The following is a 70427-nucleotide window of genomic DNA, read 5'->3' as shown; positions in this document are numbered from 1 at the left end:
GGCCCGCCAGCAATGATGTTGATCTCGCCTCGGGAAGTGTTACTTCTATTTTCTTCTTCCCGAGCGGACGGTCGAGACCGTTCTCTAGACATTCGGCGATTCTCACGCCTTGGAGAGTGATGCCGATCGGGAGTTTGTTGTTTTCGCCTGTCACTTTGAGTCCGATCGGCTTCATGAGTTCTCTGTCGCCTATCGGATGAGGGAGATCGTCGACCACCATTTCGGGGAACGGGTTGAGCAATCAAGGGAAGACTTCGACAATCCCTTGTGTTGTGCGTATCCGTCCGGTGGAAGGAGCAGAACATCGGGGTCCATTTCTTCTTTGGCTTGGGTCGGGCGGCAACTACCTCTTGCACTTGGGACCTGGCATGGGGGGAGCGGATTGCTTCGGCTCTTGGTCCTCTGCGTGGGTGAGCAGCGTGCTGCTTCCGCTCGGCAAGAGGAGCCCGCTCGGTTGGAGTTTCTTTTTTTCGGGCTGCTTGGGCTTCCTCCACGCTGATGCATTCGTTGGCCCGGTGTAGCATGTGGTCGTAGTCTCGGGGCGGCTTTCGAATGAGTGATCGGAAGAAATCCCCATCCACTAGGCCTTGTGTGAAGGTATTCATCATGGTCTCCGAGGTGGTCGTTGGAATATCCATGGTCACTCGGTTGAACCGCTGGATATAAGCTCTGAGCGGCTCTCTTGGCTCTTGCTTGATGGCGAACAAGCTGACACTCGTCTTCTGATAACGCCGACTGCTTGCAAAATGATGGAGGAAGGCCGTTCGGAAATCCTTGAAGTTTGTGATGGACCCATCCGGCAGCCTCCGAAACCATCGTTGAGCCAATCCAGAAAGAGTGGTTAGAAAAACTCGACACTTCACCCCATCCGTATATTGGTGAAGGGTAGCAGTGTTGTCGAATTTACCCAGATGATCATCCGGATCGGTGGTCTCATTGTATTCGCCGATCGTCGGGGGCACGTAGTGCTTTGGCAAAGGATCCTTCAAGATGGCTTCTGAGAACTGGCGATTAATTCGCTCGGGCGATGTATCCGCTCGGGGGGCTTTCCCTTTTCTGTCGTCTCGTCTTGGCCTTTCATCCGAAGAAGATCCCCGATCTCGATTAGTTGCTGCGGCTTCAGGAGTGCGGAATAGGGCCCGAGGGAATGCAACGGTGGCCTGAGGCGCTTCCGCTCGGCCTCCTGATGCTGATGTTGCTTGCTGCTCTGCCCGCTCGGCTGGTGCCTTCTGTTTCTGTTCGACGAGCTTAGCGGCCCTCAACTCGATCAGAGCGTCGAGTTCCTCCGTGGAAAGCGTCACCGTATGCTGTCGTCCAGCCTCGTCCATTGTTTCCGCTCGGATGCAGGAGCGATTCCCACAGACGGCTCCAAATTGATCCTGTCTGAATCGCTGAACCAACGGACGCTGGGCACGTGGCGCTCTCCTGGTAGCTGACGTAGATCCTCGGCCGGTCGGACGGCGCTCCGGCGAACCTGCACAGAAGTCGGGTCGGGAAGGGGTTCCCGGCGACGACCCTCCGACGCTCAAGTCAGGCAAGCAAGCAGTGAAAAAGTGGCTCTCCAAATATTAGAACGCGTCCCTCTGGCGAAGGATGAGGGCCTTTATATAGGGCAGCGGAGAAGCGAGTGTACACATACCGAGGTGTACATGTGTCCGCGGCCCATACCCCAGTAAGGGCTTGTCAGTGAGCTTACCTGATCCATACTGCTACAGTCCAAGCATGTCCTCGATGGGACAGCGGAACCCCCTGTCATAAGATTTGAAGTATGACCTACACGTGGAACATATCCGCTGTCAGAAAAAGATGTCACTTGTCCTTTTGCCCTTACTCCCTGGAGAGAGTCCGTACGGCCAGCTTCCGCGACCTCCGGCCGGACGTATGCGGTGGTTTACTTAGGGAGGTTCTCAATCACGTGCTTTGTGGAGACTATTAGCAGTATGCTACCTGATCGTTTTGGCCGAGCGTGCAATCCGATCGGCTCTGCGATCTCGTCCGCTGAGCGCCGGAACCCTGACTTTCGACGAGACGCCTTTAACCATCAACTAGACACCAGCCGGCCGCCCGGCCGGTCGAACCCGCCCCTCGCCGCCCGGCCACCTGCCACTTTGACTTACACGTGGCGTTGACCCCACCGGATGGGGGGCCCCTGTTCTTACAACCGGATCAGCCACCATGACTGAGGGGACTCCCGTGAGGGATCATATTCTCAAGATGATGGCTTACTTAAATGAAATACAAGTTCTTGGAGGGGAAATTGATGGGGAAACCTAGGTCGATATCATCCTCCAAACGCTGCCTAGAAGTTTTGAGCATTTTCGCCTGAACTATAATATGAATAAAAGGATGTATTCATTGGCGGAACTTCTGACAGAACTTCAGGCAGCCAAAGGGTTGTTTCGTCAACATTCGTAAATTCACTATGCTGAAAATGGTTCTACTTCTAAGCCGAAAGGCAAGAAGAAGAAGAAACAAAATGGCTCAGCAAAGAAGGTGAATAAACCTCAAGGTGCAGGACAAAAAGCTGGAATAAAGAAGTCGAAGGGCATGTGCTTTATCTGCAAGCAGACTGGACATTGGAAGGCGGACTGTCCTAGTAGGAAACAGAACAATAAAGGTATATCTCATACTCTAGTTGTTGAAACATGTTTAGCGGTGTTATCTACCAGCACTGGTGTGTAGATACGGGAGCCACTGATCATGTCTGCAATTCCTTGCAAGGGTTCCAGGAAACCCGACGACTATCTGAAGGAGAAATTACCGTCTACATGGGCAATGCTGCTAAGGTGGCGGCTATTGCAGTGGGAGATGTCTACTTATCTTTTAATAGGAATAGAAATTTGGTTTTAAGAAATTGTCTTTATGTACCCAGTTTTAGAAAGAATTTAATTTCAGTTTCTAAACTGTTTTTGGATGGATATTCAGTTTCCTTTAGTAGCGATGTAGTTATTAAGAGAAATAAAGTGATTATCTGTTCTAGTGCATTAGTTGGCAATTTATACTTTAAATCCAATTTCTCCCACAAAGCATAATATGGAAATTAATAACATATCTTCTAACTAAAATAAGAGAAAAGAACCTTCGGAAATGAACCAAGCATATCTTTGGCATCTAAGGCTTGGTCATATTAACTTAAGTAGGATTCAGAGGCTTATAGCCGATGGACTCTTGGGTTCATTAGAGTTGGAAAATTTTCCAACTTGTGAATCTTGCTTGGAAGGTAAAATGACCAAGAGGCCTTTTAAAGGCCAAGGGGTATAGAGCCAAAGAAGTGTTAGAATTGGTTCATTCTGATTTGTGTGGTCCTATGTCTGTCCAGGCAAGAGGTGGTTTTGAATATTTTGTCTCTTTTATAGACGATTATTTAATATATGGATACATTTACCTAATGCGCCGCAAGTCTGAGTGCCTTGATAAGTTCAAAGAGTACAAGGCTGATGTGGAGAAACGTCTAGGTAAAAGTATCAAGACACTACGGTCTGATCGTGGTGGCGAATACCTCTTAGGAGAGTTTAGAAATTACTTATCAGAGGCCAGGATTCAATCCCAATTGTCCACACCTGGTACATCCCAACAGAATGGTGTGGCAGAACGAAGGAATAGGACTCTTATGGAGATGGTTAGATCGATGATGAGTTATTCAGAATTACCAAATTCGTTTTGGAGATACGCTCTGGAAACGACAGTGTACATTCTGAACTTAGTACCTTCTAAATCAGTTTCTTTTACTCCCATAGAATTGTGGAATGGGCGAAAGTCCAGTCTAAGACATTTTCGGATTTGGGGTAGTCCAGCACATGTGCTGAAACCAGATGCTGATAAGTTAGAATCTCGTATAGAAGTTCGCGTGTTTGTGGGGTATCCCAGAGGAACGAAAGGTGATTTATTTTATAGTCCTAAAGACCAGAAGGTCATTATTAGTACCAATGCCCATTTTTAGAAGAAGACTATATAATGGATCACAAGCCCAGTAGTAAAATTGTTCTAGAAGAACTTAGAGAGGACACGTCTACTTCAGTACCAACAGTACAAGATGAAGTACCACAAGAGACTGCAACACGTGTCACACATGATACACAACCACAGACAGTGCCTCGTCGTAGTGGGAGGATTGTAAGGCAGCCTGATAGATTCATGTTTTTGAGAGAGTCTTCGGACTTGATCCCAGGTAAACATGAACCTGATCCCCGAACATATGACGAAGCACTCCAAGATAAAGATGCAGCATCTTGGCAAAAGGCAATGAATTCTGAAATAGAGTCTATGTACTCTAATAAGGTCTGGGAGCTTGTAGAACCACCCGATGGTGTAAAAGCCGTTGGATGCAAGTGGATCTACAAAAGGAAAAGAGGGACAGACGGGAAGGTAGAAACCTTCAAAGCTAGACTTATTGCGAAAGGGTACACTCAGAAAGAGGGAATCGATTATGAGGAGACCTTTTCACCGGTAGCCATGCTTAAGTCTATCCGGATACTCTTATCCATTGCTGCTCATATGGATTATGAGATTTGGCAAATGGATGTCAAGACAGCTTTCCTTAATGGAAGTCTTGAAGAGAACATCCATATGAAGCAACCAGAAGGGTTCATTGAAAAAGGCAAAGAGCATCTAGTGTGCAAGCTCAATCGGTCCATTTATGGACTAAAGCAAGCTTCAAGGTCTTGGAACATTCGGTTTAATGAAGTAATCCAGTCATATGAATTTATTCAGTGTCCGGATGAGTCTTGTGTATACAAGAAGTGTAACGAAAACGTGGTGGTATTTCTTGTACTATACGTAGATGATATTTTGTTAATTGACAACAATGTCAAGGTATTATCAGACGTAAGGGTATGGTTGTCCAAATAATTTGATATGAAGGACTTAGGAGAATGTGCACACATCCTTGGGATCAAAGTTATAAGAGATCGCAAGAAAAGAATGTTGTGTCTGTCCCAAGCTTCATATATAGATACAATCCTTGCTCGTTTTAGCATGCAGGATTCCAAGAAAGGTTTCTTACCTTTTAGGCATGGAGTAGCTCTATCTAAAGAGATGTCTCCGAAGACATCAAAGGAGATAGAGGACATGAAAGTAGTTCCTTATGCTTCGGCTGTAGGAAGCCTAATGTATGCAATGCTATGTACGAGACCTGATATCTGTTTTGCTGTGGGCATGGTTAGCAGATATCAGAGTAACCCTAGACAAGGACATTGGACTACGGTAAAACATATATTAAAGTACCTGAGAAGGACTAGATATTATATGCTAGTTTACCAAGCAGACGATTTGCTCCCTATGGGTTACACGGATTCAGATTTCCAATCAGATAGGGACAACAGTAAGTCTACATCAGGCTATGTGTTTACTTTAGGAGGTGGAGTCATTGCATGGAGGAGTGTTAAACAGAAATGCGTTTCAGACGCAACCATGGAAGCTGAGTATGTAGCAGCCTCTGAGGCGGCTAAAGAAGAAGTATGGCTCAGGAACTTTCTAATGGACTTAGATGTGATTCCTGGTTTGCCCAAAATCATCACAATTTATTGTGATAATAGCGGTGTAGTTGCAAACTCGAAGGAACCACGAGCCCATAAGGCAAGTAAACATATAGAGCGTAAGTACCACCTGATACGAGACATCGTCAAGCGAGAAGAAGTTGTCGTCGCCAAGATAGCATCAGCAGATAACCTGGCAGATCTTTTCACTAAGGCCCTTCCGGCGAAAGCTTTTGATCGGCATGTGGAGGGGATGAGAATCAAATGTATGGCAACAGATATGGCAGCTTAGACTTTTAGTATAAGTGGGAGATTGTTGGAGTGTATACTTAAAAGTTTAGCTTTTGTGCACATTTATTTTGAAATAAAGAATCACATTGGTCAAATGTTCACATTTATTTGTTAAATGTAATTGTTCAATTAATTTATATAGTAGATAATATGGAGTGTGGAGTCACACTTAGAAGATCATGTTGTCGGTTCTCTATAAATTATAAACAGTTGCTCACGACTAAGATGGAAAGAAACAAACCATCAGAATAGACGTAGTGTAATTAAGTATTAGTTTATCTTGACTAAAAAATTACACTGATACACTTTAAGTGTATTGAGTAGGATCATTTAGGTAAGTTCTTTTTGTACTGACTTAGTAAAAGAACTAGACCTTAGTTATTATGGAAGTGTGTGCTCTTAATCCTAATATAATAACAAGCATGTATATTTAATATTTATTTCTTTGACTTATCAAAGGGTGAGGTTTAGCTCGATAAATCAATATGCCCGATAAGTTGGGAAATGATATTACTTATAGTATATGTTGTTGATTATAGAAGGAATCTGTGTCCTAGTTATCTAGGTTGAGAATGTCTCCAAGAGGAGCTCATAAAGATTGTCATGTTAAACCCTGCAGGTGGACCTAGTCCAACATGACAATAAAGTTGAGTGGTACTACTCTTGGAGCTAGATATTAATTAAATGAGTTGTCAGTAACTCACTTAATTAGTGGACATTCGTAATCTTAAACACAGGGAGACTAACACACTCATGATAAGAAGGAGTCCATAATGTAATTTGAGATTGGTGCGGTAGTGCGGTAATAACTCTCTAGTGGAATGAGTTATTATCGATGAACTTGAGTTGTGTGTTCGGGGCGAGCACGGGATACTCAAGCTTATCGGAAGGCCAAAACCAATTTCTCCTCTAGGTCCCTGTTGTAGCCTCAATAAAGCCTCAAGTCCATCCAAAGAAAAGCCTATCTTGGTGTCCAAGAAGGGGATGGTTCATTGCTTGGTGACCAAGCAATGGCCGGCCACATATTCTCTAGAAATGGCCGGCCCTTGCCTTGGGCAAGGGGGTCGGCCGCAATATTTAAATTAGGAAGGTTGTTTTTGAATTTTTAAATTTCCTCAGATATTTACAATTTGTAAAAAGAGAGATTTTAAAAACTTATAAAATTTTCCTAATTTAAATTAGGCCACAAGGTTTTAAAAGAGAGTTGTAAAATTTATAAAACTTTCTTTTAAAAAGAAATATTATTAGAGATGTTTTAAATTTTAAAACTTTCCTTTTAATATCCACATTAGAAAAAAAAGAGAGAGTTTGTAAAATTTTATTAGAAGTTTTCTTCTTTTAAAATTTTATAAAAAAAAATTTTCTTTCTTTCCCTTTTAATAAGTGGTCAGCCACCTTACTTGGTGCCCAAGCAAGGGGTCGGTCAAATAATTAAACATCAACAAATAGTTATTTAATTAATAAATCAATCTAGGATTGATTAATTAAAAGGAAAGAAAAAGAAAAAAAAAAAAGAAATAGGAATGAGTCTAATTTTTTATAAAACTCTTTCCATAATTTTTCGTTGGGAAACTAATGTAAAAGGGGGGGAAGGGGAGGCCTTGAAGAACAGAACAATTGATATTGTGTTGTTGGAGATCATCAAGTGGCCGACCCCTCTCCCTCTCTTCCCTTTGCTCTCTTTTGCTCTTTTGTGGTGGTGGTGGCCGAATTCTGGAGAAGGAGGAGAAACTTTCCGGGTGGTGTTTGTCTTGGAGGATCGTCACCCACACGACGTCCAAGAGGAGGCGAGGGATACGGAAGAAGATCTCGAGGTTTTTAGCATACAAGGAAGAGGTATAACTAGTATTTAATTTCCGCATCATACTAGTTAATTTTTCTTTGTATAAATACCAAATACAAGAGGCATTCGATTCTTGTTTTTCGAATTTAATTTCGATGTTGTGTTCTTTTTCTTTTTTCCTTGTGATTTGATTGTTCCTTTTGGTTAACCTAGAGTTATATAAGGAAATTAAATATTAACTTTCCTAAAAAGGCTTTGTCTAGTCGGTGGTGGTTGCTCCCATATCCAAGAAGGCCAAGTGCCTCACCATGCAGTACTGGAAGCCAATTTTGGAAACTAATATTTAATTGAATTTATAACCTAGGTGATTTGGATCAAACGTGTTAAGTTCTGCAGGAGATCCAAATCTAAACCTAAAAGAACATATAAGTTAAACTTGGAATCAAACGTGTTAAGTTCCGCAGGAGATACAAGTTTAACTTAAAAGAACACAAGGTAGCTAGGAAAGGTTCAGATCACGTACAAAATTTTTATACAGTGGAGCCATTGGGTTTTCCGAGTAGCAACCAACACAGGAGATAATCGTTCTTTAAACTTTTTAGATATGTACCATACTAAATGGTGACCATCTAGGACAGAACTGCATGGAAAAATACCATGAATTAGATATGTTTAATAATTAAAAAGAAGCTAAAGTACTAAAATAATTACTAAATACTTTATTACTTATCAATCACCAACAACTCGCAAAAGAGTCTGGTCACCACGTGGTTTCTGTATTGACTGCATGACCATATATGTAAAATCATAGTATAAGATATACACATTTGATAAAATCACACAATGACATTGTTAATAATTTTTAATCACCTGATGTCATTCTGAATCAACTAAATTAACATTTTCTAAGTTTTCGTCACTAAATTCCATTGGTACATCAACCTTCTCATTGTTAGACATCTCTCTATCATCTATTTTCTCGTAAGTGGTGTTGGTGTGGTTAGTACTAACGGTCTAACTCAGGTTTTGATCAATGACAAAGTTGTTGGTTGCTACTCAGAAAACCTAATGGTTCCACTGTACAAAAATTTTGTACAATGGTCTGAACCTTTTCCTAGCTACCATGTGTTCTTTTAAATTAAACTTGGATCGCATGCGGAACTTAACACGTTTGATCCAAAGTTTAATCTATTTGTTCTTTTAGGTTTAGACTCGGATCTCCTGCAGAACTTAACACGTTCGATCCAAATCACCTAGGTTATTAATTTCATTAAATATTAATTTCCAAAATTGGCTTCCAGTACTGACGTGGCGAGGCACATGACCTTCTTGGATATGGGAACAACCACCACCGACTAGACAAAGCCTTTTAAGGAAAGTTAATATTTAATTTCCTTAAATAACTTTAGGTCAACCGAAAAGAACAATCAAATCACAAGGAAAAGAAAAAAAACAAAAAAAACACAACATCGAAAATAAATTCGAAATACTAGAATCGCATGCCTCTTGTATTTGGTATTATTTCCAAAAATAACTAGTATGATGCGGAAAGGAGAAATGCTAGTTATACCTTTTAGAAAGACCTCTTGATCTTCTACCGTATTCCTCTTCTAACCTCGGACGTTGTGTGGGCAACGATCTTCCGAGATGAGAAACCACCAAAGCACCTTCTTCTCCTTTCTTCAAGTTTTGGCCAAGCACAATGCTTCCAAAAGATAAAGATCTTTTTCCACCAACCAAGCTCCAAGGGATGCATGAAACAAGACTCCTTTTCTCCAAGCTAGATCCGGCCACTTCTATGCCTCCAAGAGATGATGAAGTCTCGGCCACAAGAAGGAGAAGAGAGAAGGAGAAGGGGAACCTCTAGGGGCCGGCCACACCAAGGAAGAAAAGAGAGGAAGAAAAAGAATAGAGTCGTTCACCATGAAGCCTCCTCTACCCTCTCTTTTATAATCCTTGGTCTTGGCAAATAAGGAAATTTAAATAAAAATTTCCTTAATTCTTTTGCCATGAAAAGGAAAATTTATTTAATTAAAAATAATTTTCTCTTCTCCAATTTATTTGGCCGGCCACCTCTTTCCCCAAAACAAGGAGAGTTTTAATTAAAACAAAAATTAAAACTTCCTAATTTGTTTCTAGAAATTTATAAAAATTTCTCCAATAATTTTAATCCCTTCATGATTGGTTAATAAAAAGAAATTTTATAAATTAAAATCTTTCTTTTAAACATGTGGATAATTTCCAAAAAGGAAAGTTATCTCTAAAAATTAAAATCTTCTTTCAATCTACAAATAAGGAAAGATATTAAATCTTTTCTTAATCTTTTGTAGAAACTAAGAGAATTTTTAATTTTTAAACTTTCTTTTAAATCATGAACATAATTAAAAGGAAAGTTTTTACCAAAATTAAAATCAACCTTTTAATCTACAAATAAGGAAAGAGATTTAGCTCTTCTCTTAATCTTTTGTAGAATCTTATAAAAGGAAAGATTTAAATTTTTAAACTCTCTTTTAAATCATGTTATCCACATAAGAAAAATTTTAAAAAATAAAAATCCTTTTATTTTAATTTGGGTCGGTCACACCAAGCTTGAACCCAAGCTAGGGCCGACCACCTTGAAGCACCCATGAACCAAACTTTGGCCGGCCCTAGCTTGGTCTCCAAGCTAGCTTGGCCGGCCTCTATGGGATGGGTAAGAAGGTGGATATAGGTGGGTATAGTACTCTATAATTAAGAGGCTACGATAGGGACCGAGAGGAGGAATTGGTTTTGGTCTCCCAATAAAATTAAGCATCCCGTGTTCGCCCCGAACACCCAACTTAATTTTATCAATAATAATTCATTCCACTAGAGAACTATTATTGAACTACCTCACCAATCCCAAATTACATTTTGGGCTCCTTCTTATTATGAGTGTGTTAGTCTCCCTGTGTTTAAGATAACAAATGTCCACTAATTAAGTAAGTTACTGACAACTCACTTAATTAATATCTAGCTCCAAGAGTAGTACCACTCAACTTCATCGTCATGTCAGACTAAGTCCACCTACAAGGTTGAACATGACAATCCTTATGAGCTCCTCTTGGGGACATTCTCAACCTAGATCACTAGGACACAGTTTCCTTCTATAATCAACAACACACACTATAAGTGATATCATTTCCCAACTTATCGGGCTTATTGATTTATCGAACTAAATCTCACCCATTGATAAATTAAAGAAATAAATATCAAATATATGTGCTTGTTATTATATTGGGATTAAGAGCACACACTTCCATAATAACTGAGGTCTTTGTTCCTTTATAAAGTCAGTATAAAAGAAACGACCTCTAATAGTCCTACTCAATACACTCTAAGTGTACTAGTGTAATTATATAGTTAAGATAAACTAATACCTAATTACACTACGACCTTCCAATGGTTTGTTCCTTTCCATCTTGGTCGTGAGCTATTGTTTATAATTTATAAGGTACTGATAACATGATCTTCTGTGTGTGACACCACACACCATGTTATCTACAATATAAATTAATTGAACAACTACATTTATCACAAATGTAGACATTTGACCAATGTGATTCTTATTTCTAGATAAATGTTTATACCAAAAGCTAGGCTTTTAGTATACATTTTAACAATCTCCCACTTATACTAAAAGACTAAGCTGCCATAACTACTACCATACATCTGATTCCCAAACCTTCAACATGTCCATCAAAAGCTCTTGCCTTAAGGGCTTTAGTGAAAGGATCTTCTAGGTTATCACTTGATGCAATCTAGGCAGCAACAACTTCTTCTCGTTTATACGATTTCTCGTATTGGGTGGTACTTGCGCTCTATTGCGTTTACTTGCCTTATAGACTTATGGTTTCTTCGAGTTTGCTACTGCACCACTATTATTACAATGAATTGTAATAATCTTTGGACAAACCAGAAATCATATCTAAGTCCATCTTGAGGTTATTGAGTCATTTAGCTTTTATGGCTACCTCAGAGGCTTGTCATATACTCAGCTTCTATGGTGGAGTCCAGAAAAACACCTATGTTTATCACTCTTCCATAGTTATGACTTTTCCTCCTAAAGTAAACACAAAACCCTGAGGTTGACTTATTATTGTCCCTATCTGATTGGAAGTCAAAATTCGTGCAACCCACAGGGACCAAATTAACTGCCTTGTAAGCTAGCATATAATCTCTAGTGCCTCTAAGGTACTTTAATATATGCTTTACTGCAGTCCAATGTCCTTGTCTAGGGTTACTTTGATATCTGCTAACTATGCCCTTGGCAAAACAGATTTCTGATCTCGTGTATAGCATACATTAGGTTGTCTAACTACTGAAGCATAAAGAACTGCCTACATGTCCTCAATCTCCTTTGATGTCATCAGAGACATCTCTTTAGATAAAGACACTCCATGCTTAAAAGGTAGAAAACCTTTCTTGGAGTTTTGCATGCTAAAACGAGCTTGTTATATAAAGCTTGAGATAAGCACAACATTCTTTTCTTGCGAACCTTGTTCCCAAGAATATGTGCTTATTTTCCTAAGTCCTTTATAACGAATTGCTTGGATAACCATACCCTTACTTCCGATAAAACCTTGATATTGTTTCCAACTATCAAAAATGTAATTTACGTATAGTACAAGAAATACCACAACGTTTCCATCACACCTTTTGTATACACAAGACTTATCCGGTTTCTAAATAAATCCATAGGTCTGGATAACTTTGATAAATCGGATATTCCAAGACCTTTGAAGCTTTGTCTTAGTCCTTAGACTGATTGAGCTTGCACACAAGATGCTCTTAGCCCTTTGCAATGAACCCTTCTGGTTGCTTTATATGGATGCTTTCTTCAAGACTTCCATTAAGGAATGCTGTCTTGACATCCACTTGCCAAATAGATAAAAGAATCCAGATAAATTTAAGCATGGCTGCCAATGAAAAAGTTTCCTTTTTCATCAAGCCTTGCTTTGAAAGTTTCTACCTTCCTGTCTATCCCTCTTTTCCTATTATAGACCTTTTTATACCCAAAGGCTTTTACACCATTTGGTGGTTCTACTAGCTTCCAGATTTTATTAGAATACATATATTCTAATTCTGTTATTCATTACTCTTTGCCAAGATGCTGCATCTTTATCTTGGAGTGCTTCGTCATATGTCCGGAGATCAAGTTCATGTCCTCCAGGGATCGAGTCCAAAAACTCTCCCAAAACATGAATCTTTTTAGGTTGCCTAACAACACTCCCACTACGACGAGGCACTTTCTGCAATTGTGTAGCATTTGTGATACGTGTTGCAGTTTCTTGTGATATTTCATCTTGTACAGTTGGTACTATGTTAGACATGTCCTTTATTATTTCCAAATTTACTTATGGACATGTGATTTATTACATAGTCCTTTTCTAAAAATCGATCATTGATGCTAACAATGACCTTCTGATTTTTAAGACTATAATCCTACTTTCATTTCTCTAGGATAACCCACAAACAAGTGAATTCCTATCCAACTTATCATTATCTCTCTTCAGCATATGTGCTGGACTACCCGAATCCGAATATGCTTCAAAATAGGCTTATGCTTATTCAGCAATTCTATATGAGTAGAGAGTTCTGACTTTGGAAGGTACTATGTTCACTTCCGTTTCCAGAGTATATCCTTAAAATGAATTTGGTAATTTTCCAAATAACTCATCATCAATCTACTTATTTCTATAAGAGTCCTATACCTTCCTTTTTCTACACCATTCTGTTGGGGTGTACCAAGTGCAGTTAGTTGGGATTGAATCCCTACTTCTGATAAGTGACTCCTAAATTCTCCCAAAGAGGTACTTGCCACTACGATCTCACCGTAATGTCTTGATACTTTTACTTTTTTCTCCGCATCAGCCTTGTACTTTTTGAACTAATCAAAAACACTTAGTCTTGCGGCACATCAAGTAAATGTATTTGTATCTTGAATAGTTGTCTATAAAATAGACGAAATATTCGATACTACCTCTTGTCTGGATAGTCATAGGATCACACAAATCAGAATGAACCAATTCCAACATATCTTTGGCTCCATACCCCTTAGACTTAAAAACTTCTTGGTTATTTTTCCTTCCAAGTAAGACTCGCAGGTTGGAAAGATTTCCACTACTAATGAACCCAAAAGTTCATCAGCTACCAATGAATCCTACTCAAGTTAATATAACCTAGCCTTAGATGCCAAAGATATAATTGGTTCATTTCCGAAGGTTGCTTTCTCTTAAAGTTATAAGATGTGTTATAATTTCAATTTATTGCATCGTGGGAGTTATTGGATTATAAATTGTCATCCAACATACCAGAATAGATAACTTCTCTATTTTTCTTGATAATAGCTTTGTTATCAAAATAGACACAATATCTATTCTATAATAGTTTAGAAACTGAAATCAGGTTCTTTCTAAACTTAGTACGTAAAGGCAATTTCTAATAATTCATATTTTATTCCTATTTAAAGGATAAACATCTCCCACTGCAACAGCTGCTACTTTTATAGCAGTGCCCATGTGGACGGTGTTTTTATTTTCATTTAGTTGTCGGGTTTCCTGGAACCCTGCAATGAATTGTGAATATGATTAATGGCATCTGTATCTACACTCCAGGTTCTGGTAGATAACACCACTAAACATGTTTCAACTAATGAATTAAATACACCTATATTGTTCTTTAGTTCTAAAAAGACAGACTACCTTAATGTCCAAGTCCTATTTCCAATTTTTACAATCGGGACTACTAAGTCTTTTCTATAGTATAACAGCTAGGGAATTGACAAACATTTTAAATCCTAAGAATCACAAAAATATTTGGTCAAGATCAATTCCTTAAAATCCCCATGAATTTTGTATGCCACGATAGTGTGGACGTATACAAAATCAAAGAAGAGATTTTATCCATTAATTTTATTATCTCGTCAACTTTACTTTATGACGAATAAAATTAATAGTTGATCTTTCTTTGATCAAATATTTGGTCAAAACTTTTGAATTTAAAATAACATTGATTCCTCAAACAATATTATTTAAATTCTCCAACACCTCAAACACCGTGAATTTTGCATGCCACGATAGTGTGGACGTATACAAAATTAAACATTTGTAAGAGGAGGGGTTTACCCATTAATTATCTTGTCAATAAATCTTTATGACAAATAAAATTACCTCAAACACCGTAAATTTTGTATGCCACGATAATGTGGACGTATACAAAATCAAACATTTGTTAGAGGGGTTTTTAATTTTATTATCTTGTCAACTTATTTATTTGACAAATCAATAGTTGGTTTTCTTCGGTCACACAAATAATAGTAGTGACTCCGATGGGGAGGATACTATTAGACGTGCCTAAGTGTATACCATTACTTGACACTAAGTCTGTTAATAAGATTGTGTCCCTTCCGATGGGGAAGATCACACGCTCTTAATTAACTTCCTATAGTCATCCAAAATGGAAGTTTAAGCTAGTGATCCACAAACAAGCTCATCCGATATGGAGGAAGGCACTCAGAGCCAACCTTGTTGCATCACTTATAAACCAGTAATGGAGACCGTGGAATTTATTTAAAAATAAATCCCTCTCCCACTTAGTTATTTAAAGTGAAGAATTTTGACTATGCTAGCCTATTTAGCATGCATACTAACAAGCACACACAACACAGCATAAAAAGCAATAAATAGAAAAACTAATTTTCAACTATTATGGCTTTTATCTATTGCTGTCCTCCGTGTGTCGCCAACCCTAGCTGCTGCCATCTTTGGCCACCGCCACCGGGTCTAGTTGTCGCATCCATCTTGCTCCTTGTTCCACTGCGCCTCTGATCCTCAAAAGGTTCCACGCCTTGCAAGATTCGATCCGTGACATAAATAGAATTTTACATTTTTCGATCCTATATTCCTCGAAGGAATGTACATGTAAACTAGATCGAACATAAAATAAAATTTACATCCATCGATCCTATATTCTATAAAAGGAATGTACATGTAACTAGATCAAAAAATAAAATCCTAAAAAAACTAAATACAGCTCCTGCTGTATTTTATAATACAATCATGCACACACAATAAAATGCCCTTGACATGTCCAAGGGTCCAATCACACACATAATAACTATAAGCCATAATAGTTGGATCCTGCATCCACAAAGTTAGCACATCCTACTATTAACCTGCCTAAATTATGTATGACATGTGCATAATTAAACTAATACCAAACACACAGAGGCAAAACCCTAGCTCTGATACCAATTGTTGGTTGCTACTCGGAAAACCTAATGGTTCCACTGTACAAAAATTTTGTACAAAGGTCTGAACCTTTTCCTAGCTACCATGTGTTCTTTTAAATTAAACTTGGATCGCCTGTGAAACTTAACACGTTTGATCCAAAGTTTAATCTATTTGTTCTTTTAGGTTTAGACTCGGATCTCCTGCGGAACTTAACACATTCGATCCAAATCACCTAGGTCATTAATTTCATTAAATATTAATTTCCAAAATTGACTTGCAGTACTGACATGGCGAGGCACATGACCTTCTTGGATATGGGAACAACCACCACCGACTAGACAAAGCCTTTTAAGGAAAGTTAATATTTAATTTCCTTAAATAACTTTAGGTCAACCGAAAAGAACAATCAAATCACAAGAAAAAGAAAAAAAACAAAAAAAAACACAACATCGAAAACAAATTCGAAATACTAGAATCGCATGCCTCTTGTATTTGGTATTATTTCCAAAAATAACTAGTATGATGCAGAAAGGAGAAATACTAGTTATACCTTTTAGAAAGACCTCTTGATCTTCTACCGTATTCCTCTTCTAACCTCGGACGTTGTGTGGGCAACGATCTTCCGATGAGAAACCACCAAAGCACCTTCTTCTCCTTTCTTCAAGTTTCGGCCAAGCACAATGCTTCCAAAAGATAAAGATCTTTTTCCACCAACCAAGCTCCAAGGGATGCATGAAACAAGACTCCTTTCTCTCCTTTTCTCCAAGCTAGATCCGGCCACTTCTATGCCTCCAAGAGATGATGAAGTCTCGGCCACAAGAAGGAGAAGAGAGAAGGAGAAGGGGAACCTCTAGGGGCCGGCCACACCAAGGAAGAAAAGAGAGGAAGAAAAAGAATAGAGTCGTTCACCATGAAGCCTCCTCTACCCTCTCTTTTATAATCCTTGGTCTTGGCAAATAAGGAAATTTAAATAAAAATTTCCTTAATTCTTTTGCCATGAAAAGGAAAATTTATTTAATTAAAAATAATTTTCTCTTCTCCAATTTATTTGGCCGGCCACCTCTTTCCCCAAAACAAGGAGAGTTTTAATTAAAACAAAAATTAAAACTTCCTAATTTGTTTCTAGAAATTTATAAAAATTTCTCCAATAATTTTAATCCCTTCATGATTGGTTAATAAAAAGAAATTTTATAAATTAAAATCTTTCTTTTAAACATGTGGATAATTTCCAAAAAGGAAAGTTATCTCTAAAAATTAAAATCTCCTTTCAATCTACAAATAAGGAAAAATATTAAATCTTTTCTTAATCTTTTGTAGAAACTAAAAGAATTTTTAATTTTTAAACTTTCTTTTAAATCATGAACATAATTAAAAGGAAAGTTTTTATCAAAATTAAAATCAACCTTTTAATCTACAAATAAGGAAAGAGATTTAGCTCTTCTCTTAATCTTTTGTAGAATCTTATAAAAGGAAAGATTTAAATTTTTAAACTCTCTTTTAAATCATGTTATCCACATAAGAAAAATTTTAAAAAATAAAAATCCTTTTATTTTAATTTGGGCCGGCCACACCAAGCTGGAACCCAAGCTAGGGTCGGCCACCTTGAAGCACCCATGAACCAAACTTTGGCCGGCCCTAGCTTGGTCTCCAAGCTAGCTTGGCCGGCCCCTATGGGATGGGTAAGAAGGTGGGTATAGGTGGGTATAGTATTCTATAATTAAGAGGCTACGATAGGGACCGAGAGGAGGAATTGGTTTTGGTCTCCCGATAAAATTAAGCATCCCGTGTTCGCCCCGAACACACAACTTAATTTTATCAATAATAATTCATTCCACTAGAGAACTATTATTGAACTACCGCACCAATCCCAAATTATATTTTGGGCTCCTTCTTATTATGAGTGTGTTAGTCTCCCTGTGTTTAAGATAACAAATGTCCACTAATTAAGTAAGTTACTGACAACTCACTTAATTAATATCTAGCTCCAAGAGTAGTACCACTCAACTTCATCGTCATGTCGAACTAAGTCCATCTGTAGGGTTTAACATGACAATCCTTATGAGCTCCTCTTGGGGACATTCTCAACCTAGATCACTAGGACACAGTTTCCTTCTATAATCAACAATACACACTATAAGTGATATCATTTCCCAACTTATCGGGCTTATTGATTTATCGAACTAAATCTCACCCATTGATAAATTAAAGAAATAAATATCAAATATATGTTCTTGTTATTATATTGGGATTAAGAGCACACACTTCCATAATAACTGAGGTCTTTGTTCCTTTATAAAGTCAGTATAAAAGAAACGACCTCTAATGGTCCTACTCAATACACTCTAAGTGTACTAGTGTAATTATATAGTTAAGATAAACTAATACCTAATTACACTACGACCTTCCAATGGTTTGTTCCTTTCCATCTTGGTCGTGAGCTATTGTTTATAATTTATAAGGTACTGATAACATGATCTTCTGTGTGTGACACCACACACCATGTTATCTACAATATAAATTAATTGAACAACTACATTTATCATAAATGTAGACATTTGACCAATGTGATTCTTATTTCTAGATAAATGTTTATACTAAAAGCTAGGCTTTTAGTATACATTCTAACAAAAGTAGGTTAAGTTGGTTTTATTGTGATATAATACTTTGACTGAGTGTGCAGGAGAAATCCAGTTAGATCGATGGACCGACCGGATAGTTGGTGTAAAGCCCAGCTAGGTCCATGGGCCAACCGAATAGCTGACAAGAAGTTCAGATAGGTCGACGGGATGACCGGATATCTGACACGAAGTCCAGCTAGGTCGACGGGCCAACCAAATAGCTAGCATGAAGCCCAGCTAGATCGACGGGCTAACTGGATAACTAGCACAAAGTCTAGACTGGTCTACGGGCTGACCGAATGTCTGGCAAAAGGTAAGTAAAGGTAAGTCACTGGAGGAAAGTAACTATGGAGACATGTCCCAATTGAGAGACAGTAGGTGGCGGTCTTGTTTATGTCCATTTGGGATCCCTAAACTGAAACCTTGACTAGTTCCTGGTCCCGGGAGAACAGGAACTAATTACTCTATTTATCATATTTGTGCTAACACTTATCTTGCAGAGTATTTGGACTAACACATTTGCTGCAGGACAAGAAAGCAAGCAAAGAAGTAAAGCTGCTTTCGGGTGAATAGTACTTGAAGGCGCCTTCCATGGCTATGGAAGGCGCCTTTGGTACTGTTCATAGAAGATAGGGGTGGCAATTTTTGACCCGACATGAAAACACGACCCGAACCGAACACGAAAAAATCAGGTTAGGGTTGGGTAGTTTCGGGTCGAAATCGGGTAGACCCAATTGACCCAATTAATAAACAGGTCGGGTTCGGGTCAACCTGAAATGACCCAATTACAACCCGCGAACCCGTTTATAAATAATTATAAATTTAAACTAAAATTACAAATTTAAAAAAAGTTAAAACTATAAACATAGAGATATGCTATTGATTGCAATGTTGCCATGACTTATCATTTATGATATGAATTTTCAATTTGTATAGATAAATGTTATTTTTAATTTTTAATTTAATATACAAAATTTCTTTAATGAATTCAGGTCATGTTCGGATCAAACGGGTCAAACGGGTCGGGTTCGGGTCAAGTGCAAATAAACAGATCAGGTTCAGGTTGAATAGTTTGACCCGAATTAATAATCAGGTCGGGTTCAGGTTGTCATTTGCCAACCCGTCAACCTGCCAACCCGAACCCGAACCGAATTGCCACCCCTAATAGATCCATGGTTATAGAAGGTGCATTCCACGGATAAAATTTGATTGGTTTGCAGATAAGGCGCAATAAAGTCGGGATAGATTTTATCCCATTAGAGGCGCCTTTAAGGCCTTTAGAATGCGTCCTCCAAGCCCTTTATAAGGCAATTTCAAGGAGGCTTTGTAACAACTACATACGAGCTACTGCGCGTTCATTCAAGCTTTCGACTGCTCCCGATTGCTGTTATGACTCTACTACGAAGCTGCTGAGCCCGACGACTAATCCGAGGAGTTCTGGTCGTGCCTGGCAGACAAACATCAACACAAAAAGAGCTCTCATTTCAATCCATAAGAAGTGTTGGTAACTTTTATCTTTTTACTTAATTACTATAAAAGGGTAAGTGTAGTGTGTTGCACTTGACCTAACCTTTTTTACTCGATTCTCTCTTCCGGAGGTACCGAAAGAGGTTTTTAGTGGATTGCCCATCGATAAGTCCGTAGGACCTGGGCCTTGGAGTAGGAGTCACCGAAGGCTCCGAACCAAGTAAAAACTGCTCATGTTTTTCTGGTGCTTTCTTTCTTACTTTTCGCTGCGTACTCTGCTTTTAATTTTTAAAAGAAAATAAGTTTTTAAAATCACGTGATTCACCCCCCGTCTCACATGCATCACGATTCAACAAGTGGCATTAACATCTACAAGTAATTATGATGTGTATTGTATTTCTGAATTAACCGAGTATATCTCGACTTCTTTATTTTGATATGTATCATGGTTTTGCGTAGTTATGATGTTCAACATTTCTATGGTTGACTGAGGCTTTATCTAACACACTGCTAACCATTCACTAGGTCTTTTTCTCTTTGTTGGATACTCAAGATAAAATACCTGACCAGCATGTACTACAAAGATGAAAGACTCAAACTTGTTGAATCTTTTGTTTACGTTAACCTCAACTAAATTGTAGAAATGATGTCTTTTGGTACCTATTGTTGGAGTTGGATCATATCATGAACATTTGAATAATACACAACTTTTTAAAGGTAAAGCCGGATACTTAACCTCGATAATTTTCTCAAGTCTACCATAATAATCAAATTAAGTATCATTGTTGTTTTGATCCTTTTACGCAAACACCAGAATTATACGTCAACCTTTGTGAATTACGTTAGGTCACGTGTAATCTGAATCCATTAATATAATAACTTGAGTAGACTATTATGTTACTGAGAGGACCTGATGTAAGATTTTTTAGTCTTTCATTTTTCTATTTTTGATATTCTACGACCATTCGCCTATAATAGTAGTGATTATATAAATTAGATGCATATATAATACAGTTAAGTGTAATAAATAATTTAATTGTGAACTTACATAAATTTGAAACCAATATGCAAATTCATCCTCTGACTTGATCTTTACCTCACTTGCACTTATTGATGGATTTTATAGATGTAGTTATTATTCATACAAGTTGACAATAAAGAAAATTTGAGGACATATTAGATAGCATGTCAAATATTCTTCAATACTGTATTATATATGTACTTGAACTATTACCTTATGTATGGTTTGCCTTCTTCACAGTTCAAGAGTATATATATCCTAGCAGTATGATATTCTTGTTCATTTAATCGTCTAGAAACAATTACACCTATTGTCTTATCATGAAACTTGAAAATAGAAACAATCCCTGGGTCTGTTGGTTGAGTATTATAAGAATTTTAAGGACACTTACGATGTCTAATTTTCACATTATCAGCAAAATAATAAGAGCAAAAGGAAGTTACTTCTTTAACTAAATATGCATTGCATATTGACTTCTCAACTCTTGCTTTATTATGAACATTATTTTTAAATTTTCTCATAAATTTTTTAAATAGGTACATCCATCTGTATTGCACAGGACCATCTAGTTATGCCTCATATGGTAAATGAACAAGTAGATATTCCATATAATTAAAAAAATAAGGTGGGAATATTTGTTCAAGCTTACAGAGTATCATTGGAATATCTGTCTGCAGCTGAAGCATATCTAGTGTCATAATAACCCTTGAAATCAAATCTCTGAAAAATAGACTAAATTCTATAAGTGATTGCCAAACATTATTAGGAAGTAGGTTATAGAATGCTATTAGAATTAGTCTTTGCATGAACAAGTGACAATCGTGACTCTTCATTCCAAACATTTTTAATTTATTTATATCAACACAATGAGACATATTCAAGGCATATCCATCAGGAAATTTGATTGCTTTCAACCAAGTATATAATGTTTGCTTACCTTCTTTGTCTAATGTATAACATGCTTTCAAATATTTACCAGTTGTTTCATTATGATCCAACTCAGGTCTGTTTACTAATCATTTTAATTCCTTATGTGATTTTCCTATATCTTTAGTTTTTCCATGAGCATTCATCACAGTATTGAAGATGTTATCGAAGAAATTTTTCTCAGCATGCATCATATCTAAATTATGCTGAATGAGTAAATACTTCTAATATGGTAGCTCCCAAAATATATTTCTTTTCCTCTAACCACACTTGTTCACTCTAATAATGTACTTATTTATATCATCAGAATCATCCTGATATACAGGTAGAAATCCATAATTGTCAATTTCATTAAGAACTTCTTCACCTGACTTCGATACTGGAAGAAGTTTCTTAACCACTTCATTCCTTTTAAAAATTTTCTTATTTTTTTTTGAATGGGTGATCAACTGGTAAAATTTTTTAATGATTATCAACTCAGGATATCTTTCCACTGCAAGGCAATAAAAATGCATTATACTTACTCATGAAATGTTGACATGCTAACTTGCCAGTACTCCATCTTGATAACATTGAGTATGCTGAAAAATCATTAATCGTCCATAACAAAGCAACATGCATTGTAAAGTTTGATTTACTTGCAATGTCATAAGTCTTAGATCCCTACATTCCATAAATGGTTCAATTCAGCAATCAAAGGTTGTAAAAAAAGTATCTATTTGCCCTTTTGGATTCTGAGGACCTGGAATAAGTATAATAAGAAACATGAATTCATCTTTTATGCACATCCATGGAGATAAGTTATATGGTATTAATATAACTAGCCAGGATGAATATTATTGCCCATAACTTCTAAATTGTTGAAATCCACTTGTGGAAAGTCTAAGTCTCACATTACGCAGTTCCATTGCAAAGGAGGAAAATCTTGTATCAATATGTGTCTACGTAGGCGAATCACAAGAATGACACATTATATCTCCTTCATGTACATGGTTTTGATGTCACCTCATGTGGCTTGTTGTTGCGGCAGATGCATACAAGCGTTGGAGCCTAGCAATTAATGGGAAGTAATACATGACTTTCAAGGGAATATTTTTCTTCTTCTTCCTAGACATGCAACTACTCTGCTTATAACGAGGATGATTACATATTCTGCATTCCATCAGTTCACTATCTTTATTCCAAAAGATCATGCAATTATTGATACAACAATGAATCTTCTCTACTAGTAAACAATCATGTAGTTATCAGCGGAGAGTAACTCTGACATCAATTGACACATTTCATCATAATATCGTTCAGAGAAATGATATTCTATCTTCATGTCCTATAATCTTGCAGTGAATGGCCAGAAGGAATGTTTTCCCACAATTCTCTCTCAGTAGCTTTCAACATGTCATATATTTTCTAAACTTCAAGTGTAGGTGTTTTCTCTATATTCGATTGTTCATATGCATTTATTGCGTCGTAAACCATTAATTGCATTGCATTCATATGCCTTGATGATTCTTCTGAAGTAATCAGGCAGGATGACGAAGCAACTGAAGGTCTAATTTGTTCAAATATATATGATTCTCCATGACAATACCAGTTGTAATAATTTAGAACAAACTCATACATATATATATGAGTTTTCACTGTATCTTCATCACGGAAAGTTGTATTTCTATATTTGTGCTTATTACATGGACATTTTAACTCGGCGCTATTCGAATATTCTGGATGAAACTTAATGAAGTTCACAAACTCTTCAATCCCAGTAAAAAAATTCTTAACTAATAAATTCATTGTCTAACTTATTGTGCATCCAAGTCTTGTTCATATACATTATATTCTAATAGGAATAACATTTTCAACATGATTAATCATGTCAAATTAAACATAATTATATTTTCAAACTATACAAGTAATTTCAATATGGACAAGTCTAATAAATCAAGATGGTTAATCATGTGTCGATCATGCCCAATTAGTGCGGGTTGCGGCTGAGTAGTGCTAGTGACAGCTGATTAGTGCCGACCCCACCTGATTAGTGTTGTCCACGACCGAATAGTGTAGGGCCACACCCAATTGGTGACAAACCAGGCCGTGCAGTATCGGGCCATGCTGAGCAGTGTTGGCCCTGCTCTATCGGCCGCGGCCAAGCACTGGCTGTCGCGACCCTGCTTTGTCGATCGCGACCCTACTCTAGCGGCCGCGATCGAGCAATGACGACCACGACCCTGCTCTGGTGGTCGCAGTCGAGCAGTGGCAACCGCGACCAAGCAGTGGTGGCTGCGGCGACCCTGCTCTGGCAGCAGCGGCCGAGCATTGGCGACCACGGCCTAGCTCTGCCTAGCGCAGGTGAGCAATAGTGGCCGCAGCCAGTAGGGGATAAATCAGAAAGAAGAAAAACAAGGAGAAGAGGAGTACCTAAACGTCGTAGGAGGATAAGCCAGAGGAGGAGAAGTTGATCGCCGGAGGAGGAGTCGATTGTCGAACATAAATAGGAGAACTATGCACGTAGGGAAAAAGGAGTTGGGCACATGAACCCTAATATCCCAAATATAGCGACAGATATTTTTTAATCCATCACTATTAGTGACGGATAATATTAAATATCTGTCGCTATTCACGGCAGTTTATTTAATTATCCGTCACTATTCGCGACGATTTATTTAATTAACCATTACTAATAGCGATGATTTATTTAAAAATCCGTCGCTAATAGCGATGGATAATTAAATAAATCGTCACGAATAACGATGACTTTTTAATATTCCGTCATATATTATATGTTATCTGTCAAAATTGAAGATATTTAGGGTAAGTAGATACGATGGATAATTAAACAACTACGGACTATCTAATTATCCGTCTCTAATAGCGCCAATAATTTATAAATCCGTCTCTAACCGTAACACGGATAATTTAATTATTTGCCACTATTAGTGACATTGTCCATTTGTCACTAATTCGACAGTAAAAATTTATGTTTAGCACCTCGATCGTTAAATTTACGTAGAGTAGCGGCGGATAATTTTATTCTATCGCTAATTGTGATAGCGATTAACAATTCTATCGCTACTGAGCTATGGAAATTTAATGGTGATCGCTAATTTCGTTTCTATTTGCTGCTTTTTTTTTTCTTGCAGTGTAAAACGAAAGATCAGTTGTCGTCACAAGCAGCCATACCCTTGTGAAAGATCAGTTGTCGTCACAAGCAACCATACCCTTGTAAGAATTCGTTCGCCTCTGAAATTAATAGTCAAAATGTGAAAAATTGTTCAGTGTTCTTGTTGAAGATTCAAGATTCTACCAGTTCGCAGAATCAAATTCATTTCAGCTTCTTCTTTCTTATCTTCATTTCGTGTTCATTTGATTATCCTTTCTTAAACTGCATCATATATATTATTTATCAACTTAAAATGTTCATATTAGAATAACAATCATATATATTTTATTGGTAGAGAATCAAACAGATTGCGCACCGATTGAAAACCTCCAGTTTTCCTCTCCGTTGACTTTTGGCATGATTTGACTTTCGGATCGTAATATCTTCATCTCACGTAAGGATAAAGGGATCTCACTAAGAGACTTGCAAATTAAGTCTTAATAATGCACTTTTTTCTTTGCTCAACATCTGTGATGCTAAAATTAAGGCCATATGTGCAGGAAGTGATCAGGCAACAGCCATGCATGCATGTTGCACCAAAATACTTACTGATCTTGCAATTAACACCTTGTCTCGATCGGTGGCTTGCATCATCTTCTTTACTAACGTAAATTTGACCTTTTTTATAATGATTTTACATAAATTTGAAAACAAGAATCACCAATCTATGGATTGTCTTTCCTATCAAGTCTTTAATATTGCTAATCTTTTTTGTGGCCTGTTCTTGAGCATTTAGACCGAGTAATTCACTCCTTTTTATCCATAGCAACTTTAAAAACATTATTAAATTAAAGATTCACCGCCCTCAAGACTCACACTCACTGATACATGCTGCTGCTCGACAAGGGAGGGTTAATTAGTTAAACAATAACAAGCAAGCAGAGCAAAAGAAACCTGCAGTTGCTGTAAACCTAATTAAATTCCTGCAGCATCCAATCATTTGGGAGATTACCCATTTACTCAAACTCGTGGTAGTAAGATTTCATGGCGGAGGTCACCGCGACGTCGGACGAGTGCAACTCAATCAAGCAGCCACTGCTCATTAAGGCCGTCTCACATGGCCCGCCCTGGTGCAGAGGTTTCATTCAGGGAAATCGAAGCTCTTGCCTCATTTAATTAACTGCATCTATATATATCCTTCATATTTATTTATGCCAAACTACCGATCGATGATCATCATCACAATTGATAAACGGGACTTGCTTTGGGAACAATTAACACTAATGCATAATTGAAATTTTTATTCCTCGCCTCGGGATCGTTTACCAGTTAAAATAAAATCAAACGCGCCTCGTGCCATTGACTTGTTTTCTACGATATCACCTTTATGCAAGTCCACCGGCGGAGCTGCCGGAGTCAATCCAGGCCTTCATCATTCTTATCAGATTGCTAGCCACCTACTTATTGACGCCACTTTGCACCATCCTACGTCTCACTTCTCTGCAAGACTTCTTCCTCCTCCTCCTCCTCGAATGGCGATGCCTTCGTCGTCGTCATCGTCATCGAGCACCGGAGTTCCACCGGGGTTCCGGTTCCATCCTACCGACGAGGAGCTACTGCTCTACTACCTCAAGAAGAAGGTCTCGTACGAGAAGTTCGAGTTGGAGGTGATCAGGGAGGTCGATCTCAACAAAATCGAGCCATGGGACCTCCAAGGTCGGTCGGATTCATCTTAATTCGATCACATGAAATAATTATAATGAATAATTGGTATATTATTGGTGTAGAGCGATGTCGTATTGGGTCGGCGGCGCAAAATGAATGGTACTTCTTCAGCCACAAAGATCGCAAGTACCCGACGGGCTCGCGCACCAACCGAGCCACCACTGCGGGCTTCTGGAAGGCCACCGGCCGCGACAAGTGCATCCGCAACTCCTACTCCAAGATCGGCATGCGTAAAACCCTCGTCTTCTATCGTGGCCGAGCTCCTCATGGTCAAAAAACTGACTGGATTATGCATGAGTATCGCCTCGAAGACAGCGACTCGCTGTCCGTCGATCCCAATATCACTGCGTCCAATTCTATTAATGTGAGTTTTATAAAAATGATGATTTTGTTGAGATTGTTATCGATTAATTAGTTTCTTTTATGTTTTTTTTTTTTTTTGAATTAGGAGGATGGATGGGTGGTTTGCCGGGTGTTCAAGAAGAAGTGCTTCTTTAAGGTCGGCGGCGGCGGCGGGGGCGGTGTCGGCGAGGGAATCGTCGGCAGGCAGGGTGGAGCCGTGGAGAGCCACATCGCCGCCGAGCATTCGCCGTCGTCGCTGAACTCTCTTCACTACCTCCACCCGAACCACCACCACTACCTCCACCACCACCACCACAACCACAGTTTGCAGTACTACTCCCACGCCAACGCCGCCGACAACGCCGGCATAAATCCGGCGACGACGTACCAAGTGCAGGACCTGCTGACCAACCACCGGCCGCCGACGTCAGGGTACGACTTCGCGGTTCTGCCCGGCGACTCCGGCGCCTCCGCGATGCTGAAGGCGTACGGAGGTGACGACGCGATGCAGAACGAGAGGAACGGTAGCCACGCGGGGGAGTGGGCAGTGCTGGAGGCGGTCGGGATGCCGCCGCCGCCGCCGCCGCAGCAGATGAGTCTGATAGGGAGCCAACGCGGCGGGGAGATGGACTTGTGGGGATCATACGGAAAGTGATCATATGGTGGTGCATCATGCATGTTATTAATTATTCGGCTATAAATATTAATTAAACCTATTTTATATCAATATCATTATTATTGTTTGTGTATAAACACCATACAATATATTCTAGCTCGTATGTGATCGTCTTTTGTGTTTTTTTTTTCATTGCAATAAGAACCGAGTGGAAGCATGCTGTTGATCAAGTGTAAATTTGGAATTTTTATTTCTGTATTATGCCGAGGATAATTTACTTTTCTTTTCAACTATTTCAGTGTACAAATGGAAGAGGAGAAGCTTAATACTTGAAACAAATGGAAACTTACATAAACAAAAGTACAAAACAACAACAACATACTTGTTCACAAAATTAAGCTACTTGTTATTGAATATTGCCACCCTAACTCTCTCTGTTCCACTACAAGCCCTACTGAAGACTTGTTCAGAAAATTCAGTGACTTGTTTTGTATGATAAGATCTAGTACTCCATTTATCTCTAATGACCAAGCCGGCCCTCGGTGTGTATATATTGATCTTGTTAATTTGAAAACGGAGATGTTTAACTCGTCGGTAATGTGTTACTTTAGTGGTTGTTAGGAGGGTGACATGACTCTTGGCCTGCGAGGAAGAACACTCAAAGAAGGTGGGTTAGAGTGGCGTCCAGGGACATCCTAGCTAGCGATACTACTCCGATACTCAAGTAAGCTCTCGACGAAGAAGAAAGTAGTTGTTGGAAATTAAGGTTTAGAAAGTTATGTGCACTTACCTTTTTCCATGGAATTCGCCTACCTTTTCTAGAGCTAGGAGGCTTTGCTATGTTCTCCGTATTATCCACAAATGGTACCATGTTTCCCCCGTTACTCACAGGCGTTATCACATTCTCTGGCGTAAAAGGTAATCATTCCCCATTTATTTTCACCGCTTTCGCCATGACGCCTGCGTATACAACTGTTCGTCTAAGGATCACCTGAAATCGATGGCACCCCAGAGCCGGGAATTAGGTGTAGCTGAGAGTTAGGTGTAGCTGGGAGTCAGGCGTAGCCGAGAGTCGGGAGTCAAAAGTAGTCGAGAGTAGTTAGTAGCCGGGAGTCGGGCCTTGTTGACCCCTGCCTTCCATCCTGGCTCAATTATTGACCTTGTTAGCCACGTGACCCTTGGGAAATACCTCTACATTACTAATCCTATTATTAAGTCTTGTCAAAAGATGTGCGAGTCTGACTAACTAGACTGCAACATTATATGACCAGCTCCTGGTTTGATTCGTTGTACATATGGACAAGAAGAAAGTTTGCGGTGCATCTTTAATGAGATCCTCGCTTTAATTATCGACATGCCTCTTAAATGCAGGACACGCCTTGTCAGCCTCGGCCTTCCAATCCAAGAGAATACCTTTATCTCCGAGGCTATATCAAATTAATATGATGCGACCTTTCGAGAAGAAGAACGACCACCTATCTCCAACATAATGATTATTTCCATCCTCGTAATACGAGCTTGATCGGACGGCTAATAGTATTTCCCCATTTCTTAACTGATCTCATCCCAAGGGTTCCGATTAAATGCTACCTTCTATAAATATGGTGGAAGGGCACTCATCATTTTATGCAACCCTATTTTTGTGTCAGCCGACCTTCCTCTTTGTCTGCCGACCTTCATTTTCGCTTTTGCTTCAAGTTTCTTGTGTTTTCATACTAGAATAAGTTCCTAGTTTTTCCGTTGTTTGAACGTTCACCAGTCTACCTTTGGTTCTTTACTATTATTTTAGCCTTGATCTTTGTGATGGCGGCAAGGTCTTCCTCATCGTCAATCCCTTGGTAGTAATCCATAGAGTCAAGTTTTAGCAACACTTCCTTATTCACCTAAGGACCATATATGGGATTCCTTATAACCACGTCCTAATACTCCCTAATGGTAATGATCAGTTAGATCGTCCACCTCTGAGATGTGTTACCTTCTTCCACAGTCACATGATAAGCGGACTACATTTTCTCATTCATCCGTTTTTCTCTGAAATATCACAATATTTCCGCATTCCTTTGTCTCAATTGGGGCCTAACTCCCTCTGTATCTTGACCAAATTGGAATAGTTATTTTGTTCTGTCTATATTGTTGGTGCAATATCCAGTAGGTCAAGGTTGACCTAGTTGACCAAGCGTAAACTTTGGTCATGGTTTCGATGTTTGACAATACAGAAAGATATGTAGACATGGACAATGCAGGTGCAGTTGTCCGTGCGGAGAGATACTGATCAGGGTCTGATCAGGTTGGATGAAGAAGAGTCAAGTAGGTCAAGGTTGACCGGATACTTGACTGGGAAGTCCTGGTGAATGAAGCCATGCAGTTCGGAAAGTCCTGGTGAGTGAAGCCAGGCAGTCGGAAAGTCCTGGTGAGTGAAGCCAGGCAGTTGGAGAAAGTCCTGGTGAGTGAAGCTAGGCAATTGGGAAAGACCTGGTGAGTGAAGCCAGGCAGGTGAACGACCTAGTGAGTGAAGCTAGGCAGTTCGGAAGTCCTGGTGAGTGAAGCCAGGCAAGGGGAATCCAGATGGGTCAAGGTTGACCAGACATCTGGTGAAAAGTCCAAGTATGGAGACTTGGCACGGGTAAAGTCCAAGTATGGAGACTTGGCACGGAAAAGTCCAAGCAGGGAGCTTGGCACGGGAAAAGCCCAAGTATGGAGACTTGGCACGGGAAAAGTCCAAGTATGGAAGCTTGGCATGCGAAGTCGGAGAGGGCTCGGTAGCTCGTTCTCTGGACCGAACGAAGTCGGAGAGGGCTCGGCAGCTCGTTCTCCGGACTAGGTCAGAGAAGGCTCGGTAGCTCATTCTCTGGACCGGACGAAGTCGGAGAGGGCTCGGTAGCTCGTTCTCAGGACCAAGTAGGGTTTAGGGCTGGGAGCTCTAAACCTGGATCGGTCTGGTGACAGATCCAGTGATACGCTGGGTTATCTGATCGGTCTGGTGACCGATCAGTAACCAAACAGAAGCATTCTGTTGCTTGTCTGATCGGTCAGCAGACCGATCAGTGATTGATCAGAAGGAGATCACCTTCGGGAGGGAAAGGTCCTGATCGGTCATGGGACCGATCAGGGAAGGACCTGATCGGTCCTCATGACTGATCAGGGAAGGGCCTGATCGGTCTTGTGACCGATCAGGACCCTTGTGGACCGATCAGGATGAAGCCTGATCGGTCCACGTCCTAGCCGTTGCGTAGCAACTGCTAGTCTCTTCTGTGTCTTCTTCGCAGGTTATAAAAGGGGTTGAGGAGCTACTGTTCCAGGTGTTACTTCTTCCTTCTTGCCCCTGCTTCTTGCTGCACTTGAGCTCTCTGATTCGTGAAGCTTCGTGTGAGCTTCCCCGGCTGGTCAACTGCTGCTATTCTTCTGTGAAGTTGCTGCTTCGACAACGGAAACCAGTCGAAGGCAAGCAAGGTGTTTTACATTCATATTGTTTGTATTTCTTGCTGTATTTCTATCTTGTTGTTGCAAGTTATTGTGGCGAGGTTTCTCCACCCAGAAGGAGTTGTTATTAGCCGGTTTTCCGGGGTCTCATCCACCGACGGATTGATAGGCTTCGTCTACCTTACGGACACGCCAAGGAGTAGGAGTATCATCTCCGAACCTCGTTACATCGACGAGTTTGAGGTTTGCTATTCTCCGTTGTCGTTTCTTTTGTTTATTTCCGCTGCGCTAATCCTAATCGTAGGAAGAAACACGAAGATTTGGGGTCGGCTATTCACACCCCCCTCTCTAGCCGCGATCATCGATCCTAACATATATCGCCTTCCTTTGAGTGCTCATCTTTTTTATTGTTTCTTTTATCCTAAGAAGATGAAAGATGTGGTATTCTTCTTCTCCTCTCAAGTGGATCATGGTATACTCAAGAACCTCCCCACCTCTCATAAAGGGTGGTAACCTCAATTTTTCTTTGTCTGGCCTCCTGATCTAGTGTCTTGGCCAAACTATTGACTATGAGATTTACCTGTACTTGGTGCGAGGCTACTTCCTTACGTCTAAGCAACTTTAGGATATGAAGTTCGATAGCACTTTTTTACTCGAGGAGGAACTGCTTCATATGTTTGAATTGAGTCATCTTCCAATCCCTCTTCAACTATCTTTTGGTGTCATCTTGCCTCTTTCTTTGACTCTTGTTTTCTAACTGAAAATACTTTCTTTATTGTAGCCACCACCATGCTGAAGGTTATTTTCCAGAGTGCCCTCAGAATGACTGATGCTAAATTGGAGGCAAGGGGTGTTGAGATTGTTGATCTTACCAAGGTGTAGACCCATATAGATGTCACACCTGCTTCAATACTCGTCGTCAAAGTCATCCCTCCCTTAACTCTGATGGAGGTTACTCCAACACCCCATGAAGGGGATACATCTCTACCTAACACTATTCTATGAGAGACCCTACAAATCCTGATCCGGTGTTGTCCGGAGAATCTGGGACCCCTCTTCACCTAACTCGAAAGAGGTGTCGTTCCTCTTGAATCACTCATTGATCCTCTCCACCAGCTAAGGTTTCACCATTCTCCCACTCCTAGACTTCTCGAGTCGAGGTTCTTCATGTCAGTCCTATGACCTTGTCGGTGCTGCCTAGGCCTACCCCTACTAGAGCCTCTACAAGCTCTTGCACTTCACTGCCACCAATTGATATTGCCCCCGAGGCCTCCACTTCGATGTCACTTCAGTAGGGAGATCTAGGCGTCAGTACCTCTCACCCCTCGTGTTGGGCCCTTCATTTCCCCCGTAAACAAGGGCACTGGCCATATTGGAGTAAGAGTCTCCCAGGACCCCAGGACCTTGAGGATTTTCAATGGGTGGCCCCATGGCCAAGAAGTAGGCAAATGGTGAAGTCGTTGCCGAAAGCCTTTCTTATAGAAACCTAGTCAATGACCAACTAAACATCGAGGTCGGCCACATGACCTGACTGACTGTTTTTAACCAACGACTGCCCGAGTGGTGGTAAGGCCACCATGAACTACAAGCTCAGGTGAAGGACTTGAAGGTTCAACTTGCCGCCTCCAAAGCAGAGACTGCTACATCCCAAGGAAGGTTATCTCGCATGAAGGAGCTAGAAGAGAACCCCAACACCGCTTTATCCAAATTCGTCAACTTGATTAATCCTTGCTAATGAAACGAAGAACAGGTTGTAGGCCCATCATGAGGCGAGCCAATGGCAGGTACAAATTAACATCCTTAAGACTCAAGCTAAGGAGTTCGAGTCGGGGAAGAAAATGCAGCGAAGGAAATTGAAACTTCTAGTGGTCAAAGAACATGCCAAAGTGGTGGCAGTGACAATGGAGGATAAAACTGTAGAATCGAATAGAATTTAGATATCTCCACAATGATATGATATTTGTTGGAACTCCAAAGTGTTTTGATGTGATCAAACAAGTTAAGTTATGTCCTGTTTAATTTAACCCTTGTGTCTAAGTGTGCAGGAGCTTAAGAGCACAAAAAGTCGAGCGGAAGAAGCGGCTAGCGAGAAGGATAGCACGGGGAGAGAGTCGACGGGTTCGGTGCGTCCGAGAGATGAAGTGCCGCGGAAGAGTACATCGGTGGACGAGAAGAACGTACACGATGTTCGAGGGACGAAAAATCGAGGAGGAAGGCTGCTCAAGGAGAATATTGGAACTTGGGTTCGGGTGAGCCATATTTCAGATGGCAGAGATTAGCCAATATAACGGAGCTGGAGCGGAAGACCCGGATCGAGACGAGCTGAACTAGAGCAGAGGAACCATACCGTAAAAAGTCAACTTGGTTGACTTATATGGTCCGAGCGCTTGGAACCATTCCGGGCGCCCAGAGCCTTTAATGTGGTCCGGATGCCCGGAACCTAAATTCTATCAGCAATGATGTGGACGCTGACCGACGCGTTGGGGATATAATTCTATCCCCCCAGACGCCTGGAACCCTTCCAGGTGCCTCGAACAGTGCTATAAATATAGCACTGATTTCAACGCAAATCAAGTAACTCCTTTGTATCTGCTTTCTTTTAATTAGTCTATGTCTTTTTAATTACAAGTATTCTTTATTTAGTTGATAGTCCAAGAAAGGGTAGATTTATTTTTTCAAGGCAATTCACCCCTCCTCTCTTGTTGACCTCCAAAAGGACCAACAATATTGTCCACTTTGGCCTTAAGTCCTTATGATTTTGCTCTTGGGTTCTACCCAAAAGACCTCATGCCAATGGAGATATCTTTTCTCTTATAAACTCATGATTTTTTTCATGTGTTTTCAATGTGGGACTATGTTTGCAACCTTACAACCCAACAATCCCCCCTCAAACAAAGGACCACAGGCTTCCCACGTCCGATCCTCAATCTACCAGGTCTTCCTGTCCCTTGGTCCACCCGATCTACTAGGATTTCCTTGCCTAGCCGCAATTAGGACTTCCCGCCTGGTGTCTGGTCCTCTTGATCGGAACATAGGAGCCCCCACTTTCTTTGTTTGAAGTCAATATTGTACCTACATGGCTCAATCAGACCATAACTCTTGTGTACAGTCAGCGATTAAACCTTCTGGCAGTCTACACTCTAATACCAATTGTAGGATCGAAAAAAATTTAGATATCTCCACAATGGGATGATATTGTTCACTTTGGGCCTAAGCCCTCATGGTTTTGCTCTTGGGCTCTACCCAAAAGGTCTCATGTCAATGGTAATATCTTTTCTCCTATAAACTCATGATCTTTCCCATGTGTTTTCATGTGAGACTATATTTGTAACCTTGCAACCCCAACAAAAACTACTAGGGATAAGCTGGAAGATGGCCAACAAAGGCTTAATCTTCAAGAAGTGGAACTGACAGCTACTCGGAAGGAAGCTTGATCTAACAAGGCCTTGGCCGAAGATCGTCTGCATGAGTTAGAATCGTCCTATAATAAAGTGAAAACAACTCTGACTTGAGTTGAGAATGAGCTATGATGTGGGTAAAATATATCTATTTTTATGCATGCTTTAACGCACATTCACTTGCTTTCTTTGCGTATGTTTGATGTATTTTCACCCCTATTTGTTATATTTTTAGCATAATTACACTTTTTATCAAAGATCTACTTTTGTTTGATTTTTTGTCAATAGGATACATTTTTGGAGTGAAATAGTGTGAAACATAATTCAGAGAGACAAAAGAAGAAGTAGGGTTTTGGCCGTGTGGTTTCACACGGCTGTATCCCATCTCCCATGAGCAAGCAGCACACGGTCATACCAAAAGCCACGACCGTACCATTCATCCAGAGAAGAGGAAGGCTCTGTCCGTGTGGATTCACACGATCGTGCCATTCCACCAAAGCTCAATCAAGTCCTGATCATGCCAAAAGGCACGACCGTGTCACTCAAGCCGAGCGGATTCAAGGTCTTGCTATGTCAATGGGGCACGACCGTGACATGGGCCACTCCCTGGCCCATGCCTTGCTCTATATAGAGGGAGTTCTTCCCCTTCATCAAGGGAGGAGGGTTCTCCCTTTTGGGAGACTCGTCTTGGTCAATATCTACACCCATTCGATGATCTGAAGCCATTTTCATCATCTTCCTCGACTCTAGAAGTAAAGGATTGGATCCAAATACTACTCGACACATCAAATAAGCTTCTCAAGCTTCTCTCCCCTTCTTCTTTTTAGATTGAGTTTTGATGCTTGTAATTTCATTGTCTTTGGATTCTTTTCTCCTTGTTATGGAGTAGATAACATTTTTTTAGGATTAAGAAAGCAATTATGATGTGAAATTAATGTATACTCTTGGATTTACTAATTTTCTTCCATATAACATTGCTATGCTTTGTATTCATTCTATCTAATGTATATATGATGTGTTTGTACTTAATTCTCATGTTTGGTTGAATGATTATATGATTTTAGTCACCCCGTGAAGGGGATGCACTAGATTATATGATTGGGGGAACCTAATGATAAGAGTAATCCTTTAATCGGACATCTAAAGCATCGCCTCAAAAGCGGGAGTAATTCTCTATAAGGTAGTATTGAATTAGGCTTATTGAGTTATTTCTATATTCATGTTATCAAGTGTTTAATGAATTCTTATGGATGTATGACCGGGGGGGGTCCTAGTGATAAGGATTAACCCTTGAACCGGATTTTATAAGAGAATCACTTTCATTAGATAGCTTTGGATGTTAATAGAGATGACACTCCGACATGATCACTGCGGGGAAATGTCAATAATGAATCAACTTTTCTACGTGTGGATAGGAATAGAGGATAGGTAGTTGGTGATCCTAGGTTCATTGATTAGCATCATAGTGAAACTAAACTCATAGAATGTTTCCCTCCAACCAAAGTCCTCAACTCTCTCAAACTCTCTCTCTTTCTTCCTCTTAATCTTGTTTCTCTTTGTTTCTCTTCACTTTAGTGCATAAATTTTCAACAATCGATCGTTTAGCTAATTCGCCGTGATAGATCTCTAGTGCTTATATCCAATCCTCGTGAGATCGATATCTTTTATTATTTGACGACACCCGTGTTGGATCCCCTTAGGCCAACTAGAAGGGAGGTTGAATAACCCTGCACAAAACAAAAACAAAATACCCTTCTCAGACTTTAAAAAAACACTTGCATATAATGAAAATAAAAAAGATAAACCAAAAAGGGCGAGGCTCACAGTTTTACTTGGTTACAACCGGGGAGGTTGTTAATCCAAGGAAGTTAATTGACTAACGATCTCCTTTAGGCGAAGAAACCTCTTTACAACAATGAAGCATAGAAAAATGAAAGCTAAACTAACAAATGAAGTGCACAAGTGTTGTATACAAGAAATGCTTGTTGATTGAAAAGTTTCTGGACCAAAGTTATATTTATAGTCTTGGTCGGGGTGCCTGGAAGGGTTCCAGACGCCTGGAGCGGGATAAAAACTTATCCCCGACGCAACGGTCAAACTCCACGTCATTGTGGATAAAATCTCGGTTCCATAGCTATTACTTCAGATTGTGATACTAAATTTGTCAGTCAATTTTGGAAGACCTTATGGGGAAAGCTAAACTTCAACATGGCCTATCACCCTCAGACAGATGGTCAAACCTAGGTAGTTAATTGAAGCTTAGGAAATCTTCTAAGATGTCTCATAGAAACCAAACCAAAGCAATGAGATCTGATTTTACCTCAAGCATAATTCGCATACAACAGATCAAAGAACCTGACCACTTATTTGAGTCCTTTTGAAGTTGTTTATGGACGAAACTCATCCGGGGTACTAGATTTAGTCCCTATTTCATGTCTAGGACAAGCTAACCCTAAGGCTGAGGAGATGGCTAAGCATCTTCAGGTCATTCATGAGCAAGTTAAGAAGGCTATTCAGGAAAGCAACGCCAAGTACAAGATCAGGGCAGATCGGCATCGACGTCAGGTTTTTTTTGGACGTTGGTGATATGGTTTGTATTGTATTAACTTGTGATCGTTTTCCTATTGATGAATATAATAAGCTCAAAGATTGGAAGATTGGACCTTGTTTGATACTAGAAAAGACTAATGATAATGCTTGCAGATTGTGATTTCCTAGTTATTTAAAAACTTCTAATGTTTTAAAGGTAAAACACTTAAGTCATTGTGTTTTGGAGCCGGATACATCCACCCTAAACTTGAAGACGAGTTCTCTTCAACTTCAAGCGACTGATGTAGAAGGGGATCCTAATTAGATTTTTTCAGTAGTTATCCATTAATTAAGTTTAATTTTTTTAAAATTATATTTAATTTTATTCTAAATCTTAGAGAACCAAGTCTTATTAATTAATTTATCTTAAATCTTAGAGAATATATCTTGTTAGTTAATTATCCTAAATCTTAGAGAATAAGTCTAATTGATTTTTTTTTTTTTTGGTTTAGATTTTTTTTAAAGTTTTGAAACCTATATAAACCTATACTTAGATGATATTTAGGATAAGTTATTTTGATATTGAATCAATTAGTTTCGCTTAAGACAGGTTACGACTACATCTCTATTATTTGCGCACTTGATTTTATAATAAGTTTAAGTCTAATTTAGACTATTCCTTTTTTTTATTACTTCTCTCTTGTTTTCTTATTAATCCTTCTACAACTTCACACCTCAAAATAATATACATATTTTGCTCGACGTCAACTATTATGTGAGAAAACTCATAGGGTCGATCGATAATAAGAATAATAAGATCGATCGATTATACGTTGAAAGACTTATACTGAGTGGGAAGCTGGATCCCCTTGCTCCGGACGGACATATGACTGACCGGCTTTGTGGTAGGTCAAAGATCCCTTGAACTCGATTGGTTATCGAATGATCGGATATATAATAGATGTCTTAATACAATAATGAAGCACTAGACCCTCTAAGTCTAACAACCCCCCTAAGTCTGATCGGCTCCTGGGTTAATTGTTCTAATACTGAAGGCCTTAACACTAGGCGAAGAGCAAAATTACGCTAAAAATAATACGCTAACTGTCGTCTCCTCTCAACTTTGATTATCACATTACTTTAACTTTGACACAGTATTCCTAAGCCCCTCCGTAAATCCGTAATATCTTGTATCAATAGCAAACGTCAATTTGTGCGGATCAGAGTTAGAAAACAAGAGTTCTATAGTCATTTGGTTTATTTGGCATGATTATGAAAACATGATTAGCGTAATTGGATTAAAACGAGAAACAAAACTATAATTAATTAGCGTAATCAAGATCGGATCCAAATTAGAATCTACTCACGAGAGCTCAAGAAGCATTCAAAGGTGCACCTCCCTCCACAACTGCAGTACTGCACCGCTTGCTGCCGCCTTGCAATCATCTTCCTCCTTCTATTCCTTCGCCGCCACCTCCATTAATGCACAAAGCCAAATGAAATCCATGAACCACACCATCCAATTTTAAAACCTCACGAGAGCTTTTTACCTCCATTTAAACCACTGCACTTTCCTCTTCGTTATCGCAACAACTACCGACCACACTTTTCCCACTCCAATTCCTATAAATTAAACCCCGAGCATTTGCCCATCGTATAGCAAGTGTTCCCCCATGAAAACCATGTTAGCACAATTCATTCTCGCCCTTAACTTGCTCCAGGCAATTACAAGTCGAGCATGGTTCCTCTCCGGCCAGGCCCAACCTCAAGTCCCATGCCTCTTCATCTTTGGCGACTCGCTCGTCGACAACGGCAACAACAACAACATCCTCACGCTCGCCAGGGCCAATTACCGCCCTTACGGCATCGACTTCACCGAAGGCTCCTCCGGCCGCTTCACCAACGGCCTCACCACCGTCGACGTTTTAGGTACCTACCTACATACATACATGTACCTCATAGCTAGCACAAGCTTTAATACAAACAACACCGGTGCACAGCTCAACTACTTGGCTTCCGGAGCTTCATTCCGCCCTACGCGGCGGCGCAAAGATCTGACATTTCAAAAGGCTTGAACTTCGCTTCCGGCGCTGCTGGCATCAGAGATGAAACTGGCAACAATCTGGTATATATATATATACTACAAACAGTAGTAGTGGAAGAATATTGCCACATTTTTGTGACGATGTAGTTTTGAAACAGGGCGACCACTACCCTTTGGCTCAACAAGTGAACCACTTCCGCGATACGGCGACGATGATGACGAGAATGTTCAGAGGCAACACCACTCGGGCGACAGAGTACCTCGGCAAGTGCATCTACTACATGGGCTTGGGAAGCAACGACTACCTCAACAACTATTTCATGCCCACCATGTACTCCACTAGCCGAGAGTACAGCCCCAGCACTTACTCTGCTCTCCTCCTTCAAGACTACTCAAGACAACTCTCAGTATGCACAATTTAATTAATTTCCTTGCGCTATCTGAATTCATACGAACAGTTCATAGTAATCAATTGCGTAGGAAATGTACGATTTGGGAGCAAGGAAGATGGTGATCGTGGGAGTGGGGCAGATAGGGTGCATACCGTATGAACTCGCTCGAAATAACAATAATCGTAGCAACAAGAAAGATCCATGCAACGAGGAGATCAACAAGGCGGTATCGATCTTTAACACGGGCCTGCTCAGAATGGTTAATCGCTTCAACGCCCAGCTGCCGAACGCCAAATTCATTTATCTCAACACTTTCGAGAGCTCCAAGGACGTTGCCTCGAATGCAACGGCTTATGGTACGTAATTCATTGATTGGACTGCTCACTACCAATATTGTTTACATCGATCGACTGATCGATCGTTTTCGTTTCGGGCAGGGTTCAATGTGGTGGACAAGGGCTGTTGCGGAGTGGGAAGGAACAACGGGCAGATAACTTGCTTGCCGTTTCAGACGCCGTGCGAGGACCGGTCGAGGTATTTGTTCTGGGACGCGTTCCATCCGACGGAGGTGGCAAATGTTATCTACGCCAGGAAAGCGTACGATTCCTCTTCTACGTCGGAAGTGTACCCCATGAACATAAGGAGGCTTGCAATGGCTTGAGGAATCAGGGGAGAATTGCACGCGTTACTGGTTAATTTTGGGAGTTTGAATGACAGAAATAAATAAAGCTAGTTATGTAATTCTAGATCGAATCTCATGTCTTTAGTAATGTTTACCTTCAAAGCCTTTCTACTGGACAATCTCTGGGGCGGGCTGAGATATTAGGAAGGTCGAGTTGCCAAGTATCGACCTAGGTCAGTGTGCCCGAGCTATCCCATGCTAGAGCCGATAGAGTAGCTGTTCCCGGAGGCCCGGACTATCGAGTGGCCTTGCTCAAGTCCAAGTGGATTTGAAGTATAATTGAATTATATATATTATTAGTCTTATAATTTAGATTTAGGTAAATTATTTTCGTGGCCTCTAAATTTTTTTAATAGTCTATTTCATTTTTGGCCTTCTAATTTTTTTTCTAAACAAATCAACCCTTTAACTTTTTTTACTTTTTTAATGAGTCACTCTCTCTGTCAAATTTTTCTAAAAGAATTATGAAAATAATGAAATGTGACTCCTATCTATTTTTTTAGAGGAGTTTTTTTTCTAAACAAATCAACCCTTTAACTTTTTTTAACTTTTTTAATGAGTCACCCTCTCTATCAAATTTTTTTAAAGAATTATGAAAATAATGAAATGTGACTCCTATCTATTTTTTAAGAAGTTTTAATTTATCAAAATCGAGATAAATATATTTTTTTTATTAGTCATTATTTCAAATATTAATAATTATTCATAATTTATTTATTTCATATTAATCCTAGGATGAATAAATAAAAATATTAATGATAAATATATTCATCTTTTATCATCGTCATCTTTGAATCCGGAAAAAAATTCCGCTATAAATTGTCCATTTCCCTTGCTTATCACTTTTTTTTTTTCCTACAATGATCTCGAGTGGTATTGCACGAGTCTATATTTTCCAGTTACAACGCCGGTAGTAAACCCGGGTAGATTTTATCAGGTAGACGAGAGTTGCTCAATTATAACGAACAGTCGCCGTAGTCAGGAGACGGCAGCGCCGTCCGATAGGTAAATGGACAGCAACAACGCCACCCACCGTCTCTGCTGGATGCGCCACGTCGCGCCGGGTGAGTTTACCAGTCAAGGAATGACAGCCTGTCACCAGGCTTTTCCTTCCCTCGACCTTTTTCTCCTCCTGCCCCCTCCCATCTCTCTCTCTGTCTCTCTCCCCGTCGTACTAATTACTCGTTGTTCTTCTCTTTTCTCGCTTTCCCCCTTCTTCTTCCAACTAGGATTGCTATCGCTGTTTCTTCGTCTCGCGGCGTTCTCCGAGGCCCCTGGTCAACGGCTGGGATTTGGGAGGGCTCTCTTTTGACCCGAAGATCGTCGGATTTGGCTCTCTGCCGCCTCCGGAGGGAAGAGCTTGAGAATCTTGTCTGGAGGGGGTGCATCGTTGATTACGGCGCTTGTCTTCCTTGATAGGTAGATTTTCTTCGCTTTTTCTCATTTTTTGCTTCCTCTATTTAGCTTTTTCTTTGTGGTAATTATATGGAATTTAGTCGAAAACGTGGTTCGTAGGCAGTGCGTGTGTTTTGGGCCTCTGATTGAAAAAAAAGGCGTTAGTATTTATATTCACCACGTCCTGGTTTTCTGCTTCACATATTATGCCAATGGAATTGCTTTGTTTGCTTCCTAGAAGGTAGAAGATACCTTAACGTAGTTAAAGAAGACTATTCTTGCCGCCGTTGTTAAGAGTGTTGCAGACATTCGGAGTTTTGACTGATTTGCCTTAATCCAGTTATTTGTTAAGTTGTTCCAATTATGGGTTTCGAACAATAGGTTTAGTCTGACTCAACCTTCCAATGTGTTTATTGATTGAATTCTTCGTGTCTGGAAAAATACATATTTAATAGTATGTTTACAATTGGATGCTGGGTTTGAAAATGAAACAATGGTCGATGAAGCTCTAACATAGAGATGCAAATTATTGTTTTTTATTCTAAGACCAGCTAGTTCCATCTGTTTTGCAGTATTGCACATAGAGACCAGTCAGTTCTTGCATTAACTTTCAACTTCTTGCCGTTTGCTTGGTATCTTACGGTTTGAACTCTGTAGTTTAGACTGTGGATTAGATTGGATGTTTTAGTACCTTGATGTTTTAAGTTTTATGAACTTGATATTGACTCTTTTCTTTTTTGGAGTTTAATGGACTAGGAAGTCACGAGCATCTTCAACTGAGCAACGTACATGTTGTTCTAATGAAACATAAAAATTAAAAGATGGGTATAAAATTTTTCCATGCTCATATCTTCTAACTAGACGGGGAGCCCTGACGTTGCCATGTGTTCTAGAGATCACAAGTCACAGATGTAAGGTTGTGTACGATAGATCCTTTCCCGGGATCCCGTATTGACAGGAGCTTTGTCCACCGGACTACCCTTTATCACATATCTTCTAACTAAGATCTACATTTGCTAAAAATAAAGAAGCATTTTGGTTTTCTAAAATCTTCAAGGTTATAGTGGTCAGTACTCTTTCTTATATGTCGTGGCAGCGGAATTCATTCTATGAAGTCTTTCAAGTACAGTTTCGTATCCATCCAACCGATGATATATCTAAAACTAATCAAGAGGTTCTGAGATTTGGGTGGATGCACTTTGATATTACATTAAATATAATCATTGTTTGTGCAACACATGAAACTGGTATTGACTTTGCCTGTAAAGTTACTATTCTGAATTGGTCCAAATTGGAAAATAAAGCTCTAAAAAATAGAGCATTCAAGACCAATCTGCTTTGATTTGTCTTACCATTTGATCTAGACAGCCTGTCATGGAATGCTATTTTTGAAAAGAAAACTATATTCTTATTATGCATGATGATTAGGTATAACTAATTTGACAAATTTGTTACAGATTGGATGGTTGCTTTTGAAAATTCATCTTTACTTCAGAGCAAATATGTGAACACAAATTTTGAGGCAGCAGCTAGCTTTGTCATACTTTTGGGCCTTCTTGGTTCTGATGCTGGCAGATAGCATGCTTGGAATCTGTTCTTCAGGTGATGCTCGTGACACGTCTTGCCACCGATGCATTTGGTATACTGACGATTTCCCTAGTCTTCCTTGCCGCTGTTCTTGGTCTAGTATGCATATTCCATTCCCTGTACTTTAAATTCTGCATCAAGAGAAGGTGTTATCCACAGTTGAACTACTTTAATGGGCCCTGGATTAGCCGCATTTTTCTAATTCTAGTCTCTATTTGGTGGGGTTTTGGAGAGATAATCAGGCTCAGTTACCTGAAACCAAAAATCTTCTCCAACCAAGCATGGCAGAAAAATATCTGCAAGTTCTATGTCCTTTCAAATTTAGGTTTTGCAGAACCCAGCATGTTCCTTTTGCTATCATTCCTTCTGCATTCTGCATTGCAGAAGAGAGAGTTTGGCACACTCAGTCCTCGATGGAACAGAAAGACCCTTTTTTACGTGCTCCTCTGCTGCTTTCCCATTCTTTCCATGCATTTTGCCCTTGTTTCTTTTGGACCCAAATATAGCAATCAAGTGAATAGTGCTAAGAAAAGAAACATTTCAAGGTTCTTCAGATATGTTGATTCTTCATCAGATGGTGATACTATATGCATGTATCCTCTATTAAGCACTACAATTCTTGCGGTCCTTTATGTTCTGCTGAGTTGCTATATTATATGGATTTGCACAAGGCTATTGAATTTGGTTATCAACAAAGGTCTGAGGAGAAGAATTTATGTGCTGGTAATGCCCGTCATCTTTCTTCCATTGAGGGTTGCTCTTATTGCACTGTCTGTTCTTCCTCCACCAGGCAATGCACTGTACGAGGGCATTGTATTTTTAGCTTTCCTTGTGCTGCTATCTTCTATTGCCGTTGGGATATTCATGCTGGTATATTTTCCTGTAGCAGATTCCTTGGCCTTGAGAAATGTAGGTCATGTTGAAATCGAAGGAATACCATATGATGATTTCTATTATGATGGTGCATCTCTCATGGCCAACCAGAGTCATCAAGGTGTATTCAGGAACTCTGATGAATCTCTTGTGCGGCACTCCACTCCCTTTCAAAGTCTGAGCTTGGAAGGATTTCCTGCATCGGAGGCTACAAAGGCAGATTTTCGTATGGGATTATAAACTTTCCCTTGACAGGAGTACTTGCTTCACCCTAAGATGATTCTGCAAGTTCTCGTTTTTGTGCCCTTTTATTATTTTGAAGCCTATACAGTTTTGGATGATGGATGTTGTAAAAGCCAAGAGATATTAATGAAGCAATACTGTTCGAACATGGTTTGCCGTTTTCTCATTTGGATTAGTTTTGCCATATTTCTGTCATCCTCGTGTTCTTTATAGGCTCTGTGAAATTACACACTTTGGTAGTTGGATAATGTTAATGTTTAAATGTTCCTTAACAATTTTGACAAAATACTCTCCTGAGCCACAGCTTATAATAGCTTTAGCTGAGCTGTTGCATACTGTTTGTGAATTATGGCTGGCAGATATGATGTTTGTTGGATTTTTGCTGCACTGAGCTGTGAATTAGTATGACAACTAGTTAGTTCGCATGAACTGTCAAGCAAAAGTAGAGAAGCTGTCATACACCAGAATATATATGAAATTCTATAATTTGTTTTCGACTAACAAAGTTAAGAGCATCTTTAGTCGTCATATATTATTCTACATTTTTCATCTGAATTTTTAAAATATTATTTTTGAAGTTTCAAGAGATGCTTCATTATTTCCTCGTAAGTAGATACAAAAGTAAGATTTTTAAATAGGAATAGAAGTATCTCTAACTTTCCATTTAAGGGTGGAGACATTTCTTAAACAATTTAATATTTCCTAAACGCACATATGATTAAGGCTTAGTTTATTTAGGTGAGAAGTTACAATAAAAGTAATAGTGTTCATATACGGAGCTCCATTAATCACATATATATCCACTTTTGTGTAACTTAATATATAATCATAAAAAATACATAATAAACTTTAGTGTATTTGAATGAACATTTTAGTGCTTATTTATTCTCGAGAGAAGAAGAGATCTTCATTGTTTACTTAACATTAAATAATATGCTCGATAATAATTTTTCACTTTTCTTTGTGGTGTTATAAAAGATTTCCCAGAGCAGTCAATTTGACTGAGGAAATAAACACCGAAACTTCCCAAGGCAGACGGTTAAGACATGATCTAATCCCTCGTAACAAACTCACCACATGACGCTCCCTCGCTTCCTTCTACCCTCTCGTTCACCTTTTCATGATTGTATAATGCGCATACATTTTGACTCGGGAGGTCTCCCAGTCTCCTTGTTTTTGACCTAATTCGTTGTTGATGATTGAGTAATTAAAGGTTAACTAATTTTGATCGATATAGTTGACCAGTCTACTAAAACCTGACTGTTGTGTTAGATGGCAACTCCAACTCGTCGCGTCAGGGATTCGATCTGTCCCATTCCCAATTAATCTCCATTTCGGTTATTTTCCTTAATGAAATATGCCAAAAATGGACGCCAAGCCTCGTTCTTCCTTTTTAGCCTCCTTCGCTGATTAATTAATTCCTTCACGCAACGAAGAATTGGATCGCAGTCTTGCACCCATGGAGAAGCCACCAGCGCCGCCTTCCACCACCTTCGTCCAGGCCGACGCCGCCACCTTCAAGGAGCTCGTCCAGCGCCTCACCGGGCCCGACTGGCCGCCTCACCGATCGCCTCCGCGAAACTCCCAGGCCGCGGTCGACGCCGCAAAACTCTCCGGCGTCAAGCGGCTCCACGAGCGGCGGAGAGTCGGGGGCGGCTCCCGGTTCAACGTCGCCGTCCCGAAACCGGCCAGCCCCTCGGTGCCGTCGCCGGCGTCTGGCTTTTCCAGGCTGGATATATGGAAGGAGGAGGAGGCGGCGGAGGGGGGAGACGAGGAGGTGATCGTCATCGACGAAGAGGAGGAGGAGCGGGCGATCAAAGAGAGGCGGTTCTATTTGCACCCGTCGCCCCGGTCCAGGACGAGGATGGCCGAACCGGACCTTCTGCCCCTGTTTCCATTGACCTCGCCGAAGGCCGGCGAACCGTGAGAATTATCGAAATAACGACGGCGGCTAAAATCGTAGAGAAATTTAAATTTCTTCTGTTGGATTATTCTTTATTAATAAATTTTAGTATTAATATAAAAAAAATCGTGAAGTGATAACAAACGCAGCAATGAATATCAATTTATTTCTATGATAAAAAATGGTAAGGTTTATAAATACGGAGAACGCTTAATTTTAAAATTTATATAAAAGATTAAATCAATTCGACTGAAATATGGATTAGGGTGAACTGGGGCAACGTGTTTGGTCGGCGCTCCTTTCGCCTGCGCGCTCCAGAAATTGAACCCTCCCGGTGGAGGAGTTCGAATGGAGGACATGTTTCTTGTGGATTGAATAGGGGCCTCTACCTTCCATAATCTGATCCAAATTGCGGCGAAAACTCGAATTTCGTTCAAGGAAGGGTTTCTCTTCGGTAGGTCAGCTCGGAGATTTTTTTTCTTCGTTCTTCTTCGGAATCTGGAAGTAGCTGGACTAGAAAGATTGTGAAGGGGAAAGACTGTATTTGTGGGATTGTATCGGTTAACATGCCCTTCCGTTTAATGCCATGGCTCAAGAAGAAGATTGTTGGTCCGCTTATGCAGATCATTAGAAGGTATTATTTATCGTAGTAGCTTTTGGATCATCCGGTTGTACCTTTCGTTCCCTTGTTCTCCCGTTAATGTAGGTTCGCTCAAGATCTTATTTTGTTAGAAAGAACATACGTGCAGATGTGATATTTGTTCTTTGTAATTCTTTTGGAAGATCTATTTTCTGAACCTTATGCTTGTTTTTATGATTGAAAAATGGATCTTTGTGCCATTGGTCCATGCTCTTGGTTCCATGTTGATTTTTGTTAATTGTGGTGTGGATATTACCTGATTTCGTAGCTAAGACTAAGTTAAAATAAGTGAATGTTCTAATGTAGGGGTGCTGAACCGAAGCAATTGGCACTTTCTACTGCTTTAGGAATCACTCTTGGTGTCTTTCCAATATGTGGTAAGAAGTTAAGTTGCTTGTGCGTGTCTTTGTAGATGACTGATGCACAATGTTTTTTTTTCCTTTTCCTTTTCTTACAATTGAGATGATCTCAATGCTGAGGATATTGAGAGTATTACGTTGTTATACTTTGATATCCTTATGAAACTATGACTTCTGGGCTTAATTGTGTATCATTCATGCTAACGTTGTACTGATAAACTTACGTAAAAAGATGGATGTATCTTGCAGACTAATTGTATCTATTATACTCGATTAAGCACATTATTTGATTGCCATTTATAGCATGAAACTGTTTTTGGTGCATTTTACTATGAACAAATCAATCTCGACTTAGATTGTTTGCAAATGATAAAGAATCAATAAATTACCTGTTGAATACCCATTTAATCTAATCAGTTCCCTTTTCTCATCTGACTCTTTTTGCATCTCAGATGAAGTCATGGTTGGTTGTTTATCACTATAAATAAATTATAAAGAGAAATCTTTAACCTGTCTAGTTATACCTGTGCACTCAACTTTGGTTATCAAGTGATTTGTTTGTTTTGGCTGGATTATATAAGTCATGTACTTATGCTGAAACATGTAAGAGCAACATGATTCTTATATTTACATGGTTTCTTAGATAACAGGTACATGTAGGTACATGATGGATGTGTGATTTTACTAGAAAAGTTAACATGACAAATGCAACTATCTAGGAAAGAATATATTCAGTAAAGTTGAATGTGAGGAGTAGAGGGAGACAAAAAAAAACTTAGTTATTATCGTAAAAAGTTATAGCCTTGCATTGATTTCAATGGAGGGAAAAGATCCATGTAGTGAACCTCAATCACCAGATATTCTTCATAGAAAATTTATCATATTGACAACTTGCCATGAGACTTGTTTGTTTTTCTTTAAAGAAAGATAATTGATTATTTTTCAACTTCCTCTGACTTTCAAATCATAATTAGCATACAAAATGAGCATTTTTATATATGTGTAAGTTGTGGATTAATTTTTTGTATGGATTACTGGTTTAGAATTATTGCAACATTTGATTAGGTTGCATGGATGCCCAATACATAATTTGATAAAACTATAATTGCATTCTAAATATTAGCAATCATTAATTTTTCTTCTGCCATTACCAGGAACTACAGTTTTCCTTTGTGGTTTAGCAATAGGACTGGTTGGAAAACATTGCCATGCTCCAACTCTCATGCTTGCCAATTTTGTTGCAACACCAATTGAACTGAGGTAATTTTCTTTTAGAACCAAAACAAGTTCCAATTATCCTTTTTTTATTTTACTTTCACTAGATCAGGAATTAAATAATTTACCTATTATTTTCTGTTTGATTCCTATTTTGTCAAAAATGCATAATGCTTTAGTATCATCCTTTCTTTCACCATAAGGCAAATATAGATTCTCTTGTATTGTTTATAGATGCATTGTCTTAATTTGAAAGATCCTGTTAGTGGTAGCACCTCTACCTCACTAATAGCTTTGCTCACTCATTCATTTTTTGATACACGCATTTATAATCATGCAGATTGTAGAAATTAGGCAACCACCCAAACAACTGAAGCATCAATTATTTGTCAATTTTGTATGGACAGCAAAAAATTATTGTATTGGGTGTTATAAACTTAGAATTTCACCACATTTTCCTGCAAAGAGAAATTCTGATCATTTCTAGATGTAGGGTTCTGGGGGGACCTCTGTTTGCTCTGTTTTATCAGATTTTATCCTCTAGCAAATAGACTGTTCCTGCAGCACCACTGGAGTGTGAATTATGACAAAAGTTTGGTATTTTTCTAATGTTTTAACCTACTTGTACATAAAATATCACTAGCTAACTGCTACATTTTCTGGTTAAAATTGAGAGATTACAATTGGTTCACATGAAGGAATACTAATTTAAAGTTCTCAAATGGCCTATGAACTTGCTTCCATGGATTAAAATCTCAAGCCATTTCGCCCGATACTGGCAAAACATCTCATTCCTGCCACGGACCGACACCGGCACAACGCTCGCATGCCCTAACGTGTCACACGGGCCTGATGACGCATGCGGACGCGTCGTGGGAGCCCAGCTAAGTGTTCGAACGCATCACACGAGCCTGGCTACAGGTCCGGACGCGTTGCACGAGCCCGGCTAAGCGTTCGCACGCGTCGCACACCCTCGGCTATGCGTTCGCACGCATCGCGTGAACCCGGCTATGCATCTACACGTGTCGCGCGAGCCCGATGTTGAGTTTGCACGCATCGTGCAAGCCCGACGACGAGTCTGGCCATATCGTATGATCCCGGTGACATCTGACCATGTCGCGCAAGCTCGGTGATGTGTCCGGACACGTTGCGCGGGATCCACGTGCCCACGGTCGCCGCAGAACAACAAGGTGATTTCAATGTAGGTTTCAATTATTAAAATGTTAATAATTTTAATCAACTCCTAGTTATGATTGAGATAATTTAAATAGACCTAATAAAATTATTCTATTATTCTATTAATATATATATATATATATATATATATATATATATATATATATATATATAACATATTGAAACTATATGACCACGACACTACCGAAATTGTATTGTTCTAATCCGGGACCGAAATTTCGACACGACTCGAAATTTTAAATCATACTTGCATCTTCTCTAATTTTGTAGCATAATGACTCTTTTTAGTTGATATCTTTTCATTACAAAATTAGGGCATACTATTCAACCAAAAAATTGGGAGCATAATGTCTCCCGATACTGATGAAATTTAGCTACAACTCACAAAAGAAGAACAAATTAACTTTCTATAGTAAGAACTGAATACATCAAATGGAATTTGAAGTGGTCAACGTGATTGACTTATTGCTGAATTTCCTTTCCTCTATGAGATTCCTGTTTTTCCAACTATTGACATTCCAATACCTTTTCATTATTTGACAAATACATACAATTGTACCAATAATTACATTGGATCTTTAAAGTGTGGTATCGGCTGTTGCTGCTTTAGTTACATCCACATTGGATCAGTTTTGTGTTTGCTTATTGGTGCAATTTTGTCCAGGTTGGTATCTCTTGAACTCTTGATAGTCTCAATGCCTAGTTTGGGACATGTCTCCCAACACCAAAACAATGAATTTTCTTGCTATATTTTTATTTTTATTACACTTGTCATTGGTTTCTGACTGCTAAGGCTTCCTGTTTTCCCCCAGTTTAATCGTACCATTCTTGTGGTTAGGTGAACTAATCTCTGGGGGCCATCATTTCCCATTAACCACAGATGCCCTGAAAAAGGTGATAACTGGCCAAGCCTCAAAAGTTATCCCTGTCAGCATACTTCATGCGGTTAGTGAACCATCATCTGTTTGCTCTTCATAAATTTCTTAGTTGTCCTTGAACTTGATGGTATTTATGTTTTCAACACATCATTGTTTCACTATTAACCTCTCTTTGCAGTTATTGGGTTGGATTATTGCGGCACCATTCATCCTTGCCGCCTCGTATACTCTCCTAGTTCCATGTTTTAAGTTACTGGTTCACAGATTTAGCCCGAGGCCTTCGAGCCCAAAGATTCAACTGTATCCTTTAACTGACCCGATTATGCCTAAGAGGAGTACTTAGATAGGCAAAATAATGACAGTTGTTCCGTTCAACTGATGTTCTTATATTTACTTAAAAATTTTCCATGAGCAGATGGGACGTCCTAAGATGTCAAGACCACCTGCAATCTCATGCATATAGAATGTACTCGCATATATAGTATGTTTGAGATACTGATGCACGCTTTGGAAGTTATTAAAACACAGGTTATACATGCATGATTATGATTCACCATTTGCAATTTTGTATGCATCAACATGTACGTTTGCAAAATGCAGATACCATGCTCCTCTGTGTAGTCTACAGTTGAGCCATCTGCTGCACATTGATGGGGTAAACATCATTGGGAGGCCCTACAAATGCCCGCTGTGCAAGGATCGAGTTCACAGCTTGCGTTGTGTGGAGGCCATCCCAGAACACATATCGGTTCCTATCAGTGCAAGGAACGGACAGTGGAACACAGTAAAGCTGGGCTTGGTTTCTTCCTATCTCACAGCAACCCCGATCGATGATAGAAAAACCTGCAAAATGTAGTTTTAAGGTTCAGATGGCATTTCCCTTTTTTGGATCTAACCTTTCAGCGTGGTCCACAACCATATCTGCTGGGGGAATTGAGGATGTCTCCAAGGGCTGCGTATGTGTTGCTGTAGGCAAAGATTGCTCCTGGATGATTGGTGTTCAGTTGCTGAACTAGTGATCTCAGACCCTCGTTGAAGTAGCCAAGCATCTGATTCACTTGGTCGACGCACCGGTCTGGTGGAGCAGTGCCAGCGGAGCGTTGCTCTGGGATGCAGCCAAGTGGTGCAATCCCTGCAAGTAAGAACTTCCGCAGACCAAGGCTGTGCAATGCCTAAAGGATCAAATGACAAAAGAAAAAGGAAAAAAAAGTTATTTCTGAACTAAGTTATTTGACAAAATGTTCAGTTACTTTATGTTACCAGTATCTGTCTCGTGTAGTGATTGAGGAGAAGGTTGGCGAAATCTTGCGGAGCATAGTTGTAGCTTGAGGAGTACAAAGCCGGCAGGAGGAAGTTGTTGATGTAGTCATTGCTCCCAAACACCATCACCACAATGGACCTTGCAAGGTACTGAGAAAATGTCCTTCCACCTCCCATCAAGGTCCTCAGCTGATTCCAGTCGCCTTCGAAGTTCATCACTTGCTGGCTCAAAGCAACCCTTTCTCCCTATTCATGAAAAAGAATAATCTTCATAGTTCTCGAGGTTGCAAAATGGTTGATGGTGGGATATGAAAAATCTGTATATATAATCACAAGGTGTTGCCCTGTCTCATCTAGGATTCCTGCATTTCCTGAAGCATAGTTCACTCCCCCAAGCAGCGCGGTTCCATTGAGGCCTGCAATCGATTGTGCTGGCAGGTAAGGAAGACCCAAGAGGTCACCTGAAAACTCCCATCATGATACGAGTTATTGTTTAGTTTATTTAGCCAAATAATGAAAGGATCCAAGGGTCTTACAAAGGACGTCTACTATAGTTTTTCCATTAGAGAACCTCCCTGTAGGGCCTTGAACAGAATCAATCCCATAAGGGTAGAAGTTCGATTGGGCAACGGTGGCTCGTACATTATTGTTTCCATCATCCACCAAAGAATCACCAAACACGAACATGGCAGGGATTTGCGGTGCTCCGAGAGCCCCAGTAGTTGAGCAATACAGATCTAATTTGGCAGCAAGGAACCAACACAAGAACACATCGAATGCATGGTTAGTGGCCATCTTTCCCCAAACTTGATAGTGAACGAGGAAATCTTGTGGATTTTCCTGTATGTTGGTGGCTATATGAACGGAAGTGTTGAAGTAATTATTATTGAGTTGTTTCTGTAATGGATTGGCAGCATGAAGTTCATGAAACCTTTTTGTTTGGATGTTCCTTAATTTTTGGGTCATTGATTTCTCCTTTGCACAATTTCAGTTACCGAATGGAAGCTGACAAAAGTCTTATGCAACGCAACTCATGGTATCATTATCGAAACTCGGAAGTTGGAAATGTGCAGGGCTTAAGTTCTCATTATTATAATTGATCCGGTCAAAAATCTGTCCATGATTATTGATCCCGTCCGGAAGCTGAGTTGGATGAAGACGGACCTTGATGTATTAGAAGTTGACGAAAAGTCGTTGCGACATCTGATCTACCTGGCACCCCTCGGAAAGGTTTGCACGAGCGGATGACGAAGGAAGGACTAGGATGATGACACTATGGCTCTGCGCACACGCAGACGAGCCCACGAGTCGTTAGAGACCAGAAACCAGGGAAAAAGTCCCCGGGTCAGGTCCTCCGATGTTCAAGTCAGGTACTTTTTCTCCAGAAAATACAGAGAAAGGACGAAAAGTAAAGACGAGTGATAAATGACGAGTGAGCGTACCTACATAAGGGACAAAGCATCCTTTTTATATTGCACCGGATGTTTCTGGGGCCTGGCGGGTGTCAGGGAATGTCAGCTGTCAGACTTTGTCGGGCAGTAAATGACACATGGCACCTCCTCATAGGTCAGCGGTAGAACCAAAAAGGGGTAATGAGCTCCGATTGTTAACATATTCTCTGACACACTGATTATTCTCTAGCATTCTCTGGCAGGCAGTTACGATTCCCTGGCTTGTTTGTCTTGTAGTGCCTGGACGCTAGGTCTGCATTCCGCGGTCTGTACTCCGATCCGCTTCTGTATGCTGTTATCCATGGTTCGTATGTCCCGACCTGTACGGTAAGCCTGTATCCCGACATGCTTCTATCAGCTGTTATCCAAGGCCTGTACGTTTTGACTTGTACGCCAGGTCTGTATCCCGACCTGCTTCTGTCCGCTGTTATCCATGACCTGTACGTTCTGACCTGTACGTCAGGTCTGTATCTCGACCTGCTTCTGTCCGCTGTTATCCATGACCTGTACGTCAGATCTGTATCTCGGCCTGCTTCTGTCCGCTGTTATCCATCGCCTGTACGCTCCGACCTATACGCCAGGTTTGTATCCCGACCTGCTTCTGTCCGTTGTTATTCATGGCCTGTACGTTCCGACATATACGCTAGGTCTGTATCTCGACCTGCTTCTGTCCGCTGTTATCCATGGCCTGTACGTTCCGACCTGTACGCCAGGTCTGTATCCCGGACCTACTTCTGCCTGCTGTTATCCATGGCTTGTACGTTCCGACCTGTACTCCAGATCTATATCCCGACCTACTTCTGTCCGCTGTTATCCATGGCATGTACGTTCCGACCTGTACGTCAGGTCTGTATCCCGACCTACATCTGTTTACTGTTATCCATGGCTTCTACGTCCCGACCTGTACGCCAGATCTGTATCCCGACCTGCTTCTGTTCGCTGTTATCCATGACCTATGCGCTCCGATCTGTATGTCAGGTCTGTATCCTGACCTGCTTCTGCCCGCTGTTAGCCATGGCCTGTACGTTCCGACCTGTACGCCAGGTCTGTATCCCGACCTGCATCTGCTTACTGTTATCCATGGCTTCTACGTCCCGACCTGCACGCTAGGTTTGTTCTGCGCAGAGGCCTTCCTTTCCTAACCTTTGCTTGGCCTATGGGCTCAGTCTTTAGCCGTACCTGGCCTGTGAGCCCAGTTATCCACTATATCTGGCCTGTGAACCCGGTTCTTGATTGCCATCGAGGCTAGCTATTGTCGGACTCGTAATCCTATTCTTTGACTGTCCCGTCAACTGAGACTTTGACCCTGGCCACACAAGCTTGACTTCTGACCTCCACGTAAGTTTGACTGCTGACCAGCCACGGAAGCTGGACTTCTGACCTCCACGTAAGCTGGACTTCTGACCAACCACGGAGGCTGGACTTCTGATCTCCACATAAGCTGGACTTCTGACCAGCCACGGAGGCTGAATTCCTGACCTCCACGTAAGCTTGACTTCTGACCATTCTGTAGTCTTGACTCCTAACCATATCATCTTACTGACCCCACGATAATGCACCGTATCACAATTATAATCCAACCAACATCAAAAAGTGATGACGTTGAAATTTTCTCCTCACTTTGTTCTTGTGATGTGGCGTAGTTGATTCTTCGAAGAATAACACACGTCAAAGAGCATACCGAGAGTACTTTCATTGAGATTTTTCCGATGCCTAAGTCATTACGGAGCTCCAAATGAGTATAATAGAAAGGAGCAAAAAGTCAAGCAAAGTAAAAACAAAGACGTGACATAGTTGATCTTGTGGAGAATAGCACACATTAAAAGGCTCATCAGGAGTTATCAGGTGAAATCCTCCGATGCCCAGGTCATCACGGAGCCCCAAAAGAGTATAATAGAAAGAACGAACTAAAATAAAAACAGAGTAATAGAAGAGATTGTTAAGAGAATAACAAAGCATATGAGATGGTAGACCCCTAGAGCATCCCCTCTCTTTTCCTTATACAGGGCGGAAAGACATCTTTTTAAAGGGTGTCTCCTTCATATTAGTAACCGCTGTGTCCCTTCACATGTCAAGAGGTCGGGAAGTAGGCAGCTCGGGAGGTCAGCAGGTCGGAAAGTAGACAACTCAGGCGGCCAGAGAGTGATGATATTTACTTTAACCAAGTCTTGGACATCTGCTTTCATCAAGAAACATACCACCCTGTATCGGTCGAGTCCTGCTACACAGCCCTTCCGTCTTCACTCACCGTATCTTAAGTTGAGAGTAGTGTGAAATTTCCCTGTTGCATATAGTGAGTTGCGTCCTTCAATTCTCATGTGCATGGACTATGCTGGACAACCTTCTCAGCTTTCAGACGACATGTAATTAACAGTAGCTTTCTCCACATTAATTAACTACATACACATATATCTAAGTTTGTTGGAATCATTAATTAATGTTCCTGCAATATCTCAGAGATTTGGTCATCCAATATACTCTTCATTTATTAAGAATACACCTTTCTTGCTGTGCCTTCCTCATTCCTCCTCCATAAGAACCAGCAGCCTTTCCTAGCTCTTTGTCCAAAATAGACTCCACCTTAATTTTCTTTCTCCGACCAACAAATCAAAGACACATGCAATGGACCATCCTTCTGTATTCCAATATCTTGTTAACTTTAATCTTTTAACTCAGACGACAGCTTCATTAAGGATGAATAAGGAAAAGTGACCTAAACCCTAGTATTTGATTACAGGAGAAACTAGTAAAATCTGTTTAGTTGGTTTAATTTGGACTGACGACTTGCCGAAAAGCTTTCGAAGGAGATCGAGCGAGGGGAGTGGGTTTTCAGGCTTCCATCAATAAGAACAAGTATAACCTTTCAGAAAATTCTCCATCATCAGTAACGTTGGACTTGGCATCTACAAGAAGGTGAAGAAAATGAGATGGGCTACCTATAAATTTAATATTGATGCATGCCATACTTGCACGCCACGTACAAGGTTCATAAAACCTAGAAATTTTGATCCTGTAAAAATTAGGGTTACCATTTATACCAAACATTTTGATAATTCAGTTATATATTATATGTTGCTAACAAAACACTTTACTTTTAAGTTATATATGTAACTGAAAGATAGCCAAGAAAAATTAGATTTACAAGCTTTTGGATAAAATTGGAATTAATGTTTAGGATAAAAAAGAAACATAAACAGATTTGAACATGGATCGTAGTATTGGATATCCTATAAATGAATGCTCTTGAGTTGTCCAATATGAACTCAAGAGAAAAGAAAAAAAAATTAATTTCCATATTAAAAAAATAAAATAAATAGGAGTTTATATCGAATTAATATATATGAAGAAAAAAGAGAAGCCAAACAGCTCATTTATATGCTTTATTATTAATGATAAGCTGAAGACAAAAGGAAATTATTGAAACAACATCTACCCTTTCCAACCATCATAAATAATATATATATCCTTCAGTGCAGAAGATTGAATACTCATTAGTACTAGTATTTATTACATCATGGCTGGTAGGAAAATTAAATTTATTTTGTCAAGTTAATTGAATGCATATATAGTCTATAAAGGAAGTTACAAGGATAGCTGCATTTGATAAGGAAGGTGAGATGGGCCAGTTGCCAAACACACAAGTTTCAGGGGGTATCGATTTGGAAACACTTTTTCGTGTAAAACTGACAAAAATGACTTCCCATCCAAACCCTAATTCGAAGCTAACCCCTAATTCTATTTATCCTCTCCCTTCCTCCCCTTTCCAACAATATATCATCTAACTAGGGATTGAGAATTATCGAATTGTCGCGATGGATGACCCGAAGAGATGCCCTCGAGGGCACTGGCGGCCTAGGGAAGACGAGAAGCTGCGGCAGCTGGTCGAGCAGTTCGGACCGCAGAACTGGAACTCCATTGCTGAGAAGCTTCAAGGCAGATCAGGTACTGATCAGTACTATCTGAAGTTTAATTTCGTTCATATCACATGATCATGATCAATTGATCATGATCAGTCCTTGTGGTTGTAGGTAAGAGCTGCAGGCTGAGATGGTTTAACCAACTAGACCCTAGAATCAACAAAAGGCCGTTCACAGAGGAGGAGGAAGAGCGGCTCCTCGCCGCGCACCGGGTTCACGGGAACAAGTGGGCGCTGATCGCCCGGCTCTTTCCGGGCCGGACCGACAACGCCATCAAGAACCACTGGCATGTGATCATGGCGCGACGACAACGAGAGGACTCGAAGTTGTATTCCAAAAAGAGTAGTGCTAATTCTCGAGGTCATAATTTCCTCAGTTACAGTAGTACCAACAGCGCCGCCATGAGCCACCTGCTCACTTCCTGCCAAGCTCCTGATCAAGGGGAAGGCACTGCCGGAAAGCTCTTCAAGTTTGGGATCACCAACCCCACCCTTCCTTGGAGCCTCTCTAGGCCAATGATTCATTCGGCTCCAAAATATTTCAGTAACTGTAGTAAGCTCCATGGCCAGGTGCCTCGTCGTACTCCATTTCACTGGATTCAAAAAAGTAGTGTGGATGGGGGTGTTTGTAGAAATGAGGTTTGGGATAACTCAACCACAACGATGAACCCTAGCGATGTGGATGGTGACGAGGGACCCTTCAAGAGCAAGGAGGTTGCCTTCATAGATTTCTTGGGTGTTGGGATTACTTCTTGAGTACGGGAATTAATTAATTATTTCTTGGTGGTGACCATAAATTATATATATATATATATATATATATATATATGCACTGAATTAGATTAGATGATAATTAATATATATTTTCTTGCTAAGTGTTTAATTAGTATCGTAAAGGTGCAACTGATGCTGCTAATCATAAGTTAATTAATTCACAGAAGCAGTTGTTAGTTAGTGTATTGTATTAGCTATGATAAACACAAATTCCATGTCTTTTTTTTTTTTGGCAATGGGTTTGTAATGTATTATCTATATAACTTTACCTTTTCATGCCTAAAATCCTTGTCAAGGAATTTTCATTATCAAATATAGCTAACAACTTGAAATTACTATCTTATATATATAGTGTACACAAAGTAATAAGAACCATTAATTAATCTTTGTCCTTTACTTAGAAGGATTTTGTTTTCCATGGAAATTATTGTTAAATCTCTCGTAATAATGTATATTTAAACTTTATTTATTAGAAGTCCTCTAATCAGTAAATTTAATATTGATTGAAAAAACAAATATTGTCGTCCTTCACCTAATGCTCTGTGCGTAGGCCTTTACAAAATAAAAACAAATCCCGTCAATATTTTCTTTGCAGGTGAGACATGTGCCATTAATATTTAAGAACACGTAGTCGTCGTATTATTTACAAATACCACATATGAGCATGTTAGGAATGCAAGGAGTTTTTTATTTTTATTTTTATTATTAATAAACAGGTTTGATTTTAGAATTTACAATTAGCAAGGGCTGATTTGACTTGAGACCGAGATTTCAAATTATTTAAAAATAAAGAAAGATATATCTAATTACTTGACTAAAAGATAGAGAGAACCATATTTACAAAGAAAGGATAAAATTGAGAAAATAGAAATAATGAAATGAGATAATAGTAAAAATAATCATGCTTCCGTATTCAACTCATCATCATCCACCTATTATAAAAAATAAAAATAAAAAAAAATATATATATAAAATGACAAAACTCAATAGAATTATTAGAAAATGAAGATCCCAGTGAAACCAAATCCACCATTATCATTTATTCAGAATTAAATGGGTCCTTTTAGATATATAAAAAAAAAAAAATCATATTTTTTTATCGCTTAAATCATAATAGATGTAAATGATAGAATGAAGACAAGGAGGAAAGTTTAAAAATTTGTGATGATAAATATATCTAAATAAAAAAATAAATTTAATATTTATAAAAGAAGCAAAACAGTAGAGGCATCTAATTCATGAGAGGAGATCCTCTGGACCGCTTTTTGTGGTCTAGAGGAGGCTCCCTTACCCTGCATTGGTGGGGATGTATGGTCCCCACCTATTTTACATGTGGGGACTATGCATCCCCACCAATGTATGATAAGGGAGCATCCTCTGGACCACAAAAGGATCTGACCTACTAATTCATTATTACTAAAAAATAATAAAATCCTTTATTTTGAATAGACACAATATTAAGAATGCATCATCATTTAAACGTAATCATGCAAGAAACATATTAGCATCAACCAGGTAAGCATGACAATATTAGGTGTGATTTTTCTTCCCCAATCTTAACGAGTGAGAGAAATACGGAGAGGGGGAGTTGGAAAAGAAGAAGAGGGGGAACTCGAAAAAAACTAGTATTTTTATTTTACATTGTATAGATAAACAAATTTCAAATTCATGTTGAGAGAAGAAAATACTAATAATAGATGAGATGTTATAAAATAACATATATAATTAAAAATAAATTTTGATTGTAAAATTCAAAACTGACTCGAGAATAAAATGATGTAAATTTTTTTTATCACGTGAGTCTATTATTTTTCATTTTCTTAAAAAAATATATAAAAATGTATTTAATATATTAAAATTAATGAGTCATAATAAAATTAAGACACTAGGCATACCCTCATAAACTTAATAGACTATGCCTAAAGCCTCCCCTGTCCAAGGACGGATGATTCAAGAATAACTCGAACTACCTAGCAGCTTTCAATTCAATTTGAGTCGATATCGATTTAGTCTTATAAAAATTTTCTACAGCCACACAAGCTGGTCAATATTCATAGGTTTGTTATCCTAAATACATCATTAATCACTAGAGTGCCTGACCTCCGCACAATTGTCCCGCTTGTCTTGCATACTAATGATCCAAATAAAACCGGATCAATACCTCAATTAACGAAGCGGATCGGGAGAAGCTGAGCTGGCCAATGTGTGAGCTGTCGAAATCCTCCAACACCAATGGGAAAATGAACAAGTATTTTTGTTAAACCGGACGAAGAAGGGACCCATGTGACAGCTTCCCAACTCGGACAACGACCCATTTTGCCTCCATCTTGTTGATTGAGTCCTGTCGTCATGGACCATTCGATGAGCTGCTGATCACCTCCTCAATTATGCCCCTCAAAAAATAAATAAAATCCACATTTTTCATGGCCATCGGTCACAGTGGATCCTGTTGGAGTTTTGTCCTCAATTATGAATCACATGTTGGCATGTTGATGTTTATTTTCTAGTGGTTTTTAACCTCTGAATTAATTGAAATTTTGGATTTAATTTGTTTGGCTTAATAAAATGGTTCTTGCGATCGCTTATCATAAGCGCTCTGCATTATTGTTTCTTGGTTCAATCATGGAGGTGCAGCAGCGACTCGGGTCACGACTTGTCCCACAATCCTCCGGAGGCCCTCTGCATGGGGAGGAGTCGTGACTCGAGGCGCTACTGGACACGGTGCCCAATTTTTTAATCACGCGCCTGGCACCTGCTCCGTCCGTCACCGAAAAGGGTAGGTTGTCCCCACAGAGTTAATATACGACCATGTGCGCCACATATACATACGTCACTCACTGATTGCACGACCCTCTTGATTGGTGTTGGATGGGGCTCCATCTGTAGAGGGACCCATTTGTTAACTAATAGGATTCCAGGTATACTTGACAGAGAGTTTGTGAACTAGGCATCGATAACTCCAGGTCGGCACATGTGGTGCTGCGTTTCCCGCCGGGAGAGCTGACATTTAAATAAATGGTACAGCTACTCGCACTCACGTCGTGGGCTCCACACCCTTCGACAGTCCTGATTAGATCTGGAAGAACAGAGGCTGGCCGTGGCCGTTCGTCTAATCCTCCGCGGTGAGCGAACGCGTTGAATCCTTAACTGCTAACGAGCACTATAAAATCCCGCCTCGACTCGCTTCTTCATCCATCGCCTCTGCTTCTTCTCCTTCTTCTAGATCCGATCGGAGGCTTCGATTTTCACTGCTAGAGATGGCCGACTCTCCTTCGGTAGTCGCCGTGAAGCCTCTCTCCAACGGCGCCGGACCCCGGAAGACGCGGATGCATCGTCTTATTGAGGAGGATGGCATTGTTCTGATGCCGGGGATCTATGACGCGCTCTCGGCGGCCGTCCTCCAGAGCTTGGGATACAAGGCTGGTTTCGTATCTGGTTACGCCGTCTCCGCCTCCCGGCTTGGCCTGCCTGACATCGGCCTCCTCACGTATGTCGATCGCCTACACGATCTTTCGGCTTTCCCCTAAATCCAAATCTCCTCTTTTTCAGTTCGTTTTGGTAATTTTCTAATTTTATTTTAATTAAATTTTAGGCCCCCGGAGATGGCAGATGCAGCTCGAGCAATTTGTGCGGCAGCCCCTAATGTTGCATTCATCGTTGATGCTGGTAAAGTTCTCCTGCGTTCAGGGTGTTAATTAATTCTGTCCTTTCAGCAGCAGTTCACTAGTTTGCTGCCAAATTTCAACTCTTTTGTCCTAGTTGTACTATATGTGTTTGGCTTTTTTTTGGAACAAAACTACAACGTACACAAAAATTTAAATTTTTATGAAGCTTAATTTTTGTGCCTTTTTAACACAGGGTACAAGATCAAAAGTTTTAGCTATGAGGTAGTAAATAAAATTTCAATTCTGTATTACGAGTGCTCAATTATGCACAACCCACTAAAAGAATGGATCATTCTTTAAAGTGTCAATTGCTTGATAGCGCCACTTGAGCAGAAGTTTGAAAAGCTTGTTTCTGTTTGATTTGTTCTTCAAAATCAGCTGAAACATCCGGGCAGTCTGTGAGCAATGGGTCAATTATTATGGTATTAGATTTGGATGTATTAGCAAACTCTTAAGACTAGCCAGACATCAATATTGACTTGATTCAGAAGGAAAGATGCAAATGGTAAAAGAACTATCTTAAAGATTATGCAATAAGTGTTCTCGATGTAATTTGCAATTTCTATAATTTAACTCTATACTTGATACATGTATATTGACGTATCGGTGTCCTAAACAACTTTTTTGTTAGTTTTCTGAATTCATATGCTCACATTTGTTTCAGATTTTTTTTTTAAAATTATTATGAGCTTTTGAAGGGTAGAATTGTGTGGTAAAGGACCTTTTGAAATACAATTTTGTTCAAAGCACTTTCTATTCGAGAAATTTTGAAATGCTAAGTAATGCTGAATTCATTCAACGGAACCTTCTTTCTGTTTTTTTTTTTTGTCAAAAGTTTCTAATCGAAAGCTCGGTATATGTGACAAAAGAAATATATTTTCTGCCCACTTTGCAAAATCCACTTTGGTCATGATTCAAATTTTTGAATATGCCAGATACCGGAGGTGGCAATGCTCTTAATGTCCAAAGGACTGTTAGGGATATAATTGCTACAGGCGCAGCTGGTTTATTCCTCGAGGTATCGTAGAGACTGATATGCCATTTGTTTGCTGCCTTCTCTGCTCGTGTTCTAACACCTGCAGCTAACTTTACTACTTTCTTATTCATTTCAGGATCAAGTCTGGCCCAAGAAGTGTGGTAAGAATAAATGACAAATTTTGCATCTGTTCATGTTTTCTTACAGTAAGATGATTTTCTTTTCTGTCTCTGTCAACAAGGCCATATGCAAGGCAAACAGGTGATACCCGCCGAGGAACATGCTGCCAAAATAGCGGCTGCGAGAGAAGCCATTGGCGATTCTGATTTCTTCCTCATAGCTCGAACTGATGCTCGTGCAACGGCAGGTGGTCTAGCTGATGCAATTGCCCGGGCTAACCTCTACATGGAGGTATCAAATTGTTGGTCTTCAGTCCCATCCAGTGTTCATGTAAAATATGAATCTGTCACTAAATTGTCAACAATTTGAAGGCAGGAGCAGATGCCTGCTTCGTTGAGGCGCCGAGGAGCGATGACGAGATGCGAGAAGTTTGCAAGAAAACCAGTGGCTTCAGAGCTGCCAACATGCTTGAAGGCGGATACACACCGTTGCACACCTCTCAGGAGCTCAAAGAAATGGGCTTCCACCTTATTGTGCACTCCACCACAGCCGTCTATGCTTCTGCTCGCGCACTAATAGACGTCCTTAGAGCGCTGAAGGATGAGGGGTCGAGCAGAGACCATCTCCACAAGCTCACCACCTTTGAGGAGTTCAACGGCTTGATTGGGCTCAAAACTCTCAATGAGATTGGAGCTCGTTTTGAGAAGTTCAGTGTTCCCAAAAACTGAGAGCGCACAAGTGGATCATCTATTCCTGGTGGAGAAGCTTTTCCGAAGCATGCTCATGTAAACTAAACTTTAATATGGCGTCTATCCGTTAGGTGGCGAGCTTCTTCTCATTTAAGATTGCTCCTTTTTCTTCAGTTTCTTTATGTTGCAATATTGGGGCATGGCTATGTTTGTTCTACGATTTTGCATCTGTGTATCATCAAGAGTGAATAATATAAAAAAGTACTTTGATGATGTTTAAAATTGATGGAGATGGAATGGTGGATATGTGGTTCAGATGTTGATGAACTGAAGACCCTCCAAAGATAACTTCGAAGTACTCCTACATATCAAGAGGAGCATTAGTGATAGGGCCAGGGAAAGAGTTTCCGGTGTAGATCCTCCGATGCTCAAGTCAGTGATCGATAAAATGCGCTGAATAGTAGTAAGAATAATGAAAATTATGTAGTCTTGTGAAATGTGAGCGTACCTACGCCTATAGATGGAGATCCATTTTTATAGTATTCCTGTTTGTTTGTACACGAATCTCAAAGCATATACACAAATCTCAAAGTGTTTCTAGAAAAGGACTGACACCTTTTCCAAAATGAACCCCCAATCTCTATGTTTGGCAGAGAGAAAGTTTCTAATGCACAACTCGTATATAGAATATTCACTGTCCTTTGTAGCACTAAACGTCAAAAAAGAACATGAGGTCGTTGGGTTAAGGGACCCATAACCCGCTTACTTGGCAAACCGATAGAGCTCGTCCCATGATCCGAATGGCAGGCACATGACTTATCGAGCATATAGAATGACGTTGGGGATTTGTTCCTAACTTGGCTTATCAGTTTTAACCAAAAAGTTCAATTGGACCGGGCACCCATTCTGTTCGATTAGACCGTAGACCAGCTCGGTTGAATTGCTCGACTCATCTATTCAGTCGTGCTATTTTAAAAAATCTTGGCCCTGGAAAGTGCTTACTCTTCTTGAGCTATTTGTTCATATTGAGAGGTTTGGTGTCTGATTGGCCCATTGGCCCACTGGTTCGGTTGGATTACCTCTTGGTCGAATGGTCTGACCAGTTCATTGGGGCAGTTGAATAATCTCTTGGCCACGAATATTAACTGTGCTAGCTTCAAGGGTTGACCCTTCTTTGACTTTGATCACCATGTTAGCCGGCCTCCTGGACTTTGACCCAACTCGAGGGATCCACCTCAATCCCTGTATCACAAGTCTCCCCCTCAAGTCTAGTTGAAAGATGTTGCAAGCCCGACTGACTAGACACTTGTGCTGTTATGATCTTGGTCCTTCGATTGGGCTTTCATTCTCTTTTACTATCACTCACTTCAAACCAAAGTTATACTTAGCTGCTAGCATTTTTGGGATATCTTGTTTCCCAATCAGACGCTTCGTCATTATACTACCGGTCAGTTTGAGTTGGCGTCGCTCTAATACCTTGAAAATATATCACATCACTTATCATTAATGTCTAACATGATGAGCATGTCATTTCATTATAAGTCTGCTTATTGCCTTCCATCCCTTATAAATGCTACCTATAGTTGGCTGCCAAGTGTCAAACGCATGCAAAAAGAATATCTGATGTGATAGGTGTCTCTTGAGATTTGATGTGAATGTTGTTGGTTCAAATTCGATGATCCAGATTAAATCTCTCTTTTTGATGCCCTTAATTGAACAACTCTCAGAAATCCTCATTAGGGGTTTTAAGGTTTGTGCTTTAACAACACTTTATCATTTTCACATCTTCTTTTCATCATCTTCTTCTCTGCTCTTTGCTTGCCATCATCGGTGATTGTCCCAACTCATTGCTCCTTTAGTAAGTTCCACGTCTCCACCAGTTTCAATCTCCTTTGTTCCTTTTTCATGGCTTCTACTCCACCCGTCATCCAGGGGCTCTGGTACACCTCCACCGCGTCTGATTTCAATGGAGGGGAGGTGAACGAGATGTGCCTCAATGGCCGGCGATCGTCCCAACTCCTTGCTGCTTTAGTAAGTTCTACGTCTCCACCAGTTTCGATCTCCTTAGTTCCTTTTTCATGGCTTCTACTCCACCCGTCGTCCAGGAGCTCTGGTACACCTTCACCACTTCTGATTTTAATGACAGGGAGGTGAACGAGATGCGTCTCAATTACCATATTCCTCCCGATCATCGCATCATCATCCCTTCAGGATATGATCACCCCCATCTTCCTCCCACCAATTTTATTACTTTCTTTAAGGACCAGTTTATGGTCGGTCTTCGCTTTCCCTTACATCATTTTCTTTCTAAAGTATGTTCTTATTTTCACACCTCACTCAGCAATTAGCACCTAATTTCATTAGGTTGCCGTGTAGAGTTATAGTATTATTCCACCTGTATCGCGTCCCTTTGCACCCTTGGGGTTTCCATTATCTTTATTATCCAAGGAAATCTGAACATGAGGTTTTCATTTTCTAAATCCGAGTGGGTACATTTTTTTTTGATAAAATACTTTCTTCCAATAAAGGTTGGAAATCCCACTTCTTCTTTCTCTGACCAGCTCATCCCGTTGCTTTCCCGACCATGTGGCAAATGGAGTTGTCTAATCCTCTCGAGTTGAGAAAGTACTGATAGGAGCTAGTCTACCTTGAGGCCTCCACTTAGCTAGCCAATTTGAAATACCATATCCACAAGCCATTGACTGAGGGAGTGTTGTATATGTTAGGCTTGAGTCTCAACCGAACTCGACTGTCCGACAACTACGGTGAGATATTCATCCTCTTATTTCTATCGGATCTAATTGATTTTTTTCTCTGTTTTGTAGCTAAAACCATGTGGAAGGCTTTGTTGGGTGATTCCATAAAGTTAGCAGACAAAGAGATGGATGCGTGCGTGCGCACGGGGGGCCAAGATGGTGAGTCACAGGCTATCGCCGATTGGCCAATTTAAGGAACTGACTAGCGAAGAGGAGGTCAACCAAGTAGCTGGGAGTGATGCAACCACCAACACCAAAGAAATGCCACCCCCTCGACCTTCATTGCTTCCTATTGTTGTTCTCTTAGAGTCCACAACCTTCGCTAAACCCCTGATCGATCATAGACGTCGTTAAAGGCTCCGATCGGCAACCCCCGTCCAATCGGTGAACCCATCTCCACAAACATCTATCGTGGCTTCGATGGTGTGGCCATGATTTGAGCGAGGAGAGAGCTCTAGCTCTGCCGCCCCTGAAGTCGCTGCTGATTTGCTTACTTCAGCTTCATCCGAGTGGACACCTTCACTTTCTAAGTTGTCGATCGAAGCTATCCTGGCAGAGTCAGTTGCCTTTTTGATGCTGCTTCCAATCGAATCAGTGCGACCTCTTTCCACTATACACTCTACTCCCTTTTCCAAATCCAAAAGCAAGCCAAAATTCAGTTCCACAGAACTAAGTGAGTCAGGTAAGCAGGGGCAAGTCAGGGCGATCCTCAGCCTACCCACTCATGACTTCCTTTCCACACACTCTACTGAGTTCCTAGCCCCGGAACATATAATAAAGATTCAAGGACTCTTGGACCAAAATTAGGAGGATTCATGAGCTCGAGCGGCCTCAAGCTCTCCTAAGGAGCTGGTGGACCGCTTTTCCCAATACGCTACTAGGATAAGCTTATTCTGCTCTCGTACATTCATTTGTATCATGTGCTTCACTTAACCATCTTTTTACTTTGATAGTTTTGGGGTGGAGCGCCTGACTCTATGCCAAAAAATTGTCAGGTTGAGCCACGAGTAAAATATATTATAGGGCTCGGTCGGGGAAGCGGGCACCTCCCAGGGCTTAGCCGAGCGGCTATCAGAAGAAGTGCCCAATCGAAGGAGTTGGAGAATAAGCCACAGAAGTAAAGGCTTGCAGAATGCTATAACTGGAACACCATTCTTGGATCTCCCATCCTTGGGACTGCCTTCCATTATCCGATACAAGCTTATAGGGAACCCCAAACTAACACACAATGTATTGTCATAGAAACTTGATGACCATCCGTTGGGTTATCTTGGTCAGTGGCTCGGCTTTCACCCATTTGGAGAAATAATCTATAGCTACGAGAAGAAACTTTTTCTAACCAGACACTATTGGAAAGAGCTCCACAATATCCATACTTCATTGGTCGAATAAGTAGGAGATAATTGATGTCTTCAATAATTCTGTAGGTCGGTGTGAAATATTTTAATATTTTTGATAAGATAAGCAAGTTGCTACGAGCCGAGCTAAGTTCGCTTGTAAAGTGGATCAGAAATATTCGGTTAGTAAAATCCTCCGAGTGAGTGACTAACTGCTCGGATGGCTTCTACATGAACTTTGATGCACTTCTAGTAAAATGTAGTGTTTGTCATCTGGTCCGATGTACTTGAGCAGCAGATGAGAAAATACTCTCTTGTATAAATGATCTCCCACCAATGTGAACCGATCGACTCTCTTTTTTATCATGTGTGCTTGCTCCCGTTTGGCTAGAAAAATTCCTTGTTGGAGGAACAAAACCAAAGGGGTCCGTCAATCACTTTGTATTTCTTCTTCAGCTTGTCACTCAATGTGAGCTATCAATAACATTACTTAACCAACTTGTCAAGTTTCCATGGGCTTAGGGAACTGGCCAATTTAGCCAACTCATCTACGTACTGATTCTCTAAGCGGAGAATTTTCTGTAGCACCACCTCCTAGAATCCCTCTATTTTATCAAATGCCTCCGCATATAACTTCATCCGGTCGTTATTTATTTCAAAATTGTCCGATAGTTGCTGAGTTGCCAGTTGAGAATCCGAGTAAATCAAGACCCGGGAGGCTCCCACATGTTTAGCCACTTACAGACTGGCTATTAATACTTCATATTCCACTTCATTGTTGGTAACATGATACTCCAGCCAAACAGATATTTGCATTGTGTCTTCACACAACGATATTATAAGAATCTCAACTCCATTTCCTTATTGAGTAAACGATCTGTCCATATAAATCTTCCAAGTTTCTTCCGGCTCGAGACTTTGCATCTCCGTCATAAAATTGGCTAAAGCTTGAGCTTTAATGGCAGATCGAGGTTGGTATTGTATGTTGCATTCACTTAATTTCGTGGTCCACTTGATCAACCTTCCCAACACCTCTGGGTTGACAAGCACTCGATCCAAGGTGTTGTTAGTTAAAATAATTATGGGGTGAGAAATAAAGTAAGGGCGAAACCTCCGAGAGGCTAAGACCACCCCTTTTGCCAACTTCTCGAGAGTAGTGTATCCGCATTTAGTGTCTTTTAGAAAATGACTTAAAAAATAAGCGGGTTGCTGCTCATTATCGTCTTCTCACACCAACACCAACCAGACAGCCTCTCAGTGGAAGGCAAATATATCCACAGTGGCTTACCAATAATGGGCTTCGCAAATACAGGTAAAGAAGACAAATAATTTTTAAGATGCTCCAACGCCTTGTCACACTCAGTGTCCCACTGAATTTGGTGGCTCGACGAAGTATTTTGAAGAATGGTAGATTTCGATCGGATGACCTTGAGATGCATCAGGATAAAGTTGTGATTCGTCTAGTCAGGTGTTATGCTTCCTTCAGATTCTGTGGCGAGGCATATCTTGGAGGGTTTTCACCTTGCTTGAGTTAGCTTCAATTCCCCGCTCGATCACGATGTAACCAAGGAACCATCCACTCTTAGCCCCAAATAAATATTTGTTGGGGTTGAGCTTGACTCCGTACTTCCTCAGGGTCTAGCACGTCTTCTCTATATAAATCGGCAGCTTAGAGGGATTTGATTATTGTAAGGGTCGATTGATGCTAGAGGGGGGGGGATTGAATAGCTCGTCGTGCTCCGTTTACTTGCTTCGGTGTTGTTGATATGCAGCGGAAAGAACGCAAAACAAGACTCACAACGCTAACACATAGATTTACTTGGTATCCACTTCAAGAACGGGTGATTAATCAAAGGATCCACACGCGACACACACTCTACTAATGAAAACACTCCTTCTCGATAACTACAGAAGGCGGAGAAGCCTTGTACAACCTCTCAATACAAGAAGAAAGAAAAATAAACTTATATAATAACTAATCTTACAAGATTTATAGTGAGGAAACCCTAGCTTACTTCTCCTTCTTGTGTGGAATGCATCTTGACCTTGGAAGTGCAGCAACACCTTGCTCCAAGAAACCTCAAGAATTGGCATAAATCTATGAGAAATGATCGCAAGAAGTGGAGAGGAAGAAGTGCGGAGTCACTACGAGGAAGGCGACTTTAAACTCGACGCTTCCTTCACAACGGTCACAACCCAATCGATTGAGGAGGCTTGAATAGATCGGTCAATCAATTTAGAGTGCCTCTTTGCTCTGCTGGAAAAGACCTGAATCAATTGCTCGATCGATTCAGCCTTTAACGCTTCGTGCATAATTTTCAACTGCCAATTGATCGGCCGATTGATTGGCGGTGCCTAATCGATCGGCTAATCGATTGGGAAGGCTTCTGTACACGCGATATAAGCTCCCAATCGATCGACTAATCGATTGGACTATTGTTATCGCACCACTCTCCCAATAGATCGGCTAATCGATTAAGCTTCGGTTCAATCGATCGACTGATCGATTGACCACCCTTGACTTGCTTAACTCAAGATCAAGGGCCCCCATTCTAATATCCGGTCAACCGTGACCTGTTGGAACTCCTCATGCCTAACATCTGGTCAACTTTGACCTGCCGGGACTTCTTTACCAAGTGTCTGGTCAATCCTTTGACCCACTTGGACTTTTCTCCTCGTGTCAAGTGTCCGATCAACCTTGACCTACTTGTATTTACCGTCTCGTGCAAGTGTCTGGTCCTCCATGACCCACTTGGACTTCCTTCCATCAGATGTCCGATCACCCTTGACCCATCTGGATTTCCTTGTACCAAGTATTCGGTCACTCCTTTGATCTACTTGGATTTTCCAACACCAGATGTCCGGTCAACCTTGATCCACCTAGATTTCCACATGTCTGGCTTCACTCACCATGTCTTTGCATCTGCCTAACTTCACTCACTAGGACTTTCCACCTGCCTGACTTCACTCACCAGGACTTTCCATCTGCCTGGCTTCACTCACCAGGACTTTCACTTAGCTTCACTCTCTAGGATTTTCCCACTGTCCGACTTCACTCACCAGAACTTTCACCTGCCTAGGTTCATTCACTAGGTCTTTCACCTGGCTTCACTCATCA

The 70427-nt window shown here is 40.3% G+C and overlaps 7 protein-coding genes across 10 annotated transcripts; 6 read left to right on the top strand and 1 right to left on the bottom strand.

The window, feature by feature from the left end:
• The first annotated feature begins 26447 nt into the window (after positions 1-26447).
• LOC122003570 (NAC domain-containing protein 76-like) lies at positions 26448-27649 on the top strand. Its single transcript, XM_042558664.1, has 3 exons — positions 26448-26643; positions 26715-27016; positions 27101-27649. The coding sequence occupies exons 1-3, from the start codon at positions 26460-26462 to the stop codon at positions 27647-27649; spliced, it is 1035 nt and encodes a 344-aa protein (XP_042414598.1). The 5' UTR covers positions 26448-26459.
• Positions 27650-38617: 10968 nt separating this feature from the next.
• Positions 38618-40207, top strand: LOC122003569 (GDSL esterase/lipase At1g33811-like). Its single transcript, XM_042558663.1, has 5 exons — positions 38618-38886; positions 38958-39082; positions 39160-39408; positions 39482-39749; positions 39831-40207. Exons 1-5 carry the CDS (start codon positions 38631-38633, stop codon positions 40052-40054), a joined length of 1122 nt encoding a protein of 373 aa, XP_042414597.1. The 5' UTR covers positions 38618-38630; the 3' UTR covers positions 40055-40207.
• Positions 40208-41203: 996 nt separating this feature from the next.
• Positions 41204-44459, top strand: LOC122005315. Of its 3 annotated transcripts, XM_042560315.1 has the most exons (3): positions 41204-41494; positions 42928-43780; positions 43947-44084. In XM_042560315.1, the coding sequence occupies exons 2-3, from the start codon at positions 43076-43078 to the stop codon at positions 43959-43961; spliced, it is 720 nt and encodes a 239-aa protein (XP_042416249.1). In that variant the 5' UTR covers positions 41204-41494; positions 42928-43075; the 3' UTR covers positions 43962-44084. The 3 variants fall into 3 exon arrangements, with proteins under 3 accessions (XP_042416249.1, XP_042416248.1, XP_042416250.1); XM_042560314.1 differs by having other exon boundaries at positions 42928-44459; XM_042560316.1 differs by lacking the exon at positions 41204-41494 and having other exon boundaries at positions 43646-43780; positions 43947-44459.
• Positions 44460-45414: 955 nt separating this feature from the next.
• Positions 45415-50905, top strand: LOC122005314 (VQ motif-containing protein 31-like). 2 transcript variants are annotated; one of them, XM_042560312.1, is made up of 5 exons: positions 46207-46710; positions 47023-47093; positions 48230-48335; positions 50326-50432; positions 50544-50905. In XM_042560312.1, the coding sequence occupies exons 1-4, from the start codon at positions 46643-46645 to the stop codon at positions 50327-50329; spliced, it is 249 nt and encodes an 82-aa protein (XP_042416246.1). In that variant the 5' UTR covers positions 46207-46642; the 3' UTR covers positions 50330-50432; positions 50544-50905. The 2 variants fall into 2 exon arrangements, with proteins under 2 accessions (XP_042416247.1, XP_042416246.1); XM_042560313.1 differs by lacking the exon at positions 47023-47093 and having other exon boundaries at positions 45415-46710.
• An 82-nt stretch (positions 50906-50987) lies between these two features.
• On the bottom strand, positions 50988-54316 carry LOC122004172 (GDSL esterase/lipase At1g71250-like). The gene is made up of 6 exons (XM_042559098.1): positions 54256-54316; positions 52162-52479; positions 51959-52086; positions 51626-51871; positions 51282-51537; positions 50988-51208 (listed from the first exon to the last, which is right to left on the bottom strand). The coding sequence occupies exons 1-6, from the start codon at positions 54314-54316 to the stop codon at positions 50988-50990; spliced, it is 1230 nt and encodes a 409-aa protein (XP_042415032.1).
• Positions 54317-56697: 2381 nt separating this feature from the next.
• Positions 56698-57835, top strand: LOC122005313 (transcription factor MYB54-like). The gene is made up of 2 exons (XM_042560311.1): positions 56698-57018; positions 57105-57835. The coding sequence occupies exons 1-2, from the start codon at positions 56889-56891 to the stop codon at positions 57746-57748; spliced, it is 774 nt and encodes a 257-aa protein (XP_042416245.1). The 5' UTR covers positions 56698-56888; the 3' UTR covers positions 57749-57835.
• A 3116-nt stretch (positions 57836-60951) lies between these two features.
• Positions 60952-63498, top strand: LOC122005312 (carboxyvinyl-carboxyphosphonate phosphorylmutase, chloroplastic-like). Its single transcript, XM_042560310.1, has 6 exons — positions 60952-61253; positions 61359-61432; positions 62367-62449; positions 62544-62568; positions 62649-62818; positions 62899-63498. The coding sequence occupies exons 1-6, from the start codon at positions 61024-61026 to the stop codon at positions 63253-63255; spliced, it is 939 nt and encodes a 312-aa protein (XP_042416244.1). The 5' UTR covers positions 60952-61023; the 3' UTR covers positions 63256-63498.
• Positions 63499-70427: the final 6929 nt, after the last annotated feature.

This window comes from Zingiber officinale, chromosome 7B, assembly GCF_018446385.1.
Source record: "Zingiber officinale cultivar Zhangliang chromosome 7B, Zo_v1.1, whole genome shotgun sequence".
Classification (NCBI taxonomy): domain Eukaryota; kingdom Viridiplantae; phylum Streptophyta; class Magnoliopsida; order Zingiberales; family Zingiberaceae; genus Zingiber; species Zingiber officinale.
The sequence above is the reverse complement of the archived record's forward strand: the minus strand, read 5'-3'. Positions and strand labels throughout refer to the sequence as shown.

Bases quoted from the DNA above. Each gene is read 5' to 3' on its own strand.
- LOC122005312 (XM_042560310.1), top strand. From the start codon at position 61,024: ATGGCCGACTCTCCTTCGGTAGTCGCCGTGAAGCCTCTCTCCAACGGC. The intron at 61,254-61,358 runs GTATGTCGATCG...ATTAAATTTTAG, and splicing joins CCTGACATCGGCCTCCTCAC to GCCCCCGGAGATGGCAGATG. The intron at 62,450-62,543 runs GTATCGTAGAGA...TATTCATTTCAG, and splicing joins CAGCTGGTTTATTCCTCGAG to GATCAAGTCTGGCCCAAGAA.
- LOC122005315 (XM_042560314.1), top strand. From the start codon at position 43,076: ATGCTCGTGACACGTCTTGCCACCGATGCATTTGGTATACTGACGATT.
- LOC122005314 (XM_042560313.1), top strand. From the start codon at position 45,633: ATGGAGAAGCCACCAGCGCCGCCTTCCACCACCTTCGTCCAGGCCGAC.
- LOC122003570 (XM_042558664.1), top strand. From the start codon at position 26,460: ATGGCGATGCCTTCGTCGTCGTCATCGTCATCGAGCACCGGAGTTCCA. The intron at 26,644-26,714 runs GTCGGTCGGATT...TTATTGGTGTAG, and splicing joins CGAGCCATGGGACCTCCAAG to AGCGATGTCGTATTGGGTCG. The intron at 27,017-27,100 runs GTGAGTTTTATA...TTTTTGAATTAG, and splicing joins CTGCGTCCAATTCTATTAAT to GAGGATGGATGGGTGGTTTG.
- LOC122004172 (XM_042559098.1), bottom strand. From the start codon at position 54,316: ATGGCAATCAAGAACCGGGTTCACAGGCCAGATATAGTGGATAACTGG. The intron at 52,480-54,255 runs GTACGGCTAAAG...CCGTTCATATAG, and splicing joins TAACTGGGCTCACAGGCCAG to CCACCAACATACAGGAAAAT. The intron at 51,209-51,281 runs GTTGTGGACCAC...TACATTTTGCAG, and splicing joins CAATTCCCCCAGCAGATATG to GTTTTTCTATCATCGATCGG.
- LOC122003569 (XM_042558663.1), top strand. From the start codon at position 38,631: ATGAAAACCATGTTAGCACAATTCATTCTCGCCCTTAACTTGCTCCAG. The intron at 39,409-39,481 runs GTATGCACAATT...TCAATTGCGTAG, and splicing joins ACTACTCAAGACAACTCTCA to GAAATGTACGATTTGGGAGC. The intron at 39,750-39,830 runs GTACGTAATTCA...CGTTTCGGGCAG, and splicing joins CTCGAATGCAACGGCTTATG to GGTTCAATGTGGTGGACAAG.
- LOC122005313 (XM_042560311.1), top strand. From the start codon at position 56,889: ATGGATGACCCGAAGAGATGCCCTCGAGGGCACTGGCGGCCTAGGGAA. The intron at 57,019-57,104 runs GTACTGATCAGT...TTGTGGTTGTAG, and splicing joins GAAGCTTCAAGGCAGATCAG to GTAAGAGCTGCAGGCTGAGA.